Source organism: Centroberyx gerrardi, chromosome 12, assembly GCF_048128805.1.
Source record: "Centroberyx gerrardi isolate f3 chromosome 12, fCenGer3.hap1.cur.20231027, whole genome shotgun sequence".
In the NCBI taxonomy this organism is placed as follows: Eukaryota; Metazoa; Chordata; class Actinopteri; order Beryciformes; family Berycidae; genus Centroberyx; species Centroberyx gerrardi.
In genome coordinates this window covers 26,150,233-26,222,321 of record NC_136008.1, presented here as the reverse complement: position 1 = coordinate 26,222,321, position 72,089 = coordinate 26,150,233, and the positions used below count along the sequence as shown (strand labels likewise).

General features: G+C 42.7%; 1 protein-coding gene across 2 annotated transcripts; it reads left to right on the top strand.

Moving 5' to 3' along the window:
• The first annotated feature begins 31,431 nt into the window (after positions 1 to 31,431).
• irx1a (iroquois homeobox 1a) lies at positions 31,432 to 36,607 on the top strand. Of its 2 annotated transcripts, none has more exons than XM_071915749.2 (4): positions 31,432 to 31,959; positions 33,503 to 34,604; positions 35,050 to 35,125; positions 36,085 to 36,607. In XM_071915749.2, exons 1-4 carry the CDS (start codon positions 31,717 to 31,719, stop codon positions 36,140 to 36,142), a joined length of 1,479 nt encoding a protein of 492 aa, XP_071771850.1. In that variant the 5' UTR covers positions 31,432 to 31,716; the 3' UTR covers positions 36,143 to 36,607. The 2 variants fall into 2 exon arrangements, with proteins under 2 accessions (XP_071771850.1, XP_071771849.1); XM_071915748.2 differs by having other exon boundaries at positions 36,067 to 36,607.
• The last annotated feature ends 35,482 nt before the right edge of the window (positions 36,608 to 72,089 follow it).

The window sequence follows — 72,089 nt, the reverse complement described above, 5'->3', positions numbered from 1 at the left end:
CATGTGTGTTATTCTATGAGTCGCTGCCGCTACCCCGAGGTGTTTTTTGACCCCATCCCCACCACTTGCATAAACACCCAGTGCAAACGAGCCTGCATTGCACACATTCTCTCAGTCCGGGGTGCGCAGAGTTTCATTAAGTCCATGTTTGAATAGGCAAAATAGACTTTCTCCATCACTCAAAAAATGTAGCTGTTAAAATAACAAAATGAAGTGAATGCGCCTCTTCTCTCTCGCTGTAACGTGAACCCTGCCGGCGTAGCGGCGAGGGTGTACTTCAGCTTCATATCCGGAAGGCGCTCCGAAGTATTTGTGAAGCGCACAATGTAAACAAAGCTTAACAGGGCCCACAATGTCATAAATAAGTGGAGCCTGTGGTCAGAAAGTTTGTTAAACCTGCGCAGTTTAACATTTCTCCCCTCCCTTTCAGCGAGCGTGTTTCCCTCCCCCTCGCTGTCGACAGTGTGTCACGCCGCGTTGCCAATTCTCAAAGCAAACCAAACGGCGGCCCCGCGTCAGTTCAGCACCCCGGTGTCAGGTACGCACACACGGCCGCCCGAATCAAAGGCCGTGTTTGTGCTTCGGCACAGTGCAAGTTTTCAGGAGCAGGAATAAACCTTAAAATAGGAAATCTCACACTGTCTTGTAAGCGGAGGGCGCAGCCGGAGAGGAGGCGAGCAAGTAAGCGACGAGGGGCAAAGGGGGGGGGGGAAGAAAAAAAACGAACAACACTGTCTTTAAATGACTTCGATCTCGGGTGCGATGAATCACAGAGTTGCAAATCCCTTTTTAGCTAATTGCTACCAGCATGTGAGATTTCTCCCCTACTCCTCCTCCATGTTCAATATCAATTTTCAGGGCGAGGGAGAGAGAGATAGCCCCGGTCTGTTCCCCTGAGTCTTACCAGTGGCCTCACTGATAAAAACTGCACTAACAGCACTTAGCCATTTCAGAGGCTAGGGAAACACACACACACACTAACAACACTGGCACACACACATGTATTCAGACACACGCACACACACACACAGACTCTCTTATTCACAGCTGTGTGCGGTAATGAAGGAGAAAAGATGGGCCAATCGAAGTGAAACAGGGAACAGGCTGGTGTCATCTGCTCTGTGACCTTCTGAGGAGAAGACTGTGTGTGTGAGTGAGAGAGAGAGAGAGTGTGTGTGTGTGTGTGTGTGTGTATGCTCTCCTCAAGAAGTCTGGAGGTCAGACCTGTGCTCACTGAAGGGAATTAACATTTGTCTGCTTCGATAAAGACAGGCTGTCCCCATAGAGAATGCAGGAACTGTGTGCGGATTGGTAAGATTTAGACTGACTTCTATGTAGTTAATAGGCACGCAATATAACATGTCTGCCATGTTATGTTGTGCAATTCATTTTAACATATTGCAAAGTTGTCATATTTATATGTTGGTATAATTATGTAAAATGGGTATAACTGATACATGCAATGGCAATAATAATGAATCTCACTCTTAATGCTTGCCATACACTGTGTTTATGTGCATGTATGCGTACATATTTGTGTGCATGCCTGTTTGTGTGCATTTGTGAGTAAGTGTGTGTGTGTGTGTGAGTGTGTGTGTGAGGGGCGCAGCAGCAGCTTGCCCTTGACCATCCTCAGGAGGAGAGGCGACACAGCAGAACTCCCCTGACACTCTGCTGCTCCACTCAGCCGTCAGCCTTCACAATTAAAGGACCGCCTCCACCTCCAAAAGCATCATGGGAAAGTGTGAACCGAATGTACTCCAGTCAATAACAATAGCCACTTTACAAGAGTGTGTGTGTGTATGTGTCTGGGTGTGTATGTGTGTGTAAAGATTAAAAATTGTCACAGCAAGGTGAGTTGGTGCCCTGCAGTGCCATGGCCAATGAAAAAAACAATATACAATACAGAAGTGAAAGCAGTATTTGTTTCTTTAAAGCTCCAACCTGGATTGGAAGTTGCTTTAGTTTAAGTATCTCAGTGATATGAAATTCAGTATCATAAATATTAAGCAGGTCTAGCCTTGCCCAGGGTGGCCCTGTAGTGGAAACCAGGTGTGTGTGTGTGTGTGTGTGTGTGTGTGTGTGTGTGTGTGTGTGTGTGTGTGCGTGTGTGTGTGTGTGTGTGCGCTTGTGTGTGTGTGTGCATGTGTGTGTGTGTGTGTGTGTGTATGTGTGTGTGTGGCCCAAGAGTTCTGAAGCCAACAGTAAATACCTCACAGATCTGTTCGCAGGATGAGTCTTTTCGTGTTCCTGAAAACGTGTTTGCTTTCACACTGGGTACATTTTGGTGTGTGTGTGTGTGTGTGTGTGTGTCCATGCACGCTTATGGGTTAAGTAAACCCCCTTGCGTCCCATCGCGTTGGCATGTTGGTTTTCACATTCAACTGAGATGTCAACCTATAAGAGAGCCACAAGTGCTAACATCAGATCAACATCCTACAGTACCTCAGTCACAACAGGTGGACTATGAGCCAGTTTGTCTCACATAATCAAAGATCCTATGGTGTGACTACAGTACTGGGCCCACCAGTACACAATTTTCTAAAATGTGAGGATAGTTTCAAAAATAGAAAAGGTGACAGCTACTTGTTTGGTAGCGCAGCATAAATTGTGGTTGTCTTCAAGGATAGGACAGGTAGTCCTGGGTTGACAGAATGACAACCCAGGACTACCTGTCCTGGGTTGCCCTGGGTTGACAGAATGACACTTTCACAGACTGGATCCTCTATATTTTAGGGGTATTTGATGCAAAAAAAATCATTCATTCTGTGTACTATGGAGAAATTAAGTCATGAATCATAGTTTAGGCTTTAAGTTCTTGTAAGATATTGATAGTGTAAGGGTTAGAATTAGCAGTTAGAAAGTGACCATATGAATTAAAAAAAATATGAGAAAACGTAGCATTTAGAAAAGCATTACAAAATTCTTTCTCCGGAGTTTAGCTTTTTACATATTTAAAAGTGTTAAAAGCAGACATTCAATGGAACATTCTAGAAGTAATTCAATCGCTTTGAAATCAATTCCAACCCACACACACACACACACACACACACACACACACACTCACACCACAAACACACACAAACAGTACAATCACAACATAGTAGAACATGACACTACACGTGTGAGTAGGTAGTCAGGAATAGGTTGAAATGACAAATATTACACAATATCGTACAGCTGCAAGCCATAAAGGCCATTCCCCTTCACTTTACCTCTTTTTCAACCCCGTCGTGTTTTTGTTTCATCTGTGGCTAAGAGGCTTTTGGGGGGCTAAAGTCACCTACTCCCCTCCCTGATTATGCAAAAAGCTTTTAAAGAGAGACGAGGTAGAGGGCGGTTTGAGAGATCTGTGGCCTTCGCACCCCGCTCCCTCTCACCCTCTTCTCTCTCCTCCACTCTAATCTGATTTCTAGCAGGCATCTTTGATCTAGGCCCGGGCCAGAGGAAAGCAAGCTGCTGGGTCCTTGCCTCTACAGATGGAGTGAGTATGGAGATTAGCAGCCTTCCCTTACAGCTTTAGTGGCTAATACCTGATTAGGGCCCCGAGTCAGCCAATTGTCTCAATGCTGGCTATCAATGCTAGCATTGGCTCTAGAGGGGTAGGAAGAGGGGGTGTGGGGGTGGATAGATGGAGGGGAGGAGGGAGGGATGGAGCGGTGGTGGTAATATGGGGGAGAGAGGGTTGGGATGAAGGTTGATTCCGTAATGGATACTCATTTTATCCCGCCCCGCTAAGAAGATTAGGCCTTGGGGTGTCATATTAGCTGTGCTCTCTGGGCCTTTGGTGGTCCCATGCAGCTTTCTAATGGTGCTAGCGAGTCCAGGCTGCCGCCGGTTCTGCTCTTCTCCTCTCTCCCCTTTTCCCCTCTCCACCCCGAGCTTTAGAGTAAACAAAACAAGGTTGGATTCCAATGAAACCCGTGTTGTGGAATAAAGTCTGGCATTACATGGTGCTACTGGATAACAAGGACTTTGAGTGTTAAATGTGCCCCTTTTCTTTTTTTTTAAATCAGGCAAGATGCGATCCTCTGTGATGCCTAACATCTGCTTCAAGTTAAAGTAGAGAGAGAGAGAATTATTTCCTTCTTCGTAGGAATAAGTTGCATCATGCATACTTTTTAATAAGATATTACAAGAGCTCATTTGATGTATGAGGTGAGATGTATTGCAAGTGCATTTTACAAAAAAATGACCATTTCAACTTCGATACGGCTTGCCAACAAGTGATGTAACACATTGTTCATTTCCCAGGTCTGCGTTTGCTTCTTGCTCGCCTTTCTTCTCAGATGTAAACTATGTTTAGGGAGTGTTGTGTCTTAATTAATTAATGCCATATCATTAATTCAAGACCAACACAACCTTGAGTGTTCCCTTACACTGACAGTAGAGTGCACCGAGACGTAGCTGGCAGCGGGGCCAACAGGAGGCCATGAAAGTTTAAAAATTGTGTCGGGGTAGACTGTAGACATCTCGTTCCAGGGTGGAGGGCTGTTTCTCTCTCTTCCCCCTTCCCTCTCTCTCTCTCTCCTTAAGAAACCACTCTTTAAATCAACTCCATTGTTGTTAAACTGACAGATTGAGAAGCACAAGCCTTTCCAATTAGAGCACTTGAGACAGGCAAATGCCTCTCTCCTTTATAACTTGAGTTTCCAGTTATGCTACAACAATGCTAAACTGGTGCAAATAATTGGTTATTATTACCATGGAGTACTACCAAGGAAAGATTTGCGCTTAGTACGTATGAGAATTTGTCTAATTTGCAGCTGGTTATGAAAATGACTCTGAAGTGGGGAGTGGAGAGCTTCAAATGTCAGTCAGCAATATGGCAACTTGCACAGCATGAGACGTGCAACCTAGATTTCAACCTACTTGGAATGCAATTAAAACACTGCTTTTAATCATATGGAAAAACCCTATTGTGTTTTTTTTTAATTTACAGCAAGAAACTGACACAAACAAAGAGAGCACTCTGTACACACATACTCAGACATTTGCAGATATGTGATAAAACACTTTGTCCAGGCATTGAATATTTTCTTTCAGCATGTAACTGCCTAGAAAAAACCCCAGAGAGAATTCAAATTGTAAAAAAAACTTTTATTGTCACAATTCAAACACAATACAGTCACTCAACAAAAACTCATCATGCTACAACACACACGCCATGCAAAAAACAAAACCTCAAACCCTCCACATTAAAAGGTAAGGCCCAGTTCCCCCTGTACCTGGGTCCTCCTATGTAAATCACGCTGGAGAAAATGATCCCTAACCCACCTGCAGCACCTCCAGTACACCTCCCAGCCTACAACACTGTTCAAACAGATGCTGCACTGTTTCACTCTCCCTGCAGAAGATACAGTCCTCCCCCACAGCTGGATCAAGGTGTGCCGCATGTCTGTTAGTGGCAATGGCCCCGTGAATGACCCCTCCACTGTAGATCAGCTTCTCTATGGGAGGTTTATACAGCATCCTCTCAGACAACAGTTAGGCCCTTAGTCCGCCAGTCACCTCGATGGTTTGACCCTCCTCAGCGCAGCCTGATGGTGGACCTTCACACTGAGCCTTCTCGCTGACGTCTGCAAACTCCCCCAGCTGTGGTGTGTTGAAGGACAGTATGGAATTGTCCAACTCCTGCAGGTTACTGACAGCTGCAGCTACAGTCAGAGGTGGAGACTCCTCCTTCTCCTCAGTTGTTGAAATCCTCTGGACCACATTGTTTACTGGCACCTCATACAACCAGGTACTATAATCGAATAAAGTTTGCACACCTGACAATTTCAGTCATGGGTGCTGGGAGAAAAAAAGCAACATAAAAATATATAAGGCTCCCACACACCATCCACTTGCAAATCACAATTTAATGTAGCAATGTTTCGGTCATAGAACTTCTTCAAAGCATCAAACCTTTGATGCTTTGATGATCATTCGTACTTTGGTGGTTAGTCAGAAACTTATGTTGTTATTTGCGAAACACACCCCAAATCAGTTGGTGTTCTCCAGCCTCCTATCTCCACAAGATCATCAAGCTTGGTGAGCCCTGCTCTAATTAGACCAGCCTGCAAACTGTCAGATGTCAACAGTCTAAGAGTTAAAAGAGGATTGTGGAACAGGGGCTCCCGCAGCAGCCTCCCCCGTGGGTTGGCAAGACCTGGTGATGGTGAGTGTCCACTGCCATGCTTGCATGACAGCCAGATAGTGGGGACTGAGTGCTGTCAGGTCAGCCTCCCCAGGACTCATCAAAAACAGCTGGCAGTCGTAGCCCAGCCTCCCCGCCCTCCTAAGGAGAGCCCAGGCAAAGCCTCTCCAGCTGAGCTCTGGATGAAATAACAGTCTCTGAGCCGCTTGTAGCTGGAACGAGGTGACCCTGCTCCGTAGCTCCAGCAGTCTCTGGCCCCCCTCCTGTATCGGAAGGTACATCACTGAGCTCTGGCCCAACGCTGGCCTGACCAGAAAAAAGTCCACCAGTCTTCCCTGCAGCTCCTCCATCAGACTAACGGGGCTCTAGCACACATAGCCTGTGCCAGAGGGTAGAGGCGTAGAGGCAGCCAGGTTAATGGCAACCAAGACTCTCTCCCAAAAAGACATCAGTGGCATTTAGACAACTTAGCAACCACCTTGTCCAACTCCGCCTCTGCCCACCTACCACTAAGAAGGCCCTCAGACTTCTCCAAGTTCACCTTAGCCCTCTGATACAGTCTCAGACTGTCTACCAAGCCCGGGACATCATCCTGGATCTGAATAAATACATTAAGATCATCAGCGTAAGCCTAGACAACTACAACCGGGCTCTGTGTTAGCCCAGGTAGCGAGAGCCCAATCAGCCCCTGTCTTAGCCTGCATAACAAAGGTTTGATTGCTAAACAATAGAGAATAGAGAGAGAGAGAGAAAGTGAAGGAAAAGCAGGGCAGGAGAGCCAGAGAGGTGGAGGTAGAGACAAAGAGAGAGGGGGGAAAGAGAAAGACTTTCCTGCCTTCACTGAGGCCTCCGCAGCCTCATTAGCCTAAGAGCCGCATCTCCTTATGGGTATACTCTTCATCTACTTCCAATCTATTCCTCTTTGTTCCGCAGACCACGGCTCATAACACCTTTTAATGTATGTGTATGTGCACGTGTGAAGGGAGGGGGCTAGTATGCATGCTTGCACGGGTGTGTGAGTACGCCTTATTAGTGTGGTGCTGAACCTCTGGATGGGAAATATATAAATAAAAGGCAGTGATTACCTCCTTGTGTACGCTGTTTTGTTTTTAGGGAAATTAGGCCTGATGGATTTAACTGATGCAGATGATTAGTCCCTCGTTATCTGAAGCCTTTATCTCAGCCCTGTTAGTCAAAGCAGCCTATTTGTCTGCTAACGTTTCCTAGCTACCTGGTAGTTTAATGTCGGTGTGTATGCGATTAATTAACTAAAGAGTGTAATCTTGTTTACCAAACCGCTGTGATGTCTTGTTCTTGAAGAGGTGTGGTTATTTGGTGTGTGTGTGCTTGCCTCCTGTGTGTCCTTGAATGTACGCTTCTTTGCATATATGTGTGCGCATGTGTGTGTTTTCCTGTGTTTCTGTGCATGTATGTATGTATGTTTGAATGTGTGTATCACACTGTGGTAGCCAAGATCCTATTTCCTACAGTGCTTGTTTTTCGCGTATCACCATTTTGTCTCCCGGGCCACAAGGTACTTAACAACCCAGCCATTCTGATGAAAAAACAAAGTTAGCTTAACTCAATATTGAAGGCAGTTTTGTGGTTGTGAACTTCCCCCCCATCAGCGGTGGCCCCGGACCCATTTAGAGTCCCAGAGGAAGAGCCGAGTTAACGCCTCCGCTCCCCCACGGTCAGCTAATGAGATGGGGCATTCGTTGCCACTGCCCACCCCTCTCTCTCTCTCCCTCTCTCTGCCCTCTCTGGGTGGAATCGATCCTTGATGTCAAAGGCCTAACATTTCTGGCCTGCTGAGCCAGGAGTATACTCCCACCCCCAACCCCCCAACCTCCCAACCGCCCGACTTCCCTCCCACCCGCCCCCTCCGAGCCAAATTAGCAGACCTTCAGCGCATCGGGGTCCAAGCGAAAAGATAAAGGTTATTCGAAGGTACTTTCTTCTGTACTTTTTGCAGATAATATTTGGCTTTTTTTGCTCTTTAGGAGGTCCGCTGGCAGCATTGCACAAACAGCCTTGAAATTCGAATCAATTCAGACCACCTATAGACCAACTTTCAAAAGAACGGGGCTAACTCTGAGGAATACTGGATATTGAAACTGTGGTGTAAGCCATCATTCTTTGCCATTTAGCGACCGAGCGCCAATGATACCATGGAACAGGATGCAGCTGACACAGCCTTTGTTATTTTCAAACTTCATTAATAATCTATGATCTCCTTGTGCTCCTCGCCCCCAGAATGGTTGCAGGCTGTTTACATAAGTTGACAAGGACGCCAAAAGGCATGCTGTGATTTTTCAAAAGTATTTGAGCCCCCAGAAGACATAATAAAAAAATGGTATTTATTAATTGGATGGTATTCAGGCTCTGTTTACGAATTTCATATTCATTTATTATGGGGCTTTTTTTTTCCAGCTATGGAAAGGCATTTGACTGACACAAATACATTATTCTATTTGTGTGTTATTTCCCATGGGACTGTTAATTATTTGTTTTTCTTGAGTGGGAAATTTAGAGGAAATACATCACAAGCCGAAACACCCGAGGATGATGTCTGTTTTTTTTTTTATCCCCCTCCACCCCTTTATGCTTTTTTCCCTTTCCTCTCCTTATGTCTCTCATGTTTGTATGTGCTCAAAGAAAATCTTACCATGATACATTTGAATACACTAATTAAAGGGAATGCTGATAAACAAGACTTATAACAGTGGAGAGCACTCCGCTTATATCCTTTTAGGTCAGTCGCATAAAGTCTAATCATTTGTCGGCACCTCTGAGTTTTTCCAACAGCCTTCGTATTGAAATTCATCACTTTGCAGACAAAATATGGAGGGGGAAAAAAAAAAAAGGCAAAGATTAAACAATCTATTTTGCCATTTATTATTCAGAAGTAATGAATTCTCCACTGGAAAATTGAGATCTGTATTTAGCTGTCAGGACCATTTTGGGTGAGGGATGATTGACATTTTGTTCTGGGTGATGAGCCGTTATTTGTCTAGTCATATTGCTTCATCACTTGAGAGACTGTGGAGCAGATTATGCTCTTTGTGGAATATGTAAATGTTCATTTTCGCTGTTAATAAGACAAGGAACATCGCTGGTGCCAAAGAGTCTGTTTCCACCTGTACTTTGTAGGCAGTTCCATTAAAGAGCCAAATATCTCTTTCCTAAGATGAGAGACAGACAGAATTTATCACAGTTTAGTGATTTCACACACACACACACACACACACACACACACACACACACACACACACGCACACGATTGCCATTCTTGTTTTTGTGCTGTATCTCCAGTGAGATTATTGCAAATGACATTAGGTACAGCCATTTTTGACCAGCAAGAATCTCAGTTAACACACCGCTTGTTCTTTCATCCACCATGGTTGGATTAAAAAAAAAAAAAGTGGGAAAAAAAAAATCTTCAATTTAGTGAGCACAACCTGAGTCATTATTAGAAATGACAGTTGAACCTGATGAAATTGTATTCCCAATTGGAAAACCAAATTGCTATCAGACCGACATGATTTCCTTGTGCTAGGACCATGCTAATTCTGCGTCAAAACATCGGTAAATGTATTTAAAAGCCATAATAGCATATTACCATGCAATCTTCCTCCGCCCTCATACGTGGACCCTATTAATCTGGAACTTCGATTTGCATGTAAATGTGGTCAACTTTCATATCATCAAAATACATGAGTCCTACACCATGAGCAAGCCAGCCAGAGTGCCATGTTTGTGTGTGTGTGTTTGTGTGTGTGTACATGAACGTGCAAGGGCCTGCATGTTTGCCTGTGTGTATGTGAATGCACACATATGTACATGTGTGTGAATGTATGTGCATGCAATGACAGATTTAGACTTGTATGTGTGTTTGCATGTGAGAATGTATGTGAATGCACTTGTACGGGCTGTGTGTGTATGTGCGTGTGTGTGTGTGTGTGTGTGGACCAAGAGTGTGGGGTTGAAATAATGCATTGAGGTTTGATGTGCAATTACTGACATATATTAGGGATTTCAAAGAGGTCAAACTAGCATGGCAGAAGGGTGGAGAGAGATGAGGAAATCAACAGGGAAACATATCAATATCGCGTCTGTGTGTGTGTGTGTGTGTGTGTGTGTGTGTAGGTGTGTGTGTGCGCGTGTGTGGGTGATGTCGATGTAGCAACAGGGGCCAGTATGACTTAAGTGCTGGAGAGGCAATGATGCTTATTCAGAGTGAGCTTTGAAGGGCCCCTTATCAACATACTCACTAACCAATATCCCTTTCTTCTTTTGCTTTTCTTTTCCTATTTCTATATGTTTCTTTTATATCTACATTTATAATTTTAGTAGAGAATCACGATTCTTTCTTTTCACGTCGATGTTGATGTAGCAGCAAAAATGATGGGAAATTAGCAGAGGTGACAGGTCAGACAGTATGATTGCCGACTTAGCACACAAAATGGAAAAACTGGTGCCAAAGTGGTACCAAAAATGATAATAAAAAAACATGAGCAAGAGAGAGAGGTTGCAAAACTGTCCAAGTTAGAAAAATAGAAAAATCGGATCCACCTGTCGCCAAGGAGAAGAAGCAAGAGGGACGTTTTGAAGATGAAGCTAACAACTTTAGCTCTGTGGCTGCTAGCATCACATCACCTCCTGCTTTACTGACTGAAGCCCTCAGCCTCACATGAGGTAGAAAGCTCATAGCCAGTTTGTCTGCCAGATAATTAGTTGTGCTATTACACAGACATTGTTTCAACAATTAACCTAGCAACAAAGTACAGTCAAGTTAGTGTAAGTGCTAATTCCTGCTAGTTTGATATCTAGCTCTATCTAGCTAATGTTAGCTAGCTGATTACTTTCCTCCCTTGTCCATCCATGCAATACATATGTATCCAGACATAATATTTTTGATGCTTTCTTACAATTAATTCATGCTACATATTAGCTACTCCATATATGTTCTCCTTTTCAGATGAGATCTGAAAAATGCTGCTGAATTAATGGATGGCAAGTAGGATCTCGTGTTTTAAAAGTATTTATGTTAAAATGACCCTTACAACTTTCAATTTTATATTTACAGGAAAGCGTAATAGTGTAAAATTGGTAGCCTATTTATTATTCATAAAATTGAATTGCATTCAGTCCCTTTTGTGACGTGGATAGGTTGGGGTACGAGGGGCTTTCTGGAGCAGGGGAGCCCATAACAATTCTTGCACCCGGGCCCCTTGTGAACCTACGCCAGTGCTTCAGGTGGCACCAAGGCTGGACCCTACAAGCTCAATACTGGGCCCTTCTAACCTTCCCTCCATAACTCTCACCCTCCCTCCCTCCCTCCCTCCCTCTTGCCTTTCCTTCGACTCCATCCCATATTTTTACACGCTAGCGTAAAAAAAACCTCTCGCCTCCTCCTGGTTCCCACGTTAACCACTCTGGAGTCCGGATCCGGTGGGAATCGATCACACAGAGCCGCACAGCCAGCCGCAGCACCGTCTGCCTGTGAGAGGATGTAAGGACGGGTGGATGGATGGGTGAACGGATAGATGGGAGGAATGAGAGGAGGGAGGAGGGGGGATGTGTGGAAAAGTGGTATAGAGAGACGTGGGCGGGGTGGGAGAGGATCAAGGGATGGAGAGAGGTATGGCAAGAGGGAGGATGAGAGGAAAAGAGAGGAGAGGTGAGGGAGAGCCGGTGAGGGGGTGTATCTGGGTTGGGAGGCGAGGGGGAGGGGGGGAGGCTTTAATTGGTCCCTCTATCCATGGATTCATCACTATTTCATATGCAGTTTAACCTTTGCGAGGCTCACATACCTCAGGCCTCCACAGCTGTTTGATACAGGAAGGACAGAATGATTAATATCACAGTGTTATTCCCACTTGTTTTACTCTGCCTCATATTAAACTGATTTCCGCTCAAAGACAACAATGTTCGCGACACACGGTAAATTAAGTAATTTAAATATTCTGTGGGAAAAAAAAAGTTTTCATGGTAACATTCACATACACTTATGTACACATTTTTAACATACATTTAAATTTAAAGTAATAATTTGACATTTTCATATAAATAAATGTTTTGCTACTTTCTATCACTGATGATTGATATAACACAATAGTGATTCAACCTATGCATATCATGTTTATGGATTTATCTTTTACATTTGATGTCTGGTAGGTCTTTCCCAGGAAACATCCTCTGACACGCAGGAAGTGATGCGTTTTTACGTTTTCCTGCAGCAGCAAAACAGCTTTGTTTAGAATAAATAGAAGAAGAACTGGGTAGTTAGCATGAGGAGTGATAGCCACCATGGCTGAATAGACAAATTAAAGACCAATACCTATAGAAATGCTTTTGTGTGTCCAGTACTGGACACACTGTTTGATTGACAGGTGATCTCTTGGAAGTGCAGTGCAGAAACACCACAGCAATGAGCGCTTTGCAACAAAGATGTGCCAAAAAAAAAAAAGACAATCTCACGGATTACCACTTGAAATAAAATAATAAAAATCTGTTTCACTATCCATATATAACACTCCCTTATATAGCATTCCTATAGTCTGTGAACAGTGTTGATTGTTTTAAGGATGTCACCCTCACCATTGCTTGTTATATCCCACAGCACAGGAGACAGAGAGAAAAAGAGGGGGAGAGAGAGAGAGAGAGAGAGAGAGAGAGAGAGAGAGAGGGAAAAGATAGGGAAAGAGAGAAGAAAGGGAGAGAGAGAGAGAGAGAGAGAGAGAGAGAGGAAGCAAAACCCACTTTCCATCATTATCCTGTAAAATATCATTTGATTGGCTGCTCGGTGGCAGGGGCCCCTGGTGGCTCCGGCTCTGTCGCCGGGGCTAAGGAGGGAAACACACAGCTTTTCACTTTTTCTGTCAAAACTAGCTTTGCCCAAATGGTATCATTTTAAATGCCATGACAGTGGAAGGTGGAAGGGAGTGTGATGGGCCTAAGGGTATACATAGACCCCATATGCTAGTGACACTGATACAAGTGTAATTCTAGACTATTAGAGTGACACGGAAGATCCCCCCCCACCACCACCCCCCAACCCCAGCCCCACACACACACACACACACACACACACAACCCAGAACACGAAGCAGCTGGGGGGGGGCCGCTATGTGGAACAGGCTGTCATGCCATGAAAATTTAAGAAATTCTTTAACCTGCCCTTGCCTGATCCCCTCCTCCTTTGAATATTTTATAACGCCAAAATGATTTATTAACTTGAGACAGGTACAGCTCGGTGGGGCCAGGTAGAGCCACGGGGACAACAGCGGGGTAAGACCCACAGGGTGCCGCATCGATCAAAAGAGAGAGGGAAAAGAATGATTTCTACCTTTTTTTCCACACTGTGTTTTTTTAAATACGATGCTTCCTCATATAGGGAGGAAGTAAAGCAGAGGGGAAAAGGAGGATTTCTATCTGCGGAGTGTTTAAAGGCGATGCTTCCTCATTCCAAATTAGTTCTTTTAATCTGCCAGTAAAATGTTTTACTAAAGGTAATGCTTCCTGATGTGAAGGTAAAAAAAAAAAAGAGAGAGAAAGATTAATTTATATTCATCTAAATAACGTTTTAAGGTTAGGGAGGAAAATTAAAATTAAAACTTCTCTCTAACTCCTAACTACACAGTGTTACTACAAAGTCTATTCTTCCATGTGTGTAGACATTTAAAGATTTAAAGTCTGTCTCGGTCCAATGGATAAGCGTCCCGTGAACATCTATTTCAAGGTCAATCTCTCATTTTTATATTTACGGTCTGGCTTGATGTATGGTAGCTTGCAGAATTTGTACTGAAATCAATAAAGTGATAAGTAGACTAGATAGAGTAAGAAGAAGGAAAAGTTATCTTCCATAAGGAAAAAGTTTAAAAAAATGGATGAGAACATTGTTAACATGCGTATGAATATCTGCCCTGTATGCGTTTAAATGCCAGACCATAACACATGCAAACACACACACACACACACACACATAAAAACGTAACATCATCTGTAGTCGATTATTTAATGTCCGGCATTTAGGCATTTGCTAATGTTGTTTGTGATACAGTTCATGAATGCCGTCTTCTGTAATGTCCGCCTATAATTCCATCTCTTTTTATGGCTCATCATTGCCAGAGACACCGTTTGGCCAACAATGTCACAAAGGTCACTGAGCAAGGGTGGGGAGAGGTGGAGGGTGGGGGTGGGGGTGAAATATGGCGAGCAGACACTCAATACCTCTATGAATCCATGTAGGAGAGAGAGAGAGAGAGAGAGAGAGAGAGAGGGGAAAGATACGGAGAGAGAGATAGCGAATACAAGATCTACGAACAAAGCAAAGATAGAAGAAAGCGAGCGGTATAAGGGAGAAATGACAGAACCGCGAACACGTGAGACGAGAAAGAGAGAAACCTTCGAAAAAGGGCGAGCGAGAGAGAGAACGGCGGAGCAGAGAGGGCCCATGGGAGCCAGCGAGAGAACAAAAGCGGCCCTTCTGCTAATTGACTGCAGAATTAGCCCCATCTCCCCCGGTGGGACCCCGGCGAGGCGGTGGCAGATGGAGGCAGACTGGACACCGGGGCAGAAAAAAGGCCGGCGGAAAACCTGCCGCGAAGCTGCCCACAATTATGGGTCACAACACCGCAACACGCTCCTTGTTTAACAGGACATGGCCGAGCACAGAGGAAGGAGCGAGAGGGCTGGGAGGTATTGAGAAAGGTCAAAAGAGGAGTACTGGACGAGAGAGGGGGAGAGAGAGAGAGAGAGAGAGAGAGAGAGAGGAGTGCAGAATCTGTGATGATATTACTTTGTGTGTTTCCTAACGTAACATTTGTGCGATTTTACAGACTGTTTTGCTAATAACAATTTTAATATGTAAATTTGATAACCGGGGTCCATTATGCATCAAGCTAAAAAAATGCAACAAAATCTGCTGTGGCAGCCAACACTGCTGGATCACGACACCATCCTTGTTTAACATCAATCTGTAATTGCAGCATGATGCCCTCACTCTCACCCCGCTGCATTGTTTATGTTTTGATCCAGCTGAAGTTTTCCATCTTTTTTTCTTTTTCTCTCAGACCAGCGGAGCTGTTGCCACACGCTGTAGACTGACAGTATTTGGCAGCTAACTCTTGGGTGTATTTGTGAGGCTGTAAGACAAACGTTTACCTTGGTAATATCTGTGAAGTAAAACAAAGCTGTGTTTTGAGTCATGATGATTATGAATGTTGAAAAAAACTATTTTCCAAAGTAAAACTCTCTAAGAATCTATACCTAAAATTGGAAAGAAAGAAAGAAAGAAAGAAAGAAAGAAAGAAAGAAAAAAAACTTGGATAATGCATCCAAAAAAATTACATGCATTCCAAAAATTAAACTGATTGGCATAAGGGGGCGCTATAATTAAAGGTCAAAATTGTTAACTTGATCGTGATACCTCAGGCACCACTAGTCCGATTTTGACAAAACTGGAGGAACTGACTGCTTTTTTTCTAAATTGCACTGATTGGCCTGGTGGGGGCAGTATAAAGGTAAAATTTTCAAAATGTGAAAGGCCATAATATACTACATCACAAGTCCGATTGACACGAAACTTGCACACATCCAGCTATCCTTACTCTACAACTTTTCCTCTTTGACCATATGTCTGCGATGATGGATTTTCACAAATGCTAAAAAGCACAAATTCTATAAAGGGCTAGTGTGGTAGAAATATTTGTACATGACTTGACTTTATCCACAGCGATCCCATTCAGATTTTCTTGATGTAATGTAAGTGCGTGCATGTTCCACCATTTACCATTCAGCAACCAAGATTCCAGGCTACCGTAAAATTTGGCGATGTCCATCGATGATATCCAACATGGCAGTGGTACCCAGTTTTGCATATTTGCGGATCTGGTTCTCCATGAGTGCAACCAACACAAGACACAACGATGTGTATTGGGTTCTCTCTCCGCGCCTTTAGACCTATAGTCCAGTAGCGAAAAGGGCAACATCTTTTCTTTCAATAAAAAGGTATGCCTTCAGTGTAGTTGTTTACACCCTCAAATACTGAAATAAAATAAACCAACGCTGCCACACCACCATTGTTGTCTATGTTTCTGCTGCTTCGTGTCTCGTTTATGTCGGCCCCCTGATCAGCCTCCAACACTGTCATTGGACTGTCCACTTTGCAGACGGACCTGCCTTATTCCTTGCCTGCTATCCAGAAGGGAGACCAGACATTTCTCACAATGTAATCAACTCATGAGACTCGTCTGGCTTGCGAGGCTAAAAAAAGGTTTGGCCTAGCATATATTTGGCCTTAAATCAAAGACTGTCTGCCCAATCATCCTCTACCAAGATGTGTGGCAGCTATATTTAACAAGTGTTGAACCATGTCTGCCTCTATTTTTTTACTCTGGCCAATAAAATGCATGAATGCATCAATCTAATAGCAGCTATACACACTATTCCCAATCACAGGTGGCAGCATTGAGCACTATGTTGCTCGTGAGCACACATATGCCTCTATCACTGACAAAGTCAAAGTGGCCATATTGCCTGCTCCCCAGCAAACATTTGAGCATGGATACGTTTCAAGAGGGGTTTATTTGAACGGCATATTTGCACCTTCCTAGCCCTTAATTAAAGTAGACAAGAGAAGGATTACATACATGTCAGGTGTGTGAAATTCCAAACATTAGCATGGTTTGGTATCAGTTTCATTCACGTATGAGATATAAACGTATATGAGCAGAACAGAACCGTGCATGAGTCAAAAAGAAAATCCAAAATCCTGCAGTCCTTTGACAGGGCTATGCGAACATTTGATTTAGTGCAATATGTATTGAAAATACTCATCCTAAGTCAAGTGTTACTTTTGCAGGGCAAATTCTAAAAAAATATGACAGTACAAAATGTGCTATCAAAAAATTATCCATGAAGAACTGGTACAGTGCCACTGCACCTTTGCAGTTCTTGAACTAACCATTGTTATAAATTAGAGAGAGTTCAATTTTCACCTTATGGTTGTTTAATGAGTTAGCTTGCAGCTAGCAGCACCCACTCAGTTTCAATGAGGAATGCCAACATTGCTTTGTGGTTAAATGAAAAGAAACTTAGAGAGACAACATGTAGAAACTTTTCCCCACATTGTGACAAGTACAGTATTTGGTGAAAACCAATAACAGACTAAAATATAAAATGTCAATGTTAGCATTGTTATCATTTAGCTTCCATTCATGATCAAAACTCTGGATTTAGCTTAACTTCATATAATAAATGAAGACACATCTAAGTTTCCATAACAAGGTTGGTGAAACAAAACAAATGCAACAATGCTTACACTGAAGAAGTTTCAGTTATTCTTGACAAATCCATTCACCCTCATCACAAATCCACTCAAGAACATTCTACATTATTGCTACTGTCACTGTGGACATGACATCTTTCTCCCAAAGCTGGAAACCAGTTAGAAGAGGCATCAAGAGATAAAACCTAGAGCTGCTGCAGTCACAGTGGACAGGAGACTGACTTTATGGACTTAAAGCATAACTCCAGCCATCTTTGACCTGGACCACATTTTCCCATCTTCCATCATGCCTATCGATTCAGACCAAAATCTCGTCAGCTGCTTCACCGTAGAGCTACTTACAGCGCTATAATGCAACCATATCAGGCCAATGGACACTCCAAAAATCAACCTCAAAACCCCAAAGAATTGATTGCCTGCTTTATAATGAGACATGTCAGTAAAACAATTTAAGGTAACACTTTACAATAAGGGTACATTAATTAAGGGTTAGTTAATGCTTAATAAGCATTAACTAACCCTTAATTAACAGTTAACTAATGTGTCTGGTAATCATTTACTAATGGTGTTCATGTTAACTAAGGTATTAATTTATACATTTAATAGTCATCTTTATAAACTATTAAATAATATATAAATTAATACCTTAGTTAACATGAACACCATTAGTAAATTGCACATTAGTTAACTGTTAATTAACGGTTAGTTAATGCTTATTAAGCATTAACTAAAAAAAATAGTGAAAGTTGTCAGGTCATGGATAAACTGAAAATAAAATATAGATATGTCTTATAGAGTTAGCCTCAATATGACAAATACATGCTTTTGGATGCTTTTGGGGTTGATTTTTTGTGTCCATAGTTGAGCAAATGACAAGATTATGGTCAGAATCGATCAGTATGATGGAACATGGTGGGAAAAAAGGGTCCAGGTTGAAAATGGCGAGTTATGCTGTAAATCATATTTTTTTTAACTCTTGCAACCAGATGAGCTTTCTTTAAATGCCTTTCATGTTCTCACATCAAGACCGGACTGTCCGAGATCACTGGAATAACAAATGTGAATTCTGCTTGAGGGAGGATTCTCCTTTTAGAGGCCCAGTTCAGAATTTGAGTAGTTTTGATTGAAGATATTTTTTTCACTCTTTTCACAAATTGGCTGAGTGAGTCGTTGATATAAGCACTGACAGTATGTGTGACATAAATAAAAGGTATTATGAATCTGTAAATTGTGTGTGTCCTTTTAAGTCGTTACACTGGAGCAAAATACACCTCTCTTTCAAACATTTGTGAGATATGAAAGTTGCAAATGTTATTTTCCCTCAGCAAGTCCTAGTCCTCAAAAATCTGTGTATGTACCCTTACTCAAAAAAATACTAACTAGGCCTTTAAATCAACTTGGATCATAATAATAATAATAATTGATTACATTTATATAGCGCTTTTCTAAGTACTCAAAGTGCTTCACATATTGCGCGGGGGGGGGGGGGGGGGGGGGGCTCAACTCATCCACCACCGGTAGCACCCACCATCATGGTCTGTGATTTAGAACTAGCTCAACTGTCAATGAATGTGTTGTCATCCAAAAGAAAATATTCCAAAGTCACATCTTATTTATAAATTCCCCTTCTTGCCAAGTCAAGTTTCGGACCTTTAATAAGTTATTAAAAAGTGGAGTCAATAACACCCCAGATGCCAAGTTTCAAAAGCCTTGATAAAAGGATGGATGACAACAGTACACACACACACACACACACACACACACACACACACACACACAAATACACCATACCACCCTGAATAAACAAGTAGCTACTGTTACTATGAAGTTGAATTACATCGCTCAAAGCACTTTTTTTGAAACTGCCAAAACCAGCCATTCCCCTTTATAGGGATTACTCTGAGGAATGTATTTACAGTCTCTTTCTCCCATATAAAGGCTGTATGGAAATCAGAGGACCACAGACAGCACTCATAGCCTGTTTTGAAATTCAAAAAAGGTGGGGAGTAAAACTATATTGTCCTTTTGAGGATGCAGGAGGATGCTTTCCATTCTGCGCTGCACCATGACTGTCATAGTAATCTGATATGACAAATTCACATACAGTGGATTAGCTGCCGGTGGTGAAAGCCAGAGCGGTTAATATTTGTTGATGTTGCTTTTATCCAGCAGGTCTGGTGTCCCTGGGCTGTGGTTACCTTGACGATGAGGGAAGGAAAGGGAAGGGAAAGTGAGGAAAGGAGAGGAAAGGAAAGGAAAGGAAAGGAAAGGAAAGGCACCTTTTTTTTTCCTGGCTACCAAGAGTCTTCCCTTCCTCCAAAAAAAAAAAAAAATCTCAGGGCCAGCGGGCCTGCTCATCACTTTGTATGCTGTCAAAATCTTTGATGTTCCCCGACTCTTGATGTCGGGGGCTATGAAAAATGCTTAGCTCAATTTAAGCCTCTCGCAAAAAAGGGCTAACAACTGTAATTAAATCATTAAATTCTTGTCTACGCTTCACAGAGCATAGAGAAAATTAACTTCCCACCAACCTCATTTTCTACTTGAACATGAAATAATGATTTTTTTTTTTTTCTCGAGCTCATATAATTACAAAGCTAACATCTGATAGAGTCAGCATCCAGGGGGGATTATCACATGCATGAGTATTAGACCTCATTACCAGCTTGACTGCAAAATTATTACATCTTGTAATTGGATGGCGAGATTTATACACAGATTGGCCGGGTTTCTGTAAGATTGTAATTACAAGCTTCATTGGTTTGCTACTTATCGGAACTTCACAGAGAAAACAACTGGTAAAATGAAATGAGCATTTCATTAACCTATCGCCTTATCAGGGGAAAAACCTGTGTAACGTTCATGTATGCATTAACATAAATAGGATCATTCATTCCGCCGCCAGATAGCCTGGGCTGGAGTTCTTTTTTTTTTTTTTTTTTTTTTTTTTTTAGGGTGGAGAGAGAGAGAGAGGGTGGTGGCAGTGGTGGGGGTTTGATTGCAGTTGGGGGGGAGGAGAGGGGAGGAGGGACCGGGGGGGTCGGTGGCAATATTCATTCATTTTCACAGAGTTTATTTAACCTTCATAATCCTGTGTTGACGGGGGAAAAGGAGAGAGGAAAGAGGGGGAGAGAGAGGAAGAGGGGGGGGAAAGGAGAAAAAGGGGAGGGGCGCGGAGGATGGAGGGTGGAGGGGTGAGGAGAAGAGAGAGAGAGAAAAAAAATAATAATAAATTAGTTGTCTAACGTTACAAGGGATGAACTCAATATATCTATTACTTAAAGACTAACTGACTGTGAAAGTGCTCATTTCACGAGAGACGAGGCAGCGGGCTGGCGGGGTACTCATGGGGCTCCGGCGAGGTGGCTGCTCTTCCCCTCGTCTTCTTCTCCTCTCTCTCTCTCTCTCTCTCTCTCTCTCTCTCTCTCTCTCTCTCTCCGCTTTGATGTTTCCCCCCTTTCACTGTTAACAAACTCTCTGGCCGTGTTCCCCTCTTGCTCAAACACAACGGCAGCTGCAGATTGGATGCCCACATAAATAACCTCCTCACACAATGACACCGGGGGATCGATCCAGATTTTGATGGGTGCTGCTGCTCATACAAAAGGATGCGTGTGTGTGTGTGGTGTGTGTGTGTGTGTGTGTGTGTGGGTTAAGAAGGGGGTGTGTGCAGAAAATACATGGGGAAGAGCAGGATGGGACAGAAGGAGAAGAAGGTGGAAAAAGGGGGTAACAAGAGCGATAGAGGGGGGAGGGGAGGGGGGGTATAAAATGGTTCAATTACAAGCCGAACACTATTTCTCTCTCCTTAACAAGAGATTTCATGGTGCGGGCCAATGTTTGGCAGAAACAGCTGAGTGCCGCTGATGCTGGAGCATTACGCCGGGCCAGATGAGCTGGCCCCCCTTTTGAGACGGGAGTCAGTTGTTATTGAACTTCATTGTCCAGATTGGTTTCTTTTTTCAGCTGGGATCAATGATGCTTCAACATGGGCGTGATGTAAAAGCCGAGGCTGCAACCTGCCACCCACTCAAAGTAACACCATCGCGACACTGGAAAAAGAAGAGTGCCGCCTTGTACCTTTTAAGGGTTCCTCAGTGTAGACGGGCCCTCATAGGTGCGATCTGCAGCCCTTTCTGCCTCCTCTTAACATGTTTTTATCAGAGACCTTGCAAATGTGAAAAAGTAGAAATTAAAAAGTAAGTTGTGAGTGGATGTCCATCATGGGCTACACATCAGATTCTATTTTATTCTCTTTGTAACTTTAACAACAAAATTACCTTTAGATTCCAGGAATTTAGCAGCATTTTAGCACATTTTCCAACTGAATTTAAAATGGTTCAGCAGGTAAAGTTTTTAAACATGGCTATACTAAAATGCCACAAAATTAGTAGGGGAAAAAAAACTACAAAACTACACACAATGCTGTGCAACGAGTCACCATAACAACACGCCTCATAACATTTCGTGAAATGAGCAGATTATGTGTTGTGGACATGAATTATTTGAAGATGATGTTCTTTTACCATAAAAGGATTATGTGACAATAGCAAGAATTGGACATGCCATTTTCACTTGTTCGTTACATGAAAACAGTTTGCTAACGGTTAAGTTTAGGCGACAGAATCTTTGGTTAAGGTTAGGCAACTAAAACAGTTTTGTTAAGGTCAGGGAAAGGTTTTGGTCATGGTTAAATAAGAAAAACTTTGGCTAAAAAAAATCAAACTTGACTCACAGTAGAAAGCCTCTTTGCATGAGTTGGGAATGAAAGCCAGGTTGTCATAGTTGAAGGCAGATGTATACACCCATTCACCACCCCGACCACAATGCCATTGCTTTCCACTGTGCTATTTTAATGTCAAACTACTGCCTGTTTCTAGTCATGTCTCTTTCATGTAATCCTTTCATGGAGGGAAAACCAACAAAGTATTGTCAAATTTTGTGAAATGAGCACCAATTTCTGAAATACGTCACGTGTTGTGAACAAAAATTATGTTCATCCACCACATATTGGATTATGTGACAATACCACAATTTTGGCACACCATTTTCACCTATTCGTTAAAAGTCTGTGAAAAGGTTAACGAATGGTTACATTAGTAAGTAAAGTGTCTTCAGTTAGGGTTAGGGTTAAGGTTAAGCAACTAAAACAACTTAAGGTTAGTTTAAGGTTTTGGTTATGTTTGTGGTTATGGTTAAGTAAGAAAAAAGGTTTGCTAAAATTTAAACTTAACTCAAAGTAGAAAACTTCTTGGCACAAGTTTTTAGTTTCTAGCTCTGTTTCTAGTACATATCTGCATTTTAAGACTTTGTGCTCATTTCACAAAATGTTCTTGATACCAGGCTTGGAAAAACATAATTTTTGCATGGAGCACGCATTTGCATTTTAATACACTGAGCTCATTTCACGAAATTTCGGCAGACGAGGCTCCCATAAAACTAACCAATCACAGAAAACAACACACATCAGCATTTGGACTTCAAATAAATAATTTGAATGCAGTATGTTGAAATTGTCACTTGCCATCTAGATATTTTTCTCTCATCTGTATATAATATGGTGTGAAGGGACAGGACTCACAGTTAGAACTGTGTATGTACTGAAAACCGTTAGGACATGGCATGTCTCGGTCCACTTATCAAGCAGCATATTTCCCCACTCTACACTATGACACATCAAAATAATTTTGAGTCACCAAAATAAACAAGAGCATGGGTGGAGGTTAAATGAACAGGTGAGCTCAGGAGGCCTCTTGAGGACAAAGGTTCAAGAACTTTTGTCCACAAGTTCAAGAACTTTTGTCCTCAAGAGGCCTCTCTGAGCTTAGCACTGCAAAACAATGTCCAGACTAGAAAAATAGTTCTCAGCAGCACCAAACAACGTAACTAAGGTTGTATTTACTCAGGGACACATATTTTCAGCACATATGCAACCTTTTCATGGTTGTCTACACAGAGAAACAAGATCCAACCCATTCCACAAAGATCTAACCGAATCTTTTGTGCATGCGTACGTCCAGCCTGTGAACCCTCTTGGAACCCTTCTTTCTTTAGGGTGTTTGCCCTCTACAACCCCCCAGCACTGTCTATAAGTCATTAATGCATAAGTGAATTTGACAGAGTGCAGTTTTCATCTGTGGCCCCATAACACCCGAGACTAGAGGGTGGGACCAATGGTTAGCCTACTCAGGAGCCATGATGACATCCATAATGTGAACTCAGATGGTCGTTTCTGGTTCCGCAGAGGTTAAGGAGAAAAAACTGGGACAAATGTTTGTTAGGTATAGTATAGTATAGTCAGTTGTCAGTTGAAAAATACAAGTAGGAATAAGCTATGTGTTTTTCATGGAAGGACTAAGAAGAAAACATTTTTATCCAAAGCTTTCAACAACAAATTGCAAGTGAAATGTTCCTCTTTCAGGAGAAGACAGCAACGCTTTACTCGTTTTTTCTTGCCTTCATAGATCAAGGTGATATCAGTGTTAGGAGTGAGAGGCAAAGGCATCCCGGGGAGCGTGTCCAGCAACATAAAAACAGCAGGTTTCAACTACTATCAATAGTTAGTACAAACACGCACCAAAAAAAAGGGGGGAAAAATAAGCACAACATGATAATAGATGAAAGAAACAACCTCATTAAAATTCCATTTGTCTTGCTGTCTGTTGATCATTTTATCTATAAGTCTATCCTTTACACCACTATCAAAGGGTGTAATTTCAAACGAATACTTCTGCATACAAAACTCTTTTTCCCCAAGAAGGCCCTTCCTTAAAATTCAATTAACTCTGTTGATAAATAAACGTGGGAATTGTATCATCTGAAAGCAGATTTGCATGCTCCCATTTTTTTTTTTTTTTTCCGTTTCTGGGGCGGCGAATAAACATCTGAAATGGGATACTTACTCGTATGAATATTTCTAAGCCAGTGTTCGAGTCCAATGTTTGAGTCTTCCTCATTCAGATTTAGCATAAAATTATATTGCGGGACAAAAAGAAGACTTTGATATCAGTGTTGTCTTTGTGCAGAGTCTTTTATGTACATCTCACGCGTCCGCTGTACTTTGCATACATCTGCAAATGCATTGTGCTGCTGTGCAGATACAGTATAGACTGTGAGCCTGTGGCTTACAGCATATTGGCTCACTAGAATTTGGTCAGTTATCCATGGAGAAGTCACACGCCAATAATGGAATTAGCTCATGGATTGCTAAATTGGTTGGTTAGCTTCTGCAATCTTCACTGCTGTGTTCAAGTACTTGCTGACACTTGTATTCATGAACCTACTGTATGCAACAGGTTTTTGTACAATTGAAATTAAAGTAGAAATTGTCTACATTCAATAAAGGTAAATCAAAACAATAATAATAATATGTTACGTGGTGAAATTCTATTTTATTTCTAAGCCTTTGAGGATTGTCCTGGAGGTCGCTCACTGTAGCTGTGTTTATGATTATAGAGCCCTCATTTGAAAAAATATATTTCATATAAAAGTGCCTTAATGAGTTCTTAATGTTAATCCTTTCAAGTCCGCGCCTCAATAAAACACTCACCTCAATGTAGTAAAAACCTTTAAAGGGCCAGTAAACGCTACACCAGTTTAAGCACTCTTCCTTTTTCTGCTCGCTCTCTCTCTCTCTCTCTCTCTCTCTCTCTCTCTCTCTCTCTCTCTCCTTGGCTAGCTAGCTATTCATTAGCTCCGGCCCCTATGGCAATGAGAGTCTTTAACCTCCATTAGATCTAATGTTGATATGTTTCCCCAGCAAAGAGCCAAAACAATTAACACCCCTTCTCACATTTCTCTCCCCTCGGCCCCTAACCACATCAAAATCTGGGCCCACCCGTTCATTACCCACCCTGAGAACGCCCTTGGGGAGGAGAAAAGTCAGATCCTCGGCTGTTGTCTTTTGTATGGTGTGTGGTTGGAAGCCAGGTGAGTTTGCCTCTGTCTCAGAATGAGTTAAAAGGGACTTGTCAAGAATACTGTAGTCCCCAGAACATTGTTTAACAGTGGCGGCGGGCAATAAATTTGGCCTTGTAGAAGTAAAACTGTTCTCATTTGGATACTTGATCATGATAAAAGCACTGACTCTAAACCCAATACTCCCTGTGCTTAGCAGTTTTATTTTTTTTGCACATTTTCACTAACTGTGGTAGTAATGTTCTTGCAATAGTGGCTGACCATTACTGAATTAATACAGAGTGAACAATGTTGCACATCTCTACTTGTGAGTTTTGAGAAGCATCAATTATTTTTGACTTGAGAAAAGTTATCTAAATGAACCTATATGGAACCATTTGTATGATATGGATTGAAATATATGAGCAAAAATGAAATGTTGAAATGCAAGAGATTCTAATGTTTGTTTACCTACCTGTATTTGGAAATATTTTACTAAAATAGCCATTATTCCTAACTTTAGGACTTGCATGACTAGCTCATAACAATCTGATTTCCAAGGCAAAAGACATACATCACCCACAATGCATTTGACAAGCGCTCTCAAAACTCAGCTGGAGATAACTGATTTGCATCCTGGGAACTGTAGGCAAACTGGACACAGCAAGATCCATGTGATGCTATTTCCTTTTGAACACGTACAAAACATATTGTATCAGAGATACTGAACAAAATGCCATATGGTCAAAAGATTGTGTCGTGTCCATATGTTGAACCCTTCACATGAATTCTTTTATACGTCTGTTTCAAATTTTCGAAAGACTGACTTCTGTGCATGTTTTCTAGGGATGGGACGATATATCAAAATTCAATATATCACAATACAGAAATGTGACAATACGTATCGTGGGGCAGAAAAATGAATCGCAATATTACATTCTATTCTGCTGTAGTAATCACAAATGAGACGCTTGACCATCACAATTTCATAAGCTCTCCATCCAAATTATATTATTTGTGCTTTGTAATGACATTTTTAAATTGTTGTTTACATTGTAGCAAGACAATGCCATTGCTAGAAAGATTTGTGGCTCAGAAATAAACATAATTCTGCACAGTCAGACTGTGTTGTCATTGAACTTGTATTTATTACATCATATCATGGTTGTATAATTTCAGGTATTTTATGAGTGTCACACTCCAAGTGAAGTGGGTTGATCATACAACTACATGTATGCTGACCATTCCAAAAAAGAAGAAAAAAATCTAAATGAACTTGAATGCAAGTTGCCCATTAGCTTTCTGATGTCTTGACATTCTAGTATTACGATGATGGGAAGACAACCCAAACTTATCTGGGGTCAAAATGTGTATCGCCCTGTACTGGGGGCAGGGCTAAGAATATGCATTATAAGGGAAACTGCAGCACACATTCAACTGCTGCAACACACCTTTAAAATTGGCAACATTTGGAGCCCAGGAGCTCTTTGTCGGGTCAAAACTGAGGGAAAACACACACCCCCACCCCCCACCCCCTCCAAGTGTTCAGCCGTCAAGTGTATAACATCTTGACCTTCTGGCACCCAGAATAGACCTCTTTTATTATCCAGGAAATTCCTAGTTTCCTTACCTATAGGTGTGGTGCAGTTGTCTCTGTATCGGATGTCTCCCGGCTCACGGTAACACTAGTGGTCCTCTCACTGTAACCCGCAGCTACATAGTTCTGTTGCTGTGACGCAGTTCAGGGACGACTGAGGAACCATGTGTGTGTGTGTGTGATGTTAAAGGGGAGAACAGTTGTGATGGTCCATTGATATCATTGATATTCATCTCATCTCCTCTCTTCTGAGGGGAAAGGAGTTTCAGTTTCAACACATAATTCGATAATCTGCGAGAAAAGCACAAAAGGGACATTCTGCGGATTCTTAACCTTTCCTCAACTTTGGCACTCCCAGAGGCAGGAAAGGAGTATCTTTCACCACAGTTATTAGTTCTCTGAGACACCCTTGACCTCTGCGGTGGTAGCCAACTGTCAACATAACTGCTGTTATTATAATGCAGGTTCACTCTCTTTGGCTTCCACTGGAGTCATTCAGGCCCCTGCTAGGGCCTAGAGGGGCCTCAATTCAAACATATGTAGATTGTAATTAAGCCTCATAATAAGAGTGTATTGGCTTTCACTCTGAGAAAAAAATTAGACCTCAGAGGAACATTTGCATTTTAAAAAGTAGAAACGACATAAATGTGCCACATAAGGCACAACAGTGATCCTTTGGAGACTAATAACTTTTGTGGCAAAAAGTTATGAATATCTACCTTTTTTATACAGAAAAGGAATGATGGGAGCCCCTTCATAGGGTGCAGCCCCAGTAATATTTTATTTTTACTTTTTTGAAATTATTAGATGAGGCATTTGTATTTATGTATTTGTGGATGTCATTAATACATGTGCTAGGCCTTCTTCAGAAAACACTGGGACAAATTTGCTACCCTATAAAATGTATAATCTATATTAGTTTATATGGATAGGGTCTGTAACACACTTAATGCCAAATTTGTTTTATTAAAAAGCACTTTGTAAAACAGTTTGGTTTTATCATATTATCTTTCCGCTGGATGGAGTGACTTATAAGAAATGTGTTTTTGTTGTCATTGTTTGGTGATAAACTGCAGTCTTTATTCAATATAGATAGATAGCTGATAGGTGCTTAATCCATCCTGCTTCTGCCTTGGAGAATGGCATGAGCAGTGACTGAGGTTTCTATCCTCCAACAGAGCAACTAAGAATGTGAGATGCCCTGTTCCTTTTAATAGCATTAGGGGTTCAAGAGGAGAGGGAGGGAGAGAGAGAGAGAGAGAGAGAGAGAGAGAGAGAGAGAGAGAGAGAGAGAGAGAGAGAGACTCCTATATGCCATCCTTTGATCTCCTCCTTTTAGATTTTGTAGGTGACAGTTTGGGTGGATGTAGCTGAGCTTTCAGCCCATTTACACATACAGTAAGTGCGCCTACCTGACCATATTAACACTGCTGGCTATTGAGACAGTTGCTGAATAGAACTGATTGTGAAGGAGAGCAGGTATGCATCCTGATAATAAAAATGTAAAGAACAAATGGGTGACAGGAAAGGTAAAATGGGGCACATAGGCTGTTAAACGAAAAATAAATGCATTATACTTGAGTGAGTTATTAGAATGGGCCCGTTTGAGCAGAACAGCTTATGAAGAGCCTCCTGTAGATTTACATGATAAAACTACATGATATTAAAAAAAGAGCTTAAGGAGTGTTTTTTTAAGAGAGTACCGATTCAAAATTATTTAAGTGTATGTGCACGCGCGCCCGTTTGTGTCTGTGTGCTTGTGCCCGCGCGCGGATATAGCCTAGGCCGCGGAGACGTGCAGATGCAGATGGTGAAAGCCCATCTGTTTCGAGGAAATGTATTAGAAGTGAAGGTGCAAGCGCGCGAGTTTAAAAGGTTCTGAGCGGCGGAAGGATTCGGGACAAAGTTCCCCGTGTTAAGCGGCGGCTGCTCTCCTGGTTGAGGCTGAAGGGGCCGGTGGCGGTAATAATGAGGTTTTAACAAGACCCAATAAATCAGTTAACGGTGAAGGCGGTTTATTGCCCTCAACACGTGTCATAGTTTACCAGGGGCCACATTTCCAGCTTTTTAGCTTTTTTTGTTTTTAGAGGTTTCAACATAGAGGAATAAAAAAAAATAATAAACAAAAAACAGACACCAAGTCCAGGACAAGTATTGCATGTAAAGTATTGCATAAATTTAATTCGGTTATATCTTGGTGAGTAATGTAGGCTACTTATTATTTATAGTTATGAATTAGGCCGTTATTATTGTTATTATTAGTATCAGTATTATTATCATTAGGAGTATTATTAGTATTAGTATTAGTATTCTTGTTGTTCACAAATTCCCTCATGTCTTTGATTTAACACTGCTCATCATTTCGATTTTGGCTCTATTTTTTTTTAATCCCTCATTTTCTCCAACCTCTCTGTCATTCCCATTTACAGATATTTTCAGTCTCTTTACCCCCCCCCCCCATTCCCTACCCACCACCACCATCATATTTAGCCCCCTGCACACATTTCCAGCGGGTTATCACAATTGCCATTCCTCCCCTCCTTTCTGATGTGTTACCCAGATTACCATCAGTGCCCCTCAGATATTTTTTAACAGATCCTCGGCGCTCGGCAATATCCACTCGGAGCCATCTGGTGCAGATCAAAATCTATACTGACTTCTTGGGCTTCAGTCGTTAAAGGCATTAAATCTCGATCTACAGAATATATCCCCCCTTTGACTTGGGAGTTGGGGTGATTTGAGGTAAAAAAAAAAAAAAAAAAAAATCAAATCAAATCAAAAATATAACTGTTAAAACATGAACACCCCCCCTTCCATCTTCCTCTCTCTCCCTCACCCCAAACATATAGGTGAGCCACTCCAGACTGGACAGCTAAAGGAAAGTAAAGGGCATTGTCCGAGTTTTTTCTTCTTCTTCTGAGCTGGAAATTGGATAAACGGTTCAAGAGGAGGTGACCAAAAGCTATAGCCTTTATCTGATTTTTTTTTTTTTTTTTTTTTTTTTTTCACCTTTCATGGATAATATTTTTCCAAGACCTAAAAGAGTGCTAACCTATTTTTTATTACAAAAAAAGAAAGAAAAAAAGAAAGAAAATACAAAATAGTGGAATAGTTAATTTGCATGTTTAAGATGTTTGGATATTTTTTTTTTTTAAGAATGTAAAAGTATCAGATTGGACATACAGGGAACAGATCTCTTGTGCAAATATGAGCTGCATTTGACGCATAGATTAGAAATAAATTACAAATGTTTCTGTTAAAGGTGATTTTTTACACGTCACTTTCAGCAAATCAGGGGCTCCAAATTTACACGGGTGATTTTTTTCGTGGGTCGCACTGACTAAAAAAGGCGCATCTGTACTAAAGGAAATGTAGGTTACAACCTGCAGACTGTAGGCTACAGCCTGGTGTCTCTGGGCTGAAGTTGTCTCTGGCTTTTCCTCATTCCATTTCACTCAAAACACGGAAACGTTAAAGTGAAGTGGCTCTGTTGTTACAAAGGACAACAACAATCTGGTTTAAGTCCACACACACACACACACACACATCCCACACACACGTGCAGAGGGAAGGAAGGTGACAGAGAGAGAGAGAGAGAGAGAGAGAGAGAGAGAGAGAGAGAGAGTGAGAGATTTGGTAAAGTAAACCTTTGAAAAGACAAAGCAAAAAAAAACACACAAAAAAAAAACGCCAATTTAGATAGCCTACACAAATAATATTTCAAAATAAAATATAATCAAATGGTTTTCCTTCGGAGTTTTGGAATAAAACAAGTCTTGTATCCAATTATTAAAATGTTCCATCGCAGTCATAATGCTTTTTGGGGTTATTTATACTATTTTACATAATTAAAAACAGATTTATTTGAAAACGATCCTTAAAAAAGAACCGCAATGAAACTATTACCTCGCTTGGATAAATGCAGAAGTATATGAATATTGAATGGAGAAGATGAAGGAAACGAGTGTACAAACAATATGTCCAACTTGGACGAAAACACCTCTGGAGTTAATCAATCAATCAGTGAATGAAATAAACGCACCGGCAGCGCGCAATGCCAAATACTAGTTTCCTCTGCGGAGTGGTATTTTCCCCCTGTTAATTACAATTTAAATCTATTCAAAGTAAGTTCCTTCTTCTGTCGGGTTTACTTCCCCCTGTGTCGGACAGCTGTAAAATCGTGTAGACAGGTTGTCATACAACAATCAAAGCCTTCGGTGAATGGACTCTAATGCTTGAACATTTAACATACAATAAGTCCAAACACGCAGAGAGAGAGAGAGAGAGAGGGAGAGAGAGAGAGAGAGAGAGAGAGGGAGAGAGAGAGAGAGTGGCCCCAGCCAATGTGCTCACTCTATATCCACATTATCCACATTGCTCCAAACGAGGAGGAGCTTGCAGGCTCAAGTAGGGGATGCCAATCAAAGCATCAACTTCAAATTGTATCTGAGAGATCAGCCCGGAGACCTCGGGGCCAGGCGCGTCAGTCGGAGCGCAATTGTTGATCAGATCACATCCAGCGGACTTTGCAGAGAGAGAGAGAGAGAGAGAGAAAGAGAGAGAGAGAGAGAGGGGGGAGAGAGAAAAGAGAGGAAGCCCGAGATTTAAGGAGAAGAGCGGCTTGTTTTGACTGTATACCTTTGTGTGTCTGTAGTAGCTGCGACTTTGGCTTAAAACACTTTCCCTTTGACTCCTCTGGGTTTCTTCTTTTTTTTTTTTCTACGCACACTTTTTTTTTTACGCACGGTTTTGTCGGGCGATATAGCTGTGCGACTTCTTTCGGCGGTGGAGATGTCTTTCCCCCAGCTGGGCTACCCGCAGTACTTAAGTGCCTCCCAGGCGGTCTACGGGAGCGAGAGACCGGGGGTGCTGACGCCCTCGTCCCGCGGAGGAAGCACCGAAATCGGGGGGAGCCCGTCCGCCACGGCGGCGGCGGTCACGTCGGTGTTGGGCATGTACGCCAACCCGTACGCGCACAACTACAGCGCTTTCTTGCCTTACACCAGCGCGGACTTGGCTCTTTTCTCGCAAATGGTAAGAAGACGGGCTGTTTTTTTATTTTTGGTTTCTATTTAAACATTTGTGTTTTATAGACAGTGGTTTGTACTAGTTGTTCCCACTCCATAAACGCCTCCCGGCGTCTAGAAAACAACACATTTGCTTCCAAGACACTCTAACAAAAGTATAGGAAATGAGAACAATGCATTCTAGCATGCCTGATATTTAATATTATTAATTTACTCCAGTTTTGGCTGTTCAAATGGCTTCTTTAGCCGAGTTGGAAATGTGAGGAGTTTGACCGATTGCATTTCATTGGAACAGGAAAAAAAAATCAGCCGCAGGATTATTTGTTTACCTACGTGAACGCAGGTTATATTAATAAAAGCTGTAGCTAACAAATCTGCTGTTATTATCGCATATTGTTGTACTGATCATGCGATGAAGATTCATACATTGTCATGCAATTTAAAAAAAAATAATTTGACCGAAGCAACCCATGCTATGGGCCTGCGTGCGTTTTAGCAAGCATTATGAAAAGAAAATAAAGTTTATACCCAGTTTTAAACTCAGGCCTGCTGATGTTAATCAATCCATTTAAATTAATCTAGACCATGGAACAAAAGCGTATAAAGATTGCCTACTATGTGTTTTAATCGTGTGCGCTTTATTTTGTGTTTGTAGCATGCCATAATAATATATCCTTCTCTATTTTGTTGCAATGCCAAGGCAAGTGGGCTGTTACAGTGTCTTAATGAAGAATTGTCATGGACATATATGGGCTTAAAATACTTCTAGTAGTAATAATAAACTTGCTGTGTGGTTATGCAGTTTTGGCTCATGTCTAGATGCATCAGGCCTAAAAGTGCAGCACTGTTTGTGAAACTGGGCTACAGCTTAGTGACTGTCCAAAACGATTAGCTGTCACCCCACAATCCAAACTTCTTCACTTGAGTTCACCGATACGATTGAATATTATGTCCAACGCGAATAAAGACGATAGGGGGGATTAAACATGTATAATCCGGCACGAAAGTGTGTATCGTGGCATGCTGCGAAAACTTCACCTAGGCCTTCAAACTGCTTTGACACACTTCAAGAGGGTGCAGGGGGATTTGGCTGCAGTGTGCAGGGCATGTGTGTGTTCAGCATAATGCAGCGAGGCTCCTCTTGTTTTTCTTAACTTTGCCTGCATGCAGTGTTGTGTTAATAGGCTGATAATTATGAAATTTGTTGGCTAATGTCTCGGCTTGTGTGTGTAGTTCACGCTGCAGGCGCAGGTGTCATGGGCCTAAAGCATGTGGCATGTTGCAAGTTGAGAAGAGAAGCTTATTTGTGGAAAGTTGGAGTCAGGTGCAACTGCAACTCTTGGAATTTTTGACAGAGGCCATTTTCACTTATTTGAATTGCCTCTGGGTCTAGTTACTATGTATACAATAGCCTAAGTGCAGCCCCTATATTGACAAAAAATCAATCCGTTAAAAGCTTTGTATTTTAGAATGCAGCCTATGAATTACGCATTATGCATATGAATAGGCCGGGTGTAATAACCCATTATCTCATATCCCAACTCTTTCAGGGATCCCAGTACGACTTGAAGGACAGCCCCGGCGTCCATCCTGCCAGCTTCGCTGCCCACACCTCCCCGGCCTTCTACCCATATGGCCAGTTCCAGTACGGGGACCCGGCCAGGCCTAAGAACGCCACCCGGGAGAGCACCAGCACCCTGAAGGCCTGGCTCAACGAGCACAGGAAGAACCCGTACCCGACCAAAGGGGAGAAGATCATGCTGGCCATCATCACCAAGATGACCCTGACGCAGGTCTCCACCTGGTTCGCCAACGCCAGGCGGAGGCTCAAGAAGGAGAACAAGGTGACCTGGGGCACCAGGAGCAAAGAGGACGAGGAGGACGGGAACTTGTTCGGCAGCGGGGACGAGGCGGAGAAAAACGAAGACGAGGAGGAGATCGATTTGGAGAGCATAGATATAGACAAAATCGACGATAATGACGGGGATCAAAGCAACGAGGATGACGATGATAAATCAAACGAGGGGAGCAGGGACCACAGGGGCGGCGGCGGGTCCGGTGGAGAGCTGGACAGCTTGGAGAAAAGACGGGCCTTCGCCCTGCAGGCCCACGAGGCCTTCGACAAATCTAAGAGCGGCATTTCAGTTCACCAAGGGAGTAAGGAGACCTCGGACGGCAACAATAACAACACCACGAGAGTTTTGTCCCCGGACAGGCCCGGGAGCTTTCCCCTCCCGACTAACAATAAGCCTAAAATATGGTCCTTAGCTGAGACCGCGACTAGCCCCGATAGTTCCACCCAGAAACCCACGTCCCCTTGCGGCCCCGCGGCCACCACTCACCCCTCAGCGCCCCACCACCAGATCCAGACCCACCCGGCCTTCCTCCCCAGCCACGGACTGTACACTTGCCAGATTGGGAAGTTCCATAACTGGACGAATGGCGCTTTCCTGGGCCAGAACTCCCTGCTGAACGTGAGGTCGTTTCTGGGAGTAAACCAGCACCATCACCACCACCACCACAACCACCACTTGCCGGCTCAGCAGCAGCAGCAGCAGCCGACGTCGGTGGTGGTGTCGCCGGTCACAGCTGCGGCAGCGCTCAGCAACGACAGCAAGGCCCCGCAGGAGAGCCACAGTCCCAAGCACATAGGTAGGGAAATAGTTTCTACAGCAAATGTTCCATGTAAGACAATTCATAGGCTATGCATGCTAAAAGTGCTAAAAGTGACTGCTACATATTATATGCTGCAAGCGTATATAAGTATTATATTTTGAATATAGTGAGTGGAACCTGTGTGCAGTGTATTATGTCTCATGGTACGACTCATGCATGTTTTTATATATTTATATGATGAGAACGATACAACACTGTGCACACGCATGCACGCACTCATACACGTACACGCACACAGCACGCACGCACCCACAATGTCCATAACGTACATAAACAACACATGTAGGCTACATGCAGTGTGTTTATGTCTAGATATAGATATTTATTTGTATTTTTTTTTATTATAGGCCTCAAAGACAATTATGGGCGTTGTATGCAGCATTCCTTTATTGATGAGTGTTATTGTTTCTTTCAATTTTAGACCATGAAAACGGTGTAAGATCCGATTCGCCTCCATCGCAGCCCCTGAAGCCTTCCTTTCGACCCCTCCATGACAGGTGAGACAAGTTTTGCAATTGAGGTTATACTTTAAAAATGTTTTTTGTATTCTTGGAAATCCACTGGCATCAGAAAAATATCAGCCACAGCCTTTTTATTTAAATGTAATACGGCATTGAATTGTTTTTCAAAATTGTTTTCCCCCACAATATTTATAACAATGCATAAAATAATTAAAATGATTGACCATTAACGTGGCCGCCTAACGTGAGGCCCCATGCAAATATATCTCACCACGCAATCATTCGAGAAATTAAAGATAATTATAGGCGATGCAAGCAATATAACAAATTCCCTAAAATAAGGCTCACGTTTACATGCGTTTGACATGTTTGAGAAACGAGTCCCTCGCTCTATTTTAGTTTACTTTTGTGGGTGACAGGGGGTCTCGACTCCCCCGTCCCACACCTCCCGTTAATTCCTTCCCTCTGGGGGGAAGAGAGCGGCTACTTATCAAGTCACCGAGTAAAACGGGCTCTGTCTGGGCTGTGTGCTTTCCCTAAAGACCCCTGGGAGAGCCGGAGCCCAGGGGAGCGCTCTGGCAGAGAGATAGAGAGAGGGACAAAAAAAAAAAAAGTTTACCCCAGTTTCAAGTGCTACAATTCTCTCTCTCTCTCTCTCTCTCTCTGGAAATAGCATGGCATTTAAGTGAATTCTATAGCTGTTATATTGGTTGCACTGAGAGATTTTTTTTTCCCAGACACTAAAATATTTCCGATTTGTAACATTATTATTATTATTGTTATTATTAACATTATCACTATTATTATTATTATTGGAAAGTGGAATATAGAGAGTCAATTGGAGAGGGAGGGGGGTTGTCTATAGTCTGTTTCAAATCAAAATGTTTCAGCCCAGACACTTGAGCTGCATATTGAAACCCGCTGTCCAAACACGGCGGGGGTATTTATCTACCTTTTCTGTATTATTCCTCATCCAGATCCTCTCTGCCTTCCAGCGCCAGGAGTCCACCAGACGCCACGCAACGGGTCCTCACCGCTCTCTCCACGGCTTGATCAAGACATATTTTTTTTCTGCTTGGAAAAAAAAAAAACAAGAAAAGAAAGAAAGACAGAAAAAAAGACTTTATACACACTCCCTAAAAAAAAGGACAATGAGAAATAACCTAATGCAGCGTAGCATTCAGTCGGTACAGAACAAATGGCGTAATTTGGTAATATCCTGTGGATGGATGGATTACTTCCTCTATTGTTGTGTAGCCTATAATCGCGCCTATAATGTTACTCTCTCTACCCCCCTCCACTTTGCCCAGGCAGGCTGGGACATTTTGGTAGGCTTTTTATTTTTTATTATTATTATTATTATTATTATTATTTTTGTTTTTTTTTGTCTCTATCTTGTGTTTTTGGTGTCCTTCCTTTAATGTAAATACCAAGTGATTTAAATTTGTAAATAGGAAGCGTTGAAGGAATTTGTCCAGATCGTATATTTTGCCTAATAAACTAAATGAAATTATAGAGAAAACCCAACGAATATTTCCAAGCCTATATTTTCTTTTTCTGCTTTTATTTTTGGAGTTGGAAGTCATCTTATGGAAAAGGTTTTTAAAGAAGCTCACATTATTATTAGCCTATTACTATTATTATTACTACTACTATTATTATTATTATCATTATTATTATTGAAACAATTCAGATGGTATTCTCAAAACAAAACCTACTGACACCGATTTTATTTCAAGAAGGGTGGGAATGGAAAGAGAGAGAGGGGAGAAAAAAAATACATTGCCAGTCTGCAACCAGGCTTAATTTTATTCAACTTCGGGAGGGAAGCAGCGTGGATGCATTGAGGTGCTAATAAGTGTCCAGATGGTTGCTGGTGACAGAAAATGGACAGGAGCAGCTGGGAAGGTCATTAAGTAATAATATGGGAACGCCCAGTCCAAACAAAATCAAATGGTTAAAATCTAATCTGTCAGAGGGAGAAGTCGATTCGATGATAAATTATTAATATTTTTTTCTTTTTTTGGGGGGGAGGGAGGGAGGGGAGGGAGGCTGACATTGTTGGCCTTGTGGAGCAGGGTCAGTGTGTTTTTTGGGGGTCCGGTCTGTTCCGAGTCTGATAGTGATCATTAGCCTATAAAAGCAGCTCCCTTCACCCCCAATCAGTGGGCAAAACCAAATATTGATTTACCTCAATAGCCTAATGAGGCCCAAACATAATAAGGGGGGAAAGTACAATTATCAGCTGTGAGGGGGGGGACATCGTGTGAGCATTACATTCTTGCTGTTTTGGTTTTACAGCAGCCTAATAACCCGCAAATTATAAGGGAAGTAATAATAATTATCAATAATCTGCTGTAAAATGAGGCTGTGATGTTGTGTATGCTTTTCTATTTTTATAATATTACTGGTTGATGCGTTGGAAATAATTAGACTAGTATTTTAGGCTTATATCATAAAATAACCAGTATAAACTAAGAAAATTATTATTATTTAAGTTATTATTGCCTTTTGAATGACAAAAAGCTGCAAAAAAAGGTGAGCTTTTCCACAGAGTAGACGGCTTCCATGGCCTAAACCTGTGGAGTGACTTATGCACAGCTGTTTTGCAATATCACAGCGACCTCTATAGGCGATGAATAGACTGCTAAAGCCTGGGAATAGCTTTCACCCTCGATAGAGCTATAAATCACATGAAAATACTTGTACAACTATATTATCACACGAGGCACAGTATAGGCTGTATAGTTTGATTTAAACCCCCTTGCGCAAAAGAACTACAGTGTGACTATAATAGATTTTAGAGGGATACAATACAGCAAAACTAGACATCCATATAGGAAATTTATTATGGTGATACCATAGGTGATAAAAAAAATAAGAAAAAATACCTTAAAAGTCACACTTTAAGTCCATATAGAATACTGTAAAAAAAAAAATGGTGATTTTTCGTTAAGGGTAACAACAAATATATTTAATTTTCAAATAGTAGAATTCATAAGGAATCATGTGGTGTTTGGAATCAAAGTAATATTGTGCTCAACTTTTTTTTTAAAAAAGCATGTAATCCTGTAGAAATGAAGACAAATAGTTGCACAGGTCTAAAAGAATGACGCATGACAGCAACGTTGCCAGAGGTCAAAAGTCATTTCTTTTCCTTTATTCAAATTCCTGGTGAAACGTTGACTAGACTCTACCTGCGTGTGGAGGAGAGGGGAAGCGTCTATGCGCATAAATCTGCGTCACTTAAAGGCCCATTCGCTTAACAGTCACGCAGCGGAGGAGCGTGTTGAAAAATTAACAAAGGTCAGTGAAGGTTTTGTTGACCGGGCCGAGGTCATTCCGCTTTTACACTTACATTAACACAACTTTAACTCCCAACACGAGCCCGTCACGATATGCAAATCGGCTGCTCTCGGCTCTCCCCGAACGAAAAAAAAAAAAAAACCCAACAAAAACAATAATATTCAACCTAATATTCCTAAAGGATATTATAGCTTATAGTTTTGCTGTGATATTTGTATAGCATCCTTCTAAAAATGCATTATAGAATTACTATAGCTCTTCTTTTTTCGAAATGGACTTACATTGTCTAAATGAAATGACAGTGAAATTCACCTTTGGAAACGACTCTTATTGATGAAATGGGTTCCAACCCCCGTCAAGAGACATCTCGCTCTGTCAAAATTAGACTCATATTAAACCCGACCTGACTGGAGTCACTAACACTTATACTATAACATGCTTTATAGCAATAATGATACTAATATTCTGGAAAAGGCAGGTGTGTAAATTTCATATTACACCCCCCCACCACCTCCTCCTCCTCCTCCCGCCCCATTTGCACATCACATCCCCTCTCATGCGCTGGCTTTTGTGGGCTAAAATTAAATAACCTCTCGGTGTCCCATTTATTCCTTTTGTACCGAAACAGCGTGGGGTTAGCGCGAGAGGCGTTAGCTGCGGGCCATAATATTGTGTTTCCATAATATATACAAAATTATTCATTTAGTAAGTGGATGTACAGTGGGATTGTCTAATGGGTAATGAACGGAGTTGGAGCTGATAATTAGGCTGTCACTTCTAGCCATTTTCCTTTCCCCCCGCATGCCCCGGGCCACAATGCAAAGAGGGGAGGAGGAAAAAAGCAAAAAAGAAAATAGAGACCGTGACATAAAAAGAACACCATGAATTAAAAGTAAATATAGGCTAGAGGAAGCTCTTTGGGATTGCAGAGGTAAATGTGCATAATATTATCTGCTTTAAAAAAAAACACACTGTAGCCATTATCAGGCACAGTAAACAATGCTTACATTATGGTAATTGCCCTGTAATTATAATGGTGATAATCAGATAATTACAATTCAAATTAATAACTACTGTCCATAATATCTTCATTTTATGTATTAATTACTAGGCTAAGATATATATTATTTTTTAGAAAGGTTACTAACAGAATCAAAGTGTGTTTTCATTTAATCTAGGGTAAAAAAAACAAAAAAAAAACACCTCCACACAGCTAATTCCAGCAGCCACTGAAGCGCCAGTAAACCTATGAAAGGCTAGAGGAGGTTCTGCTATTTTCATTGGAGTGCTGAAACCTATTTGGGCGATATGCAAATTGTGGCTCATGCAAAAACAATAAGTTGTTGACCCTAAAACAATTTAGCATTCTGTCACAGACTGTGGCCCCCCATAATACCACAGCCCTTTGTTGGTGAACAAGGACCATCTCCCCCTGCCACTGAGACGTGTCACCGTGTGGCCGTTCCATTCATTTTGGTGGTGAATGTGTGTGTGTGTGTGTGTGTGTAAGAGAGAAGAGAGAGAGTGAGGGTGGGGGGGAGAGAGAGAGAGAGAGAGGTGACTGCATGGGGAGGAAAGTTTATCACTGTCTTGTCTTTTTTGGCAGAAGCAGCCCATTCTCACAACAGACTCGACCCCTGGTATAGTCCAACAGCACAAATGTCTTTTTGCCTCTTCCCCCTCACCCCACACCCCCCACCTCCTACCCACAACCCTCCTCTCCCAACCCCCGCTTTCCCCTTAAACATCTCCGTTGTCTTTTTTTCCCGAAGACGCCCCAGCCCGTATCTGCACCCCCCCCCTTCCTTTTAATCCATTTATCTAAGTTTCATGAGTGCAGCATTGGTCGAACCGCTGACACAAAAGCCAAACCCCCGGCCCCGGTCTGGGCCCCAGCTGGGGTGTGTGTGTGTGTGTGTGTGTGTGTGTGTGTGTGTGTATGTGGGGGGGGGGGACCCCACAACAACAACCCAACAACAAGTCTCTGGAGCCCCAGCAGCAGCAGCGGCGGCGGCGGCAGCAGCCACAGCGGGGCCACCGTCGCCCCCCGCCACACCGTGTTTAGTCGACTACTTTGCCACCGCTCCTTGTTTCGGCGACACAATGGCACTGAAAGGGACGGATGCCTCGGTCACAGGCTTTTCAATTCCGGGAGTGATGGGCCCCGCTGTAAGACATGCTTCTTGCCACAGGAAGAGGCTGGAGGATTCGGATCGGGGGTGGGGGGGGAGGCTCTCGGCACGGCTAGGCTCAAACACAAATAGCAACGAGGAACTGGCACTTGGCTGACAACTGGCTGGCTGACTGACTCGCTGCCGGGTTCGGCGGCAAACTCGCGACAACTCAACCAACCCAGACCCCCGCTGACACGGAAACCTGGCCTGGCTATAGATACACTAGCAGTAAACATGGTCTCTTGCTCGTGTTTGCCTGCTTTTCTTTTCTTTTTGGCCACTCAAAGCGACATTCGCTGGCTTTTTTTTTTTTTGATCGGGCACGAAAGAGAGAGGGAGAGGGATACAAAGCGAGGCAGAGAGAGAGAGAGAGAGAGGAAGAGGGAGAGATGAAGTCGAGTAAAGTTTTCCCTCTGTCTGAGTCGATGCGCATTCTTTCGGAGTCGAGAGCGGAGAACACAGGAAAGCTCTTTCCGCTCCTCCGCCACGAGGACAATATGCTTATTTGGATCGCCGTCAAAAGCGGCGTGCCAAATATTGGGGCACTAATTAGCTGGCCTAATCTCGAAATATTATCCTCAAATCTGATATATCCTAGTTGAAATGATCTATTTTCAGAGACCCTCGGCTGAAACATGGAGGTTCATTATTATCTTCTTGTTTGCTACATGTTTGTTGATCAAAGTTGTTTCCATGTGTCTGTTGTTGTTTAAAGGGCACTGACAGCGTCCAACACACACACACACACACACTCTAGACATACACACTTGTACTCTAGTGGTGCTTCTGTTCCATTAATGACTCCACAAACCAATTAAAGCCGGTCTGTCTTGAGTTCTCCTGAAGTATCCGTACACAGCAGCTCCACCAGAACTATATTTAGGGGAGAATGCCTTGTGATCCCCCCCCCACCCACCCTCTGACACACACACACACACACACACACACACACACACACACACACACACACACACACAAGCACGTACACATGCGCTGTGTACACACAGAAGCATGGATACACACACAGATAGGCACAAACACACACACACACACACACACACACACATTCCTGGTATAGTCTGGTTGGAGGATCAGAAATATTTCGCCTTCATTATCCCTCAGTATGGATCATGTTCTTCAGGAGGGACTGGTAATGATGGGGGTATTTATAGTCATTCATTCTCTCCCTGTAATTATACACTCCTCAAAATTGGGGTTTTTACATTTGGCATGTGCCTGAAAACGTAAATTAGACAGACAGCACAGTTGTTGAGATCCCTTTGAAGTGAATCCCCTCCCCAAACACAATTCCATGGAAAGTTTTATTTTCTTGCGCTACTACTTTTCTTCTCTTCTGAGTTTGTTTCCCCGACGCTGATGATGCTTTCGGCTCGATGTTGCATGGAACTGCACCATTTTCTCCGCAGAGTTGGTAAAATAAATTTACAATCGCAATGTGTCATAGATAATGGATTACCTGCTTTTAACTGTAATCTGTTGTAATATAAACCATTGGATTACCTCAACACAGATTACATATATTAGATGTTTTTTGCCTCCGAAACCTGTATAATATGAAGGTAAACAACTGTTATGGGACCTGTGCTTAGGGATGGGCTGGTACAAAGCGGGTTCGCCGACACTTATTTGAACACACCATTGTTGCTGTTGTTTTATTCGAATAATAAAAAGCAGGTTGACATGGCAGGAGAGGCAGGGGCCTCGTACCCCCTCTTCCTCCCCTTCACACATATTTCCACAGCGACAGATAATAAAGTCTGATTTTTCCTGCCGTCTTTTCTGATGTGATGCCATTGTGGTTTGGGCTAATTCCAGGGGGCTGTACAAAGGGAAGCGCGGCCATCTGAAGTGTCATACTGCAGCTGTGGCTGAAGCAGAGGAATTTCCATTTAGTGGAGGACGCTTCTCTCCCTCACTCTCTCTCTCTCTCTCTCTCGCTCGCTCTCTCTCTCTCGGCGCGCTCGCGGCACATGTGCAGCGCAGAAGGTGATATCAAATGCAACTCGCCATCTCTGTCTCTCCAACTTGAAATCTCTTCTCTCTCTCTCTCTGTAACTCTCCCTCCCTCACGATTCCTCTGTCTGTCTGTTTTGCTTTCTTTCTTCGTCACTTTTTTCACTGTGGTGAAAACTGTTCTTTTAGAGCGTGTGCAGATTCGCTGAGGACGAGCGTGTGTATTTGAAAGGTCAAATTGATTCACGTTTACTGTAATATGTGGACCTCGCACTCTTGTAGTTGGAAATACAGTTTTTTTTTTTTTTTTTTTTAAACATCTAAATGTAGGTGTTGTGTTTGCTTGTGGGAGAAAACTAATGTCAGTAAAATGTAGCTATGCTGCTAAGGATGAGCTGGATTAGGAATTGACCCATGAATACAAATAATTGAATCATTAATTTACTTTTACAGTTGCAGAACATCTGTAAAGGCTAAAATATACCTAGTCAACTCTCATGTCAATGCTGACAATTAACATTAGACAATATGTACTGATTGTACAAGAACTTACTGTTGCCAGGAGAAGGATCATTGCCTTGCTACAGTATATTATGCATCTAGTTACCTAGTGTTTTTTTTTTTTACTAATACACCTGATCTGACAAAGCTATTCATTGAGCTTGAAATTTTGATTGGATGTGAAAAGGAATGGATGAACTCCTAAAGTCATTGGGATTACCAAGTAGACACCTCCTAGGTAGAAAAGATGTTTAATGAAGAGGTAACTAACTGATATTTATAACCTGACTGACAATTAGTCAACTCCATTATAATTTTGACTGCAATTGCAGACTTCCTTTTGTGAACACAAATTACCATTATCAATCAAGACGCGCTCGGAACCGGCTAATGACACCGACGCTACCTCTCGGCGCTCCGGTTATCAATAATTTCTACCGAAAGGAAACATAAGCTGTATTACACCCTCCATCCCCTTGCCCAAAGCAGACAATTACAACGTCTGAAGCTGTCACCTAGTGTACAGTAGCCAGTGCATCCAATGCCGGGTCACCTGTGCCAAAGCTGAAACAGAAGACGAGCCGAACAAGAGCACAATGTGTTGGAACGATCACTTCACACGCACCAAAAACCTGAACAAAACAGAGCGGGCCGGTCAACAGCCAGACTACCTCGCAGTGATACCTTTCCCCTCTGCTTGAACCGGTGGCTCTTTCTTCACGCCTGCCACCCCAACCCCCCCCCCACCCCCGCACAGCGCCCCGTGTAATGTTAGCCAAGGCACATGGCGCGGGGATGGCGGGCGTTTCGACAGAAGCCGGCGATGTCAAAACGTTAACCACACAGCTAGCCGCCGTAACAGTTGCTCGGGCGGCATAGCATGTCATGCAAATTGCAGATGAGAAGCTTTTTTTTTTTTTTTCGTTTAAAGCTCCATTTTGGGATCTTTTTAGTAAATCATTTCTGGGTAAGTATGCATAGATTCTTAAATGTAATGCAATAATTTCTGCGCAGCACCAGTAAAGTATAAAAGTATGAGCCAACTTTGTGTTAATATTTCAAATTGTAAAATTACATATAATCGATATATGCTTGAGCTCAGTCAGTCAAAAAGAGATTCTCAACTGGGTGTTCAACTTTAAACTTTGATAATAGATGCATCCATGATACACAGGCACCACTTTGAAGAAATAAAAAAAAAAAATGCCCTATATGGCCTCAAGAGGGGAAGTGACAATTCAGATAAAATCAGCATGAATAAAATAATAGGTTTTGAGGGGGAAATAAAAAAAGAAATGTTGGTTGGCTGCTGACAAAATGACCCATCTCCATTGCCTTAAGATGCTGCCTGTGTATGACAGCCTTTAGATGTTAACATTTGTTTGATCACGTCACGTTTTATTAAATCACGTCATGTCTTTTAACGGCTTGGCTTATGCATTCAAAGGGAAGCCTCCACAAAGGACCTGTGGCCATACATGACCTCAAAGTGAAGGAATATCACATAGTGTTGTTGTAGCTGTGATACCAACTGTCTCGGCCACAGACATGCTACACATGTTATCCCTGTCGTCAAAGCGATATTCCACCACGTGCGCGAACCGTTTTTCGAGCAGCATTCACATTCTGAGTGATGCTAAACGTCCTGAAATCAACATAGTTTTTATTACTTGGGCAAAAAAAAAAAAAAAAAAAAAGTTCCCGGGTAGGCATACAATATGTATGAGCTCTGTTATTGAGACCATGTGAATCACACGAACAAAGCATTTTTTCATGGCAAATCATGTTCACATCAAAGTTTAAAAATACACATCCACATCTTGAGGAAATGCCATCACGTTTTCTCTGTGATCTGTCTGGGCACATCTGCAGCCAATACAGTCTAGCATGTGGTCAGCTCTGTTTCCACTGCTTTATCTCTCTAGCTCGGTCCACAGCAACAATGGCAATGGACCTTAGGCTGCCAGCACACATACACACACAAAATTTAGATATACACACACAAACATGCACAAACACATATATATATGCATATACAGTATGCATGCAACCATACACACATATTGCTCAAACAATTTCTAGCATGCAGTCAGGTCACAGTCCATGTCTTTATCTCTCCACTGTCACAACAGCAATGAACACTGGGCTTCTACACGCAATGAGCAGAGTTCATCTAACTGCAGAGAGATGAGCAACACAGTAAAGAAAAACTGATGCTTACGTCAGTCATTTAGTGTGAAAGATAAAATGAAATGACAGATATCTCAGATTATGTGCAATATGAAATGCAATAAAAGTTTTTTTTGAGGATGTTTTCTGATATCCAAAAACAAAACTTTGATAAAAAGAGTGAGATTCCAACAGAGGAACATAGATGTTTTCAGCGGTGACCAATGCATAAATCATCCTGCATTTATCCTGCTTTAGCTTTACAGCAGCCAATTCAAGCCTATTCTTTTCTTTCCAATATAGTCAAGTATAACTGGATGGACACGTTGTAGCAATGTGTCTCACAGTCAGCTGCTTGCTAGAGTGTTCCCTGCACCTTGTGACAGCTGAAAAGTGAACAAAATTAGGATTTTCTAAGCAATTCCTTTTGGGCGATAGAGCAATAGTGAAGCAATAATCCGCTTTTGCATGCCGTGCATTCACTAAAAAAAAAAGTGCGACTTCTGTGTTGGCTTAATCTGTATACATTGGCCGACGGGTATATATTTGCCCATTTTTAAAATTTCATAAGCCTGTCGATCCGTGCACAGCTTGTGTGTCCTTCCATCCCAGCGATTTGCGGCAGGAGCTGCTGGGCCTCTATGCAGGAAAAAAACGGTATATGGTGCCTCGCCTTTTAACTAAGATTAGTACAGTTCTGATGCACTGCAGCCTTTAAAATATGTATCAAAGCTGTTCAAATGCCAGCAGTTGGTATGTGGCAGGCAGGGGTGGCGGTGGCTTGGACGATTGGAGTTATCCCAACTTCCAAGTCCTCAGCAGGCCACCCCCTGCCTGTTGTTGGCTTGCCCACCCTCGCAATCACTGGTTCTTCACATGAAAAAAAAAAAAAAAGAGGGAGAGGGGGGAAGAGTGGAGTGGAGAGCGGAAGGAGAGATGGATAGATAGAGGGATAGAGAGAGGGATGAAGGCAGGGAGCGTGGCTCTATCTTGTCTCTGAGCAAGGTCTGCCCCTTGATTGCCCGGCCGCCTTGCTCTCTCTCTCTCTCTCTCTCTCTCTCTCTCTCTCTCTCTCTCTCTCTCTGTGTCTCCCTCCCCTCATCTCTCCCTCTCTCTCCTTGGGAAAGCACTTGCTGAGAAAATCTTTATGAACTCCCGGGCCTGTCGGCGATGCTGGGGCTGCTTAAAAACCTGCCAGTTTAACAGCTGTGTGTATGGGCTCGGCCCCGGATAAAGCACTTGGAAGTGGCGGGGCTTACACCATAGGGTGAGTCTTTATGAGAGGCCCTCCTGTGTGGCGGCCGCTGCTGGGGCTGTTAATTGGCAGACTCTGAAGTGCTGTATACCTGCCCTTCATAATCCGGACACAGGCGGAGGCAGCAGGGAAAACCAAACGTTTATCCAGCGCTCAGGCCCCAAGCTCACTCTCTGCTCTCTGTACTTAGCTTGATTGTATATATACTTGTTTCTGTATATGTGTGTATGTGTATATACTGTATATGTGTGTATATATATATATATATATATTGCCCAAGCAATGCATACCTTTACTGACTTTGCACACAAAATATTTTATTTTTCCTTCATTAAAGTCAATCAATATAAACTCCTGTACTTGTGATGAATAACAAGGCCCTTTACTGTATGTGTGCATGCATGCAAATACACACTCATACATGCACACACTTATACAGGCACACACACACATGATGCCCATTCAAGAACATGCACTATAACATATGCTACATATGCGCACACACACACACACACACACACACAGAGCCCCCCCCCCCCAGGTCCCCCGACCTTGCGTTAAGCAGCTTGGCCTTGGTGCACCATGGGAGGAAAATAAACACACTGGTCCAGCTAAAGACCCCAGGATGCCATTTCCTCCTTTCAGCTGTGTTTTCCCTTGTGTGTGTGTGTGTGTGTGTGTGTGTCAGATAGAATGTTGTTGTTGTACCTGGTGCTGGTGGGTTGAACTTACCAGTGTTTACCGAGTCCTGCAGTGAGATCAAACCATGCTGACTTGACACTAAGTAGCATTCAAGCTAAATGTTGTTATTTTAAATATGCTACTTGGGACCTAAAATTTGTCAAAGGTTTCTTTTGCCTCTCCATGTGACTAGAGAGATTACATGTCTGTTTTAATGATTGTGGATGCCGGTGCGGGACCTAACTTACTCAGTTTGGGTCCGACGCTGGAAAGTCTTAAGAACCATTGGTCTGAGTAATAATGGCTTTGCAGAGACCAGCTGAGGTAAAGTTGGGCAGTGAATCACAACTCTGATGTGCGTACATATGAGCAGTTTCATTCCAAAAGGATATCCAACGTTACCTAATATTCAGCAAACAGTGAAATAAAATTTCATGAAATTCACACAAACTCTGAAACACAGATTACGTGTTGTAGACACAAATTATATGAAGACTGTGTTCCTCCACCATGAATTGGATTGGACTGACAATAGCTTTTATTGGACATGCCATTTTCTCCTGTTTGTCATGTGCAGGTTAAAAAACGGTTACATTTAGGCAAGTAAAACAACTTGGTTTAGGGTTAGGGTTAAGGTTAGGCATTTAAAATAACTTGGGTCATGGTTATGTTTAGACATCAAAAACAACACTGGTTAACCCTAACCCTACAGTTTTGGTCATGGTTAAATGCGGGGGTGGGGGGGTGGGGGGGGGGGGGGTACACAGTAGACAGTACAGTACACAGTAGAAAACGTCTTGGCATTAGTTGGGTTTGTTGGAGTTGAAGGCAGATGTATAGGCCCATCCACCACCCAAACCACAACATCTTTACTTTCCATTGCACTGTTTCAATGTCAGACTACTGCCTGTTTCTACTCGTGTCTCCTTCACATAATCCTTTTGTGGTGGGGAAACATATTTTTCTCACTTATTTGTATTTGCATGTATTTGTATTTTAAGACATCATGCTCATTTCACAAAATTTCTAAGACCAGGCTTTTTTCAGCACTCAGTATTTCAAAGCATCATTTAGTACCACTTATTGCAGATTTGTGCTTTTATTGCCAGCAGTCATGTTGTACGAGTTGGTGTCACTCAAATGGCAAATGTCTCAATTTCTTCTAGAAGTGACATCATTGCTGAGGCAGACCATTACGTCAGTCCAGTATTAAACTCATGACGACAAGCTCAGGTAATGCGGCGGCCGTGAGTAAAGTGGAAGAGGATAAATGCTAAAGAAGGGCAGTACCACACAGCGCTGATGTTCCTGTTCTTCCTTTCCTCTTAATCTGTTACAGCAGTGGATCTCCGGGGCTGTTTGGAACAATCTGCAACTGTGAAGGGAGAGAAGACAGAAGACAAGCAGGCCGCAAAACCTGCCCATGAACCTCTGCACTCAGCAGATTTTACTCATATGACAAATTGATTTACTCTAGCTACATCCCATTCCAGCCATTGCTGCACATGATGCACACATGAAAGACCCACTAAAACTCAGCCATCAGCACATAGCAGCGGATGACATGTATGACTAGAGACAGCTGATACAGCGAACGGTTTCTCGAAAACAGAGGGGAAAAAGCGAAGCAGAGAGGGAAGAAGGGCTGGAAGCAGAAACGAAGGAGCGGGCAGGAAATGTAATGTTTTTATTTGTAAGAAGAGGGAAAAGAGGGATCAGGGAGGAAGAAGAGAGAAGAGAGAAAGCGGAGGGGAGGAAGAGGTGTGATGGAGGGAGAGGACAGGGGAGGAAGAAACAACAGGAGCTTTGGAGTGGATGAGCGGGCCCATAAGGTTGCCAGATGAGCTTCGGCTTAACCGCAATCCTCGAAACGGAGACAAACATACGCCAGTGTCTCCTGTATGCCTTCCATGGACGCCCCTAAACGATTGTAAACATTAGTTCTCGAGAAAAGGGAGGGCTCCCCGGGGCCACTTCTGTGCACTGGATCCCACTACCTCAGCAGTGGTGCTAGATAATCACCAACAGATAATGTTTGGTTAGCACAGACATTTCTGAGGACTGATTTCATTGCCGATCGCGAGCGCAGAGCGTTTCAGGCTAGTGTTGGCGAACGGCTACAAGTGCTGTCATTGTCAAACTGGCGCGTACGCTATTGTCGGATATTTATGCTTGCGGCTTCGCTGGAGCTGAGTTCGTAATTCCTCAGTCATCACAGAAGACAACAAGAATTAGGTTGACGGTGATGAACGGTTGTGCGTCTCGAAACAGAGCACGATACGAGGTCAGATGCATGGGTACACTCTGAAAACAACATGGGGCGATGTTAGTCCCAGGGGATGAATGTTCAAGAAGTCCTTGACACTTCCCCAAAGAAATCTAGGGTTCTAAGTTCTATGGTAAAAAAAGTTTCTGAGTTTCTACGGTTCTAAATTGAAGGTATACTGAGTTATTGTTGGACAAAAGTTCCAGGTCGAGTGTGTACTAATCTGCAGGAACTCGTACAAGAATAGAATTGATGAACCCTATGTCTCCCCCATTCACGTTACCTACTCCTGGCCTAAAGTATGTCTTTTTCAGTATATTCTTGACTCCCAGCCAATAGCATAGGTGTTTATATCTCTTATGTTATTTTGGCCCTGGGGTTAGGTTTCTGAAGAACTCCACATTGCTCCGAATCAGCTAATTATTTACTGGATTTGACACCAAACAAATCCAACCTCTCTGGGTTTACATTAAACAGGCCGCGGCTCACTAGTTCTTTTTTTTTTTTCCTGCAGATGAAACATTGCGTATGTCACACAGAGTGCCTCTCCCTTTGTGCCTTGTTTTCATCCCTCAAGGACTACTTTACTTTGTTTGAAGTCTCATTTATTTTACCTACGTATCAGCTTCAGAATTGATTAGGCTTTTCTTACAAACACCCGCAGCACAGCGTCGGTTTTACAGAGACGTTTGGAGGCGAGTTCCTCCTCGCTTGAGCCATTAAAGAAATAGTGCGTCCTGACGTTATTACCATTGCCGAGCTTCCCCAAAGGAATACAAAAGGAAACACAGTGTAAACAAACCAGACATCTGAAAGAAGATATTTGATTCAAACTTTCACATCCTCTTTCAAAATGCCATTTGAAAATGGAAACCTTGGATTTGTTTGGGTTTGCCTCCCTTGGGATTTTTAACATTTGCCCCCTTAAGTATTAATTGGTGAAATGGCAGAATCTCCACAGCTGCTTAAGGTTTCACAGAAATTAGAAAATGCCAAAATTTAAATACAAGATGTAACATCTACTGTGGGGTTCTCACTTAAAAAGTTAGACTTGATTTTAGTGTTTAACATTGAGGAGCACACTGCTCTTTAAGGATCTCTATGAGGATTTGAAAAGCGGCAAGGCCCAGGAATGACTTGTGTCTGACTCACACTGTGATTAAAATCCCCCTCTCTGTAGACAAGGACTCATACTTGCATTAAACAACCATCTAATTAGATTACACTCTTTACGTCCAACACTGAATAAGATCTCTGGTGTATTATTCTAGTTCCCATTCATATTATTTAGTGCCCTGATTTATTGTCCTAGGCGAAATGGGAGGATGGGATCAAGTTTAACGTTAGAATTTGTCACGTATATTTACAAAAATAGGGGCCACTTGTTATTAGGTCATGTTAAGTCACCTTGGGAGCGAGAATTAATATCATAAAGTATTCAAGAACGTCAACAGCTCCAGATTCAGACCGTCTGGAACAGCGGTCTGTCTAAACAATGAGAACATTGTTATTTTCGTAAACCTGTTGACACAAGTCGCTGAAGACCGTGTTATATGTCGGACAGCTGTTTCGACATGAACTCAGGGGGTAAAGACAGAAAGAAAAAAATATGAAAATGGTGCTTTAAACCTCAATAAAGTATGATTACATTATCCAGTGACCCAGCCACTATAATCAAACAATTACAGGGGAATGATTTACTGGTTGACTACCAGTGAACCCGGCCAGCGATCGTCAGGGGCCGGCTCTCACAGTTCGGGGACAACACACTGCTGAACTTCATGTAAACAAAACAATTACCATTATTAGGAGAGGATTTGATCTAATTTCACAGCTGGGCCCATAAACACAAACAGAGGGAGGAGATTTCCAGCAGATCCAGGAGCGAGGCTCTCACACAGGATGGCTTCCCATGTAGGCCAGCGGCTCGTTACCACTGGAGGAGGATGGGAGACAGTTTGGATAAAATGAAAAAAGTATGTTTTATGCGTGCGTGTGTGTGTGTGTGTGTGTGTGTGTGTGTGTGTGTGTGTGTCCATGTATGTGTGTGGTGGTAAGTGCAGATGTGTGTGCATATTTGTATTTCTATGTGGTAATTATACAATTATATGTCTAGCTCTGTGTGTGTGTGTGTGTGTGGAGTCGGAGACTGTGTTTGAGTTTGTAAAAGAAAGAAAGCAAGAAAGATAGAAAGAAAGAGGAAGAAAGAAAGAAAGAAATGGGAAGGAAAGAGAATTTGTGAGTGAGAGAAAATAGGGGGGGGGGGGGGTTGGCTTTCGGGCCGACACATGCTTTGTTCGCCTGAGAGAGCGAGAGAAGAAAGACAGAGAGCGAGAGACAACTAGAGAGAAAGAAAGAGTGAACGAGAGAAAGAGAGGGAGAAGTAGAATGAGAAGCGGTGCAGCGAGCGGCCCCCTCTCGGCCGCCCGGCCCGGCGCAGGCCAGTAGACATGCTCCGGGGGTTGCATCGGTGGCATTCTGGTACGGATTCGGGGGCAGCATTCATCCCGAGCACGGCACACAGCGTCTCTGTGGCCAATCCACGCTGGAGGCCCTTGGACAGGGAGTTTGTGCTGCTGAAAGCTTGGGACAACATAGCACGACAACATCACACACACACACGCACACACACACAGTGAGAGAAAAGACAGGCTGGTTTCCCACAGGGCAGGGCTGAAAGCTACACCATGTTCAGCTGGTACAACATGATGAAAGTGAACTGGAACACATTGTGCTGGACTGCCACCGAAGGGACATCGCCTCGCTGGTGATCTTTTTTAAGCATGAAGCAGTGTGTTTTTTTTTTTTATTTGTGTGTGTGTGTGTGTGTAAACTCTATAACGTCGACCGCAGCTTGCTGGAAATACCGCTAGCATGTAGTCATCAATCGATTAAGTGACTTAAACTTGTGAAGCAACCGTTGAACAGTCGGGGATTTCTGTAAATCTGCTGTTAGCAGGGAAAAGATGATGCGTCCATAAGTGCTGGTAGGAGGCTAGCAGCAGCGCTGCTTTCATCTGCTTAGCATTCCCTGTGTCACTAATGAAGTCAAGAATATGATGTACTTCTGATTTTGAAAATGTGTCAGAAATGTTAGTATGTGTCACACAGCCCCTTGCAGAAGGTTTGTGTAGGAGGGCATTTGTGTTTAACATTTGTTTTCATTTTTCCAATGCATTCTTGAAAGGTCTATGCATTTCATGGTAGAGAAAAGCACAAGAATTAAAAGAGTTAAAAAGTTTTTGTAATTATTAGGGCTGGGATGATATGCTTTTCTCACGATACGATTCAATATGTGATATTGGGTTCAGGATTCAATACAACCATGATATGATGTAATAAATAAAAGTTCAATGACAACGAAGGATGACAAAGTATGGTAACAAATATTTTGTTTATTTCTGAGCCACAAACCTTTCTAGCGATGGCATTGGCTTGCTAGAATGTAAACAACAATGTAAAAATGTCATTACAAAGTGCAAATAATATAATTTGGATGGAGAACATTGTGAAATTGTGATGATCAAGCGTCTCATTTGTGATTACTACAGCATAATAAAATGGAGCTAATATCGCGATTCATTTTTCTGCCCCACGATACGTATTGTCACATTTTTGTATTGTGATATATTGAATTGCAATATATTGTCCCATCCCTAGTAATTATTGTTATTTATTTATTTATTTACTTGTTATTGACTTATCTGGAGTCTAATTTCAACTTCATATGAAGAGAACAAAATGAACAGACCCTCAGCTTATGAGTCTTTATTGGCACTTCATGTCGATTCATATTGAAACAGTGACACCAACAAACAAGACTTTAAACTTTAAATCACTGTCCCGATCCTCAGTGCTTGAGCAGACATTAGCACTTAGTGCAGCCAGGATCTGTGCATCCCTCACCCACATGCATACACTTTGTGTCAGCCATGTTTTGAGCAAGATTTCGTGTGTTAGGGTCAAAGGCGACCTCTTGACACAGGGAGTTTATACATGCTAATGAGGGCTGCACTCTAACCTCATCGCTAAGTGCATATGGTGCACACACAGGCTCGCTCCCTTGTGTTTACGTGGGATCAGGGTGTCAATCATTAAATAGAGCGGTGAAGGGTCCTGAAACAAAACAAAACACAACAAAAAAAGTAGGAGGGTGGGAAGTCTCACAGGGTAAATCCACCCTTAAACAGAAGTTGCATGTTGTTCTTGGGCATGGCATAAAGAATCTGTTGGAATTTAGTGATTTCTGGGCCTTATCTCTGTTGAAATGCAGTTTTTGCATGAAATATATAAACATTCCTAACCCTAACCCATCAAAAAAGGAGGCATTTCCTTTTATATAATTTATAACAGAATCATTTTCTGTAATTTTAAGTTTACAACAGCATACAGATCTAAATAAAGATGGTTATATTTCAGTGTGTATTAGAGAGAAAATATATTACAGCGTCATTACATTTACACCCACTTGAATGAGAACCTCTCTTATGGAGTGCAAAGTTTCTTTGTCGCTACACACACACACTCACACACACACAGAGAGAGAAAAAAAATCTTATGCTTTGGAAAAGTTGCAGCTTTGAAAACTCACTTTTCTCAGCCAAACTTCTTATACATATTTGCAAGAAAATCAAAGCCTCTTTGTGGGGCTGGCCCTAATCCTTTCTCCGGCACATAAAGGATGTACCTTTAAACTGGCTTTCACTCCTCTGACAACCATGCAAATTGGTGAGAGGTAGGATGCCATCTCATTGACATTGTTTGTTAGAATAACATAGCACAGGGGAAAGGTCCCGTCTCAGGCATTCCACTGGAGCCCTCCCCTCTGTGAAGTTGCCTGATGAATTGTCACAAGCTTGTTATTTGCCATTAGTTTCTAGCATTTCTTCCTTCTGTTGGCCAAACTAATTCAATCTTTTTGGGGGGTAATCTCATTGAATCCCCCCAGGGGGTTTTGGAGGAACTTTTCTCTTTTTTTTTCTTTCTTTTCCCCTCTCTTTTCTCCACACAGTGCTATACCTGACCCAGTTTATTTAAATACACTTTTCTTCCTCCTGTTATTATCCCTACGTGATTATTTATTTCTGAAGGTTTTATAATTGTTCTATAATGACAGCAGCTCAATTAATTATGAGCTAAAATGCTAATTTCTGACAGCTCACTTGGCTTCCTTCCTACTCACTTTAAGCACTCTGAAGTGCTCTTATCATGAAAAGTTGCAATTCATTTTTCATTAAATGTCACTGTAATATAAATAAAACCTTTTTATTTTTGCAAAAAAACAATACATGAACATTCATAACATCATCATAACCCTCATTTTAATTTCCTACATAGCATTATCGACAGAGGACATTGTGACAAAAACACTCAAATAAAGGACACATCTAGTAAATTTTGGACTTGGATTTCCAGATTTATCACCAGTTTACACTACAAGGATTAGTAGCAAATTCATAAAACAACAACAACAAACAATACGATTCCCAGATCGTTTTGATTTCCCTCGAATGCTGAACAAATGACGCTTTCATGTCTGCTCCACAACTGTGTCGATTCCGAAATAGCAACCCATAATTTCACTTGTCACAACTCTTCTGTAGACCGGCTTCTAAGAGGGACAGGAATATGTATGTTTACCCACAATGAGCCACCCTAAAGGGCATCAATCAGGAGTGGCATTGTAATAAGATCCAGAGGTGTGCTCAGATCAGAGCGGGCCGCTGCTAACAACCATATCCTTCTGATAGCAGTGTGACTAAGAGTTTAATTTGGGAGCAGCCGTCACTTCAAAGGGAGATGTGAGTATTTCCCTGCTTATTTGCACCCCCAATGGGGCCTATACATTATAGTATAACCCGTGCCTGGGTCCTCCGCTCATGCGCTAATGCCATCCTGATTGCCTAATTTCTCATGTCAGCAACTTCTTCTGGGGAGAGAGAAGAGGACAATTAGGGGACAATTGAACATGATTGTGATGGGGATGTTCTGCGCCGCGGCAGGCAGCCTGCATGCCGCCTCGCTGTAGGCTGGTTTTGGTTAAGAAGAAGAAGATGCTTTTTTTTTTTTTTTTTCATCCGCGTTTTTTTTCTCAAAGTTCATCCTCAGGACACATCAGGAAGCGAGCGTGATGGGCAGGCAGTGTGCAGTCGCAGAGGGAACGCCGCAGCTTCTAGCTAATTAAAAACATTTAGACACTCAGAGCAAACCGTGGAATCGCGGGGTGGTTTGGTTTGGTTGACTGTCCGTGTGTGTGTGTGTGTGTGTGTGTGTGCGTGTGTGTGTTTGTGTGTGTGTGTTCCCACCTTACAATTCTCACCTTACATTCACACCTCACATGCCATTTCTGTTAAATTGCTGTAATTATCTTGTAATTACCTGTAAATCACTCACCGTGAATTCACACAGATTCAGACATGACTTATATTTGTATATATACAAGAACACCGAATAAACCCCATGACAGTGTTCATACATATAAATCACTACATTTACATTGAAAGTCAGTGCAGTTCTGTGGTGATGCACAGCCTTCTTCAAAGAGGTCACAGCCTTCAAAAACCAGAAGTTTATGAACCGGAGATGACGACTGGCAGGATATTACAGCATAAGCGCCTGTATGGATTTAACTTCTTAGGGGACAAATTTGACCCATTGAGGTTGCATGTACCTAATGTGACTGTGGTCGCATGATCTGATTAGGTAAGTGTATTCATGTGGCAGGGAGAGAGAGAGAGAGAGAGAGCTTATGGAGAAGCTGCGATGTGATGTTTCAACCGGAGCCAAAAAGTTGGCGTACGGGTGGCTGCGAGCCTCAGAACATGTGGTTTTCTGCAGAGGAAAACACTCCGTTCAGACTGTACAGTAGACTCCGCCGCTGCCAACAAACCTTAAATAAATCTGCGAAGTTACTGGACGGGAGATCTGTATTCGTGATGAATTAGAATACCTTTATGACACAACTTGTCTAATGGAAAACCGGAGCGATGCAGTTACTTTCGAAGTGTTATCTTATTTCCGAGATGTCAAAACCTATCAAATATTTTCCAAACACAAAAAAAAACAAAAAACAACAACAACGTCACTCCTGTGTCGAGATCTCCGCTTTCCACTGATACAGCGCGTCCGCGGTTAGCTCGGTGATAAATGCTTTGTTGCGGATAAGTTCCGATGCCAAAAAACACAGCATCAGAGCGCGCCTTAAAAAAACACGAAGGTCTAATAATTTCCCCTGTCGCAGCTCGACAGTGGCACTATCTGGTTTTCGGGGCCGTGTATGCATTATCTTCTGTTATTGGACTATTTGTCATAAGAGAGCACTTCCCTTTGTTCAAACAAACCAGTCAGTGTTGCAGGTCCAAAGCAGGGGGGGGGGGGGGGGGGGGGAGCATTCTGGTTTATCTTACCTCTGGACAAATAAACTATAATGCTGACTAATAACTGGCCCTGGAATGCGAGGAGAGCTTAACTCTCGGCTCCGTGTGTTGTTAGCGCATAATGAATATTACAGGGCCCTCTGTATACACTGAGGGGGCCCCGGGTTTACTTTGCTGCACATGGCTGAGGCCTTTAACTGAGCACTGACCCCTGGGTGAGGCAGGAGAATTCACTTGCACATAAATAACCTATACTTGAGTAATCAGAATTAACAGAACTGTATGGGTGGTGATGCATAGGCCGCTTTCCAAGGCAAAGGTGCTGGGCAACAGGGAGGAGGAGTACAGTATAGATGAGGATAACACATTATTATAAGTTATAAATAATGTTGGTCATAATTCTTGGGAAAACTGCTCATTTACATTGCCTTAAAATGTTGCCTATATGTATCCCGGCCTTTATGAATTTTGGATTTTCTGGGTATTCTGGAAGTGACAAGATACACACATGCAACTTTCACATGATCCACAAGTGACACAAAAGTAGATAGCATCAGATAGACAGGACCACAAAGTCTCAGTGGGGTAAATTCTTATTGCTCAGCACACACCACCATCGATATCCTCCTAAACATATCAAAGTCATTTCATTTCATTTTCACAGACCCCCCAAAAAAGGGGGCATTATGTCCCATAAATAAGTGGGTAAAAAGATTCACGCCACTCTGTGTTATTAGGAGGAGAATGGCAGAGTAGCACGGCTGTCCCGCCTGTCTGCGGTTAACAGCGGAGGACAGAGGGAGGCCGCTGCGCGCCTCAGCCGGCTCCGACTGTCAGGCTCTCGAGCCCGTCGACAGCGCCGAGTGATAAGACCACTTTAAAAAGGGAGAAGTGTCCGCCTCTCCTCCCCTTTAAGAGGGAAATCTGCTTAAAATACCATGACTGTCTTGTATGTGGCTTATGGAGAGTGTGATCAGCGGTGACTGCTTGAAGACTAATAGACTCAATACGGCGACTGTCTCCCTGTGTTCCTGCGCAGGCCTGCAGAAACAGAGAAGTTGTCACCGTTCCCGTCCCCATACATCTGCCTTGATGCTCTCAACACTGGAATAGAAGCTTTACTGTAGGTTATCAGCTGCTATAGTGGCCAGTATGTGATGAATACACTGAATGAATGCTGCGAGCTGTACACCTATGCCTGTTTCTCCCCTTGGTAATGGCCTACATGCAGTGTTTTACCTGTATGTGAGAATACATATTTATACAAAGAAGGAATTTCATGAATAACGGCAGGAGGGATGGAAGCGAGACTGACAATGAGATCAAGCTTAGGGGGGTGGGGGGTGGGGGGGGGATCAAAAGGGTGTCAGGGGTGAAGTCTGAAGGACACTAGCTAGGTTACAGTTTAAAAGAGTATTTCCCATTCTGTGAATGTGTGAACGACTCGAGCTATAGAAATACAGCCCCGAGTCCCCAGAGCCGCGTGTCTCTTTCCCATCCCGCTGTGACCTAATTCCCTCGAGGTTTCCCCCCCCAACCGCCTGTCAAAGTTTCGCGCAAACTATCGAAACTGGGGGAAGGGGGGGGTTTCCGCGGCGTGAATATCCTTTCCCCCCCGATCGACAAAGTCGTAGGTATCTATTTTGCTCTGAATCGCGAGGAAACGGAGGCGACATCGCGGCGAGGACGCGCCGAGGTCAACGCCTCGGTGAGAAACAACGACAGAAGCGGGGTAGCGCGATATATAAATTCGCCGTGGCGTCCCGCCTCGGCTCCGACTTGTCAGCGGCATCAGAGGACATCGGGGGGGAGCCCTCCGCGAAAATGAAGGGTGGTGGGGGGGGGGGGGGGGGGAGAAAACGGGCGGAGGAGAAAAGGCAGGTAGGAGTCGGTACCAGTGTCTATTACGCCGCCGAAGAATTTGCCTGGGAGCTCGGCTTGACAGATTAGCCCAGCGCCCAGATGGGGCAGTGCATCGGTGAAACAAGAGCTACTTTTATGAGGTGCGTAACACAAGCCCGGGGTAGCCGCGGCGAGGCCTGGAAAGCGATCCCTTGATGAAAGTGAGGGCAGTGCTCCACCTTTCATGTTTCCATAGGTTTTATTTGGAGCGCGCACAGACGGGGCTGCAGACAGAAATGACAGACAATTAAGATTGCACAAAGGCAAGGGAAATTCAGTATCGGGCTACATGACCCCTGCTTGCCGGCAGTATTTCAATGCATATGGCTGCCTTTTGTAATGAAATTCTTAGGGAAAACCTGCGTGTGTGTGTGTGTGTGTGTGTGTGTGTGTGTGACAGAGAGAGAGGGAGAAAAGAGGGCCCCGAAGCTCAAGCGATGGGTAAAACATGCAGTTATATATACCTGGCAGATTCCAGTTTCTAAACCCACCTTCATGCATCAAAGAGCCAAAGCAATAGACGGGTGTGGGGATTAATGTGGAAATAAACCTTGGGCTTTCTACATATCAAAGACCAGATAAGCTTATGAAGTTTAATTCATATGTTTTATTCCGCTGAAAAACGGCCATTTGTGATGATGGCTGGGCTGTCCCGGCGGAATGATAGCACGCCGATAACGATCCGGCGCCAACACTTCAACTGAATCCATTTCTAAAGGAGAGAGGAACAGGCTTGAGAAATATAAATTAACCTCACCTCGCTGAGAGGGAGAAAAGGGGGGGATTCTCCCGCGAATGTCCACTGACAGGGATTTCTTCATCCCAATAACTAAGACATCTAGTTGGAGCCATAAAGGAGCGGTGACGCCACAGACAGGCAGTCTGTGGCTCCAGACAGAATAGGACAGTTTTTGGTGGCGAGAGATGTCTAAATCTGGGGAATGGATTTTATATTTCCAGCGTAATATCAAGGGCGAGCAGGTGAGCTTCCTGGGTTTTCATTCGGCAGACACCTAATCTTGATCTCCCTGCACATGTGGATGAGGGAATGAAGTCAGACAGCATTGAAAATGTCCCCCATATTGGGAAAGAATTAGAATGATGCTGGCATATTTCATATAGAAAGTTCTCCGATGAACATCCTTCTCAAACAAGTGAAACAATTGTATTGCCTGTCCAGACATGTGAAATTAGGTATGTTTTACACACACACATGCACATACACATGTTACATCTATATGTTAGATGTGGAATATCAGCATTTTGCAATAGAGCTCTTCAAATGCATCCTCTTATTGGCCCTTTCACACTTGTATGTCAACATGGATTGGTAACAAAACATTCTGGTTTATCAGTCATATATAAAATCATTCATAAGTTCACACTTTCTGTCAGTATATTTCTAGCTGTTGCTTTTTCATATACAAACCCATACACCATTGACTGGATGTGATATTTTGTGGGAATAAGCCCAAGAACAACCAAACAGAACTGCACAAACACACAAATACAATTATGTTAGAGCTTACAATGGAATTAGTCACACTTTTTGATGATTGCTATGTATTTGTTTTGTTTTTGCCTGAATGACTCTAAAGAAGACACAAACACGGCAATATGTATTAAATAAAAATATGAATGTATCATCTTTCAAATGAAGCTAAGTCAATTTCGTTACAAGTACATTACTGGGAACCCAGGTACAGAATGTCTCCCTCCAGAGCGGCCACCAAGACTGGAAACATTTTCCTCAGCGAGCATGCAAATTATTACAAAATGTTCCTCTGCATTCACTTTTCAACGGCGCGCTGAAGCCCCATGAAAATTGTCTGTATTTTATTCAGAGCGCTTCTTCACAGAAGAATTTCACCCAGGAGGTTTTACAGGATTGTTCCCTTTAATGAGGCACTGGAAAAGCTTATTTTCCCATCTGTGGCCTTTCTCGTTCCCATTCGGTTAATCAAATTACACGGCGTCTTTAATCTTGCCTTATGAGGCAGTTTATTAAGTTGAATTCTTCAAACCCTGCAGCAGTGAGTGGGTGAGATTCAAAGGAGATCTATATGCAGTGCAGGGAAACAGTGCGTTTCCCTCTCTGTGACAGTGATGATGACACCTCTGATGTATTTTTCACCACAAACAGCACTCAAAATTGATATTTACCCTCAAATGGAAAAGTAAACACATTTCGAAATCACAATCTACAAATCAGGACCATACCATGTGTATGATTCACACAGCGAGCTTCATTCATTTCCAAAAGAACAGTGATGCGGCTGCAATAAACGCCTACAGTTGGGGACCGCTCCGGCCCTATAGGGTGGAGTTATTAATGGAAGCAACTGTTTTGCCAATCCGTTAATCGCAACCACGCCGAACCGCATCATATATCACACAGCCTCGCTCGAGACAGCTAGCCCAGCCAGCCGATCACTCAGCCAGCGAGGCTCTGAGGCTCTGAGGCAGCGAGCCAGCCGGTACGAGTCGGTTAGGTAATCAGGCTGTAAGGCGGCTACGCATTCAGCCAGAGAGTCAGTTCAGCTAGCCAGCTAGAGCCTATAGCCCGTCCAGTCAAGTCGGTCTGTCAGCCAGCCGGTCTGCCAGCCAGAGCAGCCTGTCCTGGCTCGAGTCTTGGAGAAAACAAGCGGTATGCAATCTGCACACCATAAACACAATGTGACACTTAGCACCGGGTTGAGCGAGATTTATCACACACATTCTTGGCTCGGCGGTTAATGCACCGCAATATACCGTGCCCAAACTTTCACTGCAAGCTCCCAGGCAGGGATTCTGTGAAACCCTCGCTCCCCCCACCCCCCCTGACATTAACATCTCCCCTTTTTCACTTACCAGAATAGTTTCTAAATATCTCACAGGTAGTAAATCTGTTTTTGGGATTAATAGTCAGCAGCGAGGCATTTGAAGCCCTCTTGTCGCAGCCAAACGGAATCTCTAGTTCTGATTGGAAGCTCTCGATATATGAAATGCATTGGTATTAACAGCCGATGAGCACTCTCTCAAACAGGTCGGCGGTTGGAGAAGTAGTTCGTCAGATTTGGAGGGTGAAAGGGTCGTGTTTCCTTGTTGTTACGCGGCGACAGATTATTTTTAGGTGCAGGTATTAAAACGTTTATGTCTCACTCTTCAAGTTCCACCGCGGCGGATGAAATCGCCTGGCTGGACGTGTGTATAGTGCAAATGACGTAAGCCAGGGTCTCTGTTTTTAGCCTTTCACATCACCGGATTCTTGTGACCCAGGAAATAGGTGAAGTCATTTGGGAAACATAAATCACCAAATGCCAAATGTCAGGAGGGGGGAAACGGTGCCAAGATGTCCTGGTTGTATCGGGGTTCTAGTTCACAGGGTTCCTAGTGATAGTAAGTATCTTGTTAAACAACCTGCTTCACCTAAGCAAAAGTCCACCAGTCTGAAACTATCAGATGCCTTGTATGTCAAGATCTTTCCCTCAACCCTCAACCTAACTCTTACCCTAACACCCGTTTCACAAAAGTTGTAAAACTCGAGTCAGAATGTGGCCGTGCAGGCAGCCGTTGTGTGACAGGTCGGTGTCACATCCAAACACAGTGGAGAAACACATTGTGAACACATGTTCAGACCCCGCGTGTTCAAGAATTTGTCTCACACTGGAATTCAACTGCTGCACATTTACTCATTCGGGAACCTCTCCAAAGTGAGGAGCGATTCCATTCCAAACAGTTCATCTTCTTTTATTTTATCCTTTTTTTTTTTATTATTTGTCTGTCCCCACTTCCCCTGATCTGTGATAGCTGCATGCTTTAGCTGCTTCAAGTAACATAATATTAGGGTGCTGTAGAGATCTTGCAGTTCCAAAACAGCCAACCGGGCAATGCAAACCTCCTGAAAGGCTCCTGTATTAATTTACTAAATTGCATTGAAAACTCCCCCCATATCATCATGATGATATGTGTTGCTACTAGGGATGGGACGATATATTGAAATTCAATATATCGCAATAGAAAAATGATATTAAATGATAGTAGCTGCATTTTATTCTGCTATAGCAATCACAAATGAGACGCTTGACCATCACAATTTCACAAGCTCTCCATCCAAATTATATTATTGTCACTTTGTAATGACATTTTTAAATTGTTGTTTACATTCTTACAGCAGCCAATGTCATAGCAGAACTTTAATTCATTAAATCATATCATGGTTGTATTGAATCGTGAACCCCATATCACATCATAATAATAATAATCATAATCATATCATCCCATCCCTAGTTGCTACAACGCTGATAATCCCAGTTCACATAACAGAGTTAACAACTAGATGATTCCAGTTTTCCCCAGTTCACTCAGTCCATTGGAACTCAGTCACTCAGTCAAGTCGCTCCAGTTGATCACTGCCAACTCCCACTGATCCCACTAGCCTCGACAGCACCAGCGCTCACCAAACAGGGCAATGACTTCCTGATACACAAGCAGGTCCAGAACCATCAGTCTGTCAGTACGGGACAGTGACAGGAGGGATTAGTCACTTTGCTGACCTCAGTGGTTCCAACATGATCTCTGTTGACAGGGCGTAAATTTGCCACTTAGATTTGGTGCAACGTAGGTCACTGCAGCCGGCTCCTCAGCCTTTTGCAGCGACTATACATCTTAGATGAACAACTTTTACCTTCTTAGAAATAAAAAACAAGCCAAGGGAATTGAAGCATAAGTCATCGCTGTTGGTTTTGTCCCATCCTTCTGCAGGAAAACTGAAAATGTCGAGAGATAAAAATCTACCGCGACACACCCGCTGTTCGTCAGTCAGTCTCTCTGTGTCCAAAATATACCTTAACTCCGGCGTTGACCCTAGATTCGTTTCCCACAATGTCATCTGAGAGGAGCATGGAAAGAGTATCACTACGCTGTTGATATGACAAATATAGAGCGGAGCCTTGAGAACATGGCAGAAAGGTCAGCCAGAGTGCAACCGATAAGACCGCATACATCCAAGACCATCAAAGTGCTTTAAAGACGCCCTCTCTATGGCAACATACTGCTTACTCACCATATCAAAGCTGTTGCCTATACAGTTATGTTAATGATAAGCGTTAGTGGTAAAAAATCTATACGGCTAGCAGAATGTTGACCTCTGTGAAAACAAACATTTGAAATGCGATACTTTATTAGAAGTCACTTGTTTACTTACCAGTTTGCAGGGGTCACAAGGTCAGTTCTTGTTTGGACGACCTTTGCAAATGACATTCTCATGGCAAACAAGTGTCAGTGTAACAGTGACTTCAGCGGCTATAAGTTCACTCGGCATTAATAGCGCTCAAAACTACCATTTATATGTGTGTAATATCTGGACAATCCTCTTAATTTATTCATTTTCCCCAAATTTTTCCATAATTCACCATCACATAATACAGTTGTTTGGTGACACTGCAGCTACAGTGATCAGTGTTGTTAGAAAGCCAAATTTTTCCTTCTTTTTTATCTCTTTAACAAACAGCAGAAATAATGAATTTGATAGTGTAATAGCTGAAATCTAATATAAAGAAAATGCTTCTTTATTTATAAAAGTAAATGCATCCATTTTCTGCAAGCATCAGGAAATCAGAGAGAAAGCAAAAAATAAATAAATAAATAAATAAATAAATGAATACATAAATAAATAAATAAAAATGCAGGAAAGCAAACAGGACCCTCCCCCCAGGCAAAACATCTGGCAAAAGAATGCCAGGATGGAAATTAGGCCAGAATCGTAATAATAATAATAATAATATTTGCCGAAGACGTCTGATACAAAGGTGGTAAATGAATGCATTTCTCAAGGTAGAAGAAGGGACTCAGGTACTATTTCAGTCTCAGGCTCTCGTCTCATGTGTTCTCCCTACAGTATGTTTGTACACACGCTGAGCTGGTCACCTGGCCTGGAGGATTAGAATGCTAACCAGTTTACATTCTGCCCACAGCTTTTGAAATGATTCAATTTTCCTAATCTTGTTTAGCTTTAGAGTATGTGGCTTTGAGGCAATATGGCATCCCTTTTCAATCGTGCATCCTTTGAGGACATTTGCATATCTAAATTTTGTACTGAAATTCAGGACAGGCTCTGCTTTTTCGGCCCCTCTGAAAAAAATAAAAATAAAAAAAAGCCCAAACTAAGAAGCTTTGCCGGGTCAACCTGGAGGCTTAATATATGTTTGATGTGTAGAGATAGCCACCTGCTTTTTTCCTCTTACTCCACTTTCTGAGAAATGCTAAACTCCCTCTTGATGTTAATGGGATAGACTGCTATTCTTCATAATTCACATCCTCAGATGTAGAAAGGACGTTGAGTTTATTCCTCCCAAATGGATAACATGGATAGTGTTTCTTTTTTACATATACATAGGCCTATATACATAAACAAAATATAAAGTTATAGGTATAAGACATGTTTGTTTGTTTGTTTCCTCCTTCCTTTTTTGTCCCATAATGAATATTTTTGGAGTGTTTTTAAACTATAACTAAGAAATAAGAGCCAAAAATATATGTGGATTTGTCAGACATGAGCCATATCCCTTGTGAAACATAGAAAAGTTTATATTTTAATGGGAATTCAGGGTACGATTACAAATTCCATCCTCAATCTAATTCCACCGAGAGATTAAAACTGTTTTCAATCCAAAGATCCCGACTAAGTTGCAAAATATGCAATTCGAACCCTCGGCTGATTCGTACTCACGGAGCCGGGCTTGCTGCAAATTACCTGCAAGAGTTAACGTGCACCGATCTGTAAAATAATTGTGAAGTGCTGAGAGGTTTTCCGTTCCAAGTGGTCCCCAATGGGTTGAGTGTTAAAAGTCTTCATGGCATGATGATGCAGAAGACGCTTGTGCCTCAGATTCAGCCAGAGGGAGGGAGGGAGGGGGGGGGGGGGGGGGGGGGGCAGCCTAAACGAAACCAGATTTATCCCTCGTATTTGTGCAACTGCTTTGTTTACAATGTAAGCTACAGCTATGCACTGTATCTGGAAAAAGACGGTTTCTGTCTTACTATGCCAGATGCCGTGAATGTTTTATGCACAGTCAGTCAGGATGGCAAAAACCATAGAATTTAGATTTTCTTTTTCATCAAGATCTTACAATTCCTTCTCTCGGATAGAATACATATCTTGAAAATATATGATGTTTGTTGCTGTTTATTTAATTTGTTTAAAAGGTATTTTGTTTATGTAGAAATTCTCAGAAGGATGATCTCTGATAAGCAAACTGAATCTGAGTTTTCTATATTTCAGTGTTGGATACTGCAACTACACACAAAAGATCAGCATGATGTGAATAGACTTTTTTTTTTAGAATATAGTTGTTTTTTATCATTAGCATTACACATACTGTACCTGCAAAGTAAATGACATCAAATAATATTAATAATATTATACACAAAAGATCACAATGTTGTGGATTGACATTTATTTATTTTTTACAACACTGCATCTGCTGTTCAGGATGTTCAAGTTCACAATGACATGTATAGATGTGGATATGTCAGAAATATTCATATTTTCAGTTTGAGTGACTTCAGTGCTATAAATATTTGGTTTTAGTGACAAATAGTAATTCTGTCAACGTTCTGCAATGCTACTTGAACAAAGACAGTAAACTAATTTTTCTTTGTCACCGAGATTTTCGAGCTCCTTCTCTTGTAAAGGACGCGTATCACACACTATGAATATTGTTTCAGAGGCTTGAAAATACCAGATGAAAAAAGATTAATCTTTCTAATCCCAAAAGACCATCTTGATCTCGGAGCCTTGGATGCTCACTGTGACTCGAGTGAAAAAAATAAAAAGGGGGAAAAAAAGTATATAAAAAGGGGACAAATATCGCTTCTCCATTCGCCGCTAGATGTATGTGATAAAGCGAAATGTCAGCAAAAATACTAAAGCCGTATGTCAGCAGAGCTCGCTGACAGACGGGAGGGAAGAGGTAAAAATGTTCTATCATGTCCGACAAGGTGTTCTTTTTGAGATTTAAAGATCACTGCGCAACTTTAAACATGTTTGTCACTTTTTACTCTGACGCGGGGAACTATCATGGGCTTCACAAGAACTTTATCGGCTCAGGCTCAAGGTAAGGGAGAGGGAGAGAGAGAAGGGGGGGGGGGGGGGGTGGTGGGAAGAAGAAAAAAAAAGTCCATTCCCATTTATCTTAGCCAGGTTCCCTTCAAAGGCAACAAATAAATTACAGTGTACATTTGATACAAATTGATTTCTTAACTCAAATAACAATGTTGTCCCCCCGGTCAGGGCCATGTGTCACTCAGTCGCCAGTCTGAGTGAAAGCCTCAATCTGTCTCTGTGATAGAAATAGGGCTGACACATCTCCACCAAGGAATGCTAATCACGCGGGCCTGGCCTGGCCCTTTGTGGGCAGGCCGTGATAAGGAAAATCAGTTTCCCCTCCTGTCAGACGGTGGGGCCCGGGCCCTGATCGCTGTCTGGGAGGAAACAAGCCATGGGCCTGGAAGTTACTGTCCTACTTGTTTTGTTGTCTCAGTGTAGCTACATGACGGAAGAGAGAGAGAGAGAGGGAGGGAGGGAGGGAGGGAGGGATGGTGGAAAAGAAAGAGAGAGGGAAGAGAGAGAGAGGGAGAGGTGACAGAGGTGGATGGTGGAGGAGAGTGGGGGTGGGAGATAGAGAGAGGGGGGGGGGGAGAGAAGGGGAGATAAGGAGACAGGAAGAAGGAGAGAGAGAGAGACAGAGAGAGAGAGGGAGAGGGAGGGATGGTGGAAAAGAAAGAGAGAGGGAATGGGAGGATGGGAAGAGAAAGGGAGAGGGAGAGGTGACAGAGGTGGATGGTGGAGGAGTGTGTGTGGGGGGGTGGGAGATAGAAAGAGAGAGAAGGGGAGATAGGGAGACAGGAAGAGAATGAGAGAGAGAGAGAGAGAGAGAGAGAGAGAGAGAGAGAGAGGGATGACGGGTGGAAAAGAAAGAGAGGGAATGGGAGGATGGGAAGAGAGAGAGAGGGAGAGGTGACAGAGGTGGATGGTTGAGGATTGTGGGGGGGTGGGAGATAGAGAGAGAGAGAGAGAGAGAGAGAGAAGGGGAGATAGGGAGACAGGAAGAGAATGAGAGAGAGAGAGAGAGAGAGAGAGAGAGAGAGAGAGAGAGAGAGGGATGGCGGGTGGAAAAGAAAGAGAGGGAATGGGAGGATAGGAAGAGAGAGAGAGGTGACAAAGGTGGATGGTGGAGGAGTGTGGGGTGGGGGTGGAAGATAGAAAGAGAGAGAGAGAGAGAAGGGGAGATAGGGAGACAGGAAGAGAGAGAGAGAGAGAGAGAGAGAGAGAGAGAGAGAGAGAGCAGGACGGATGCTGTGGTTTTTTAAAGCCCCGGCCGGCAGCAGCTGCAGCATCAGAGATGGAGCTGGAGTGAACCCCACTGAATATCTTGAGCCGATCTTATCAGCGGCCGGGAGAAATGAGATATTGGCAGGAGCTGTTGAGTGCTCTCACAGCTGAGCAGGTTAATAGGGTTGGAAGGCAGGCCACAGGCTAATTGGATTTGCCGTGGCTTGATAAACAGTGGCAAGCCTTTTTGCCAGCCAAACATACAGGTCTTCTTCACCCCCCCCCCCCCCCCCCCCCTTCTCCAAAACCCCCACCAGAACCACAACAACCTTCCAGAGAGAGAGAGACAGAGAGAGAGCAGAATGAAGGCTATTTTCTTCTCCTTATTCCCAACAGGCCGGAGTAGGAGAGTCTGTTTGCGCGAGCGTGTGTGTGTGTGTGTGTGTGTGTGTGTGTGAAAGAGAGAGAGGGAGAGAGAGAGAGAGTTGGCCATCTACTGATTTTAATCAAATACCATTTAACCTGTCTGACCTCCAAGAGTCATCACACATGGCCAGATCAAGCGGGGTTGTTCGTTTCTCTCGGCCCGGCATTAGAGGAGCGGGTGTGAAGAGGGCCGGCCGTGTACACTGTTATTTCAACACCTTTTCGCTTAAAAGAAATGTTGCTTTCCACATCGTCACCCTTTTTTTTATACATCAAAACAAGCTTTATGCGTTTCGTATCACGCAGTTTGGCCGTTTTGCAGTGGGAGAGCTTGTGGCTTCGGAAGAGGAAAGTCATCCTGATTTGAAATAAATTTAAATGTATATATAAATAAATAAATAAATAAATACACAGAACATATACTGCAAAATCTTCATCTTAACAAGTCATTTAGTCCATTATTGAGTCCTAAAATCGGAATTTTCTTAAATTAAGTTTGTTTCCAATATAAATCAACTTGTGAGCTCAACTACCTTGAGAGCTGATTCCTCACCCCCCTACTGTTCCTATAATATCACAAATACCAAAATATGCATTTGTTGTGTGTTTGTTTACCCCTATTTTCCCTTTGACTTTGTACTGTCCTTGTGATGTAATGTTTTGTACTTGTTGAGTATTATGTTATTGTATGTCACTGTATTTTTCTTGTGATATCTCAAAATAAAAAATAAATAAATAAATAAAAGTTTAATTCAGTAGTGACAGTAGTGCAGTGATCTGCCTTATTCTGACTAGTTTCAACATACTGACACTCGTTTCTAGAAAATTCCTGAAACTGCATTGGAAACAAGTGGAGATATCTCACCTCACTGGCAGAAAGTCTTCTCTTGCTTTAAGAAAAATGAGATCTAAAGGCTGAATATGAGACTAAATGACTTGTTAAGCTGGACTTCTTATACTTTTGGGTATTGCATGTTACCCTGGCAAAACGAAAAAACAAAGACATGCCATAGCCTTTGCTTTTCAGTCAGCAATTTATGGTTCAAATCTGATTCGGTGTCTGTACTGTACTGCCGCCTTTTGATTTGTCAAGCCCAAACTTTGCTTCTGTGATGAAACTGCTCATCTCGAGGTGGTTGTTTTTGTCAAAACAGCCATTAGTAAACCTATATGTGAGTATGTGAGACCCCAGCAGTAATCCAGTCAGATTGTTTATGTGCACAAACCTATGCCCAGCGGGGAGCTCACATCAAAGCCCACACTTCCCACTCTCCTGGTTAAAGGTCTCCCAATCAGCAATACGAGCTCCACAGATCTTTACCGGAGTGTATAAGGCTCAGGCTCCTCTGACTAACTTTTGTTCCCACACTTGTTTTGATCATATACTGGTAGGTGGCCACTGTTTGATTCTGTATGTTTGTGTGTGTGTTTGCCAATGCGCCGTGCACACTTGCACTCAAGTGGGTAGCGGGCCTTATGCGGCGGAATTATTTGTACTTGGAGTGCGAGGGCGAGGAGGAAAGCGTATCCATCGAAATCTATTTACAAGGCGAGGGACTTTGAGGAGCAAGCGACACAGACAGATGCAATTTTTTTTTCTCTTTTTCAATTTTTTTTTTTTGAAGGAATAGTACCCACTGCGAAACACCCTGGGGTGTCACACTGTCCTCATTTATAAAAAAAAAAAAAAAAAAACAGCCTCAACCGGTGGATAACTCCTCTGCATGCTTGGGTGTAGCCAGATTGGCTTAGTTAGTGAGCACCCCGCAAAAGACAACCCAAGGAAAAAGTGTTTGGAAAAAGAGAGGGAGAGAGAGAGAGAGAGAGAGAGAGAGAGAGAGGGGGACAGTACATCGGGCCGCCTCTGGATATCCATTGGCAAAAGAAAAACATCAAGGCCTCCGAAAGCTTTGAAAGGAGAAACTAAAACAGTGATTGATGTGGAAAGGGATGTTGGACGGCAACTGTTGGACAGACTGCATTTGGTAAAAGTTCACAAATTTGCAGATAAGCCCCCAATGTAAACGCAGAGCGAACCAGCTGAAAGAATGATAATGGCCTTCGGGGACGGGCGGGCGACTATCTGTTTGTGAAGGCATTTTTGGGAGGGATAGGTTTGTAACATTAGACGGACAAGGCCAAATCTTATAGTAACGTATGTACATTCTGCAGGAAAAATTCTATCAGCGCTCTCCGAGGGGGATAAGAGCACCGACAACAACTCTCGGTTTGCTCTTAGGGGTCCAGCCGCTAACTAGATACAGTCTCTCGACTGTATCTAGAGAGAGAGCGAGAGAGAGAGAGAGAGAGAGAGAGAGAGAAAGAGTGTGACAAACACGGAGAGAGCAAAAAACAGTGAGGGGAGAGAGAGAGCGAAAAGAAAGAGAGGCAGACTCTTCCTTCATCTCTTCATCTCAACCATTGTGGGTAAAGGAAGGGGGGTGGGGGGGGATTTGGCATGGGCCATTTCACAGACTGAATTCATCAGACCCTATAACTCCAACTTGCCTATAAAGAATTTATGAATCCTCGGGTAATAATCAGCTGCATCCATTTCCTGAAGAAGAAAGGACAACTGATGTCTGTTAAACAGCCCAAAGGGACTGACCTCCGGTCCCATCAGATGGGTATAGAAGACACACACACACACACACACATATGGAGGCATGTATGTACAGTATGCATGCACACTCATACACACACACACATGCACATAAACAAACAAACATACACACTCCAAAGGCAGAGAAAAAAAACAACTCTCTCTTAACCATATACCCTCCTTTTCACGCCTTGTATTTGAAATGGTAAGTACTGTAAACATCGCTTTCTTTCTACATGGAAAAATAATGCGTTCAATTGGTTTTGCTATGCTAAATTGGGAGTTGAGGGCGGCTGAACTTATGATAATTGGTGTATTAAATATACACCAATAAACAATAGTGTTGGGATCAGATAGGCAAGATCAGACATGTTGAAAAACTGTCATTGCAAGGGAAACAGTCTTGGGTTTGGGTTATTTGTAGGGTTGGGCCCATCACTTCATAGTCGGAATTGGATCCGTATCCGTACAATTAGCCCTGATACTCATGACCGTATGTTCAGACTTGGAAAAAAATGGAAGTTGTGTAAATAGGCAGTACTGCTGCTGACTGAAGCTACCTATGTGTTGTCGGCAGCACGTCAACCTTAAAGTTCATTTAGAATGGATGTGATTGCTTTAAATGATATTGTATTGGTTGATTTAGTATAGACAGTTTCATCCTGATGCTTTTGCATCTGGTCAGCTGTTTACACTAGGAAATGCCTCTTTTCAAGTTGAAAATCCCTTCTGATTGCTGGATATCATGTATGAAAAAACCTGTGACTCATGTTGTTGTGTGGTTGGGTGTTCCGCAAGGACCAGGACAAACATTCTCAAAAATAAGAAAGTTTACATTCCCTAAGGACGAGGAAAGGTGCCGTGCATGGATAAATGCATTGAAGAGAGAAGGATGGGAAACCGTAACATTTACAGCACTCACTTTATCACAGGTAAAGTTACAAAACCGGACCATTATACACAGGATTTACAGTGAAGTTTACAACATGTGACTGCCTAAATATTCATATTGTTGCTAGCTAGCTACTTAAGCTACTTCAACCAATGTAGCAGCC

Bases quoted from the DNA above. Each gene is read 5' to 3' on its own strand.
- irx1a (XM_071915748.2), top strand. From the start codon at position 31,717: ATGTCTTTCCCCCAGCTGGGCTACCCGCAGTACTTAAGTGCCTCCCAG. The intron at 31,960-33,502 runs GTAAGAAGACGG...CAACTCTTTCAG, and splicing joins TGGCTCTTTTCTCGCAAATG to GGATCCCAGTACGACTTGAA. The intron at 35,126-36,066 runs GTGAGACAAGTT...TTCCTCATCCAG, and splicing joins TTTCGACCCCTCCATGACAG to ATCCTCTCTGCCTTCCAGCG.